Consider the following 70,631-nt stretch of genomic DNA (forward strand, 5'->3'; position numbering starts at 1 on the left):
CGGTAACGAGACTGAACAAGGTATTGGGATACCGACGATCGAGTCTCGGACAAGTAACGTATCGATTGACAAAGGGAATTGTATACGGGATTGATTAAGTCCTTGACATCGTGGTTCATCCGATAAGATCATCGAGGAGCATGTGGGAGCCAACATGGGTATCCAGATCCCGTTGTTGGTTATTGACCGGAGAGGCGTCTCGGTCATGTCTGCGTGTCTCCCGAACCCGTAGGGTCTACACACTTAAGGTTCAATGACGCTAGCGTTGTAGAGATATTAGTATGCAGTAACCCGAAAGTTGTTCGGAGCCCCGGATGAGATCCTGGACGTCACGAGGAGTTCTGGAATGGTCCGGAGGTAAAGATTTATATATAGGAAGCCCAGTTTCGGCCAGCGGGAAGGTTTCGGGGGTTACCGATATTGTACCGGGACCACCGAAAGGGTCCTGGGGGTCCACCGGATGGGGCCACCTATCCCGGAGGGCCCCATGGGCTGAAGTGGCGTGGGAACCAGCCCCTGATGGGCTGGTGCGCCCCACCCAAGGGCCCAAGGCACCTAGGGTTGGAAACGCTAGGGGGCCGTTGCCCCCCTGAGGGGGCATGCGCCCCCCTGGTTGGAAACCCTAAGGGGGCCGTTGCCCCCAGGGGCCGTCGCCCCCCCCTTTAGATGGGATCTCCAAGGGGGCATGCGCCCCCCCTAGCCCCTATATATAGTGGAAGGGAGGGAGGGCAGCCGCACCTTGCTCTTGGCGCCTCCCTCTCCCTCCGTAACACCTCTCCTCCCCGCTTGTGCTTGGCGAAGCCCTGCCGGGATCCTGCTGCATCCACCACCACGCCGTCGTGCTGCTGGATCTTCATCAACCTCTCCTTCCCCCTTGCTGGATCAAGAAGGAGGAGACGTCTTCCCAACCGTACGTGTGTTGAACGCGGAGGTGTTGTCCGTTCGGCACATGGTCATCGGTGATTTGGATCACGGCGAGTACGACTCCATCATCCCCGTTCACTTGAACGCTTCCGCTTGCGATCTACAAGGGTATGTAGATGCACTCATATTCCCCTTGTTGCTAGAATACTCCATAGATTGATCTTGGTGATGCGTAGAATTTTTTTAATTTCTGCTACGTTCCCCAACAACACGACCCACCTCAGACCACCTTTTTTTTCTTTGAGAGCATGGTACATATATTGATCCATGTTTTTGATGATATATAAGACCTAGGTCTGTTGTTTTTGCACAACATGTTCCCCATGGAAATATTGAACGGGCACATCAAGGGATACGTTCGCAACCAGGCTTGTTCGGATGGGAGCATCGCCGCTGGCTGTAGGATGGAGGAGTGCATCACATTTTGCACGGGTTACATTGACATGAGAAAACCTATTGGTATGCCCATTAAGAAGCACATTCACATGCTTGACAGAGTAGGCCACATAATGGAAAGAAAATTTTGAATGTGTAAGACGGTGAACAGAACCGAATGGAAGACTTCAAACCGGCCCACACAGTAGCGTTACAATGCCTAAAAGTGGCCAATCCTTGGTTGGGAAGGCACAAACAAGCAATAGGACAAGATTACGAGGACGATGGCCAAATGAGGATTGATGAGCAAATTGCTACCTCTTGAACACTATGTTGGTTTTCCCTTGAAGAGTGCTACCTCTTGAGCACTGCGTTGGTTTTCCCTTGAAGAGGAAAGGGTGATGTAGTAAAGTAGCGTAAGTATTTCCCTCAGTTTTTTAGAACCAAGGTATCAATCCAGTAGGAGATCACGCTCGAGTCCCACGCACCTACACAAACAAATAAGAACCTCGCAACCAACGCGATAAAGGGGTTGTAAATCCCTTCATGGTCAATTACGAGAGTGAGATCTGATAGATATGATAAGATAATATTTTTGGTATTTTTATGATAAAGAGAAATAAAGATGCAAAGTAAAATAAACGGCATTAGAAATGGCAAAGTGTTGGAAGATTAATATGATGGAAGATAGACCCGGGGGCCATAGGTTTCACTAGTGGTTTCTCTCAAGAGCATAAGTATTACGGTGGGTAAACGAATTACTGTCGAGCAATTGACAGAATTGAGCATAGTTATGAGAATATCTAGGTATGATCATGTATATAGGCATCATGTCCGTGACAAGTAGACCGAAACGATTCTGCATCTCCTACTATTACTTCACACATCGACCGCTATCTAGCATGCATCTAGAGTATTAAGTTCATAAGAACAGAGTAATGCTTTAAGTAAGATGACATGATGTAGAGGGATAAACTCATGCAATATGATATAAACCCCATCTTTTTATCCTCGATGGCAACAATACAATACGTGCCTTGCTGCCCCTGTTGTCACTGGGAAAGGACACCGCAAGATTGAACCCAAAGCTAAGCACTTCTCCCATTGCAAGAAAGATCAATCTAGTAGGCCAAACCAAACTGATAATTCGAAGAGACTTGCAAAGATAACCAATCATACATAAAAGAATTCAGAGGAGATTGAAATATTGTTCATAAATAAACTTGATCATAAACCCACAATTCATCAGATCTCGACAAACACACCGCAAAAAGAGGAGTTACATCCAATAGATCTCCAAGAGAATCGAGGAGAACTTTGTATTGAGATCCAAAGAGAGAGAAGAAGCCATATAGCTACTAGCTATGGACACGAAGGTCTGAAGTAAACTACTCACACATCACCAGTGAGGCCATGGAGTTGATGTAGAGGCCCTCCGTGATCAATGCCCCCTCCGGCGGAGCTCTAGAAAAGGCCCCAAGATGGGATCTCTCGGGTACAGAAGGTTGCAGTGGTGGAATTAGGTTTTCGTGGTGCTCCTGGATGTTTGCGGGGTACGTGGATGTATATAGGAGGAAGAAGTAGGTTGGTGGAGCTACGAGGGGCCCACAAGGGTGGAGAGCGTGCCCAGGGGGTAGGCGCGCCCCTTGCCTCGTGGCCTCCTTGATAGTTTCTTGACGCCCACTCCAAGTCTCCTGGATCACGTTTGTTCAGAAAATCACGTTCCCGAAGGTTTCATTCCATTTGGACTTCGTTTGATATTCCTTTTCTGCGAAACACTGAAATAGGCAAAAAAACAGCAATTTGGGTTGGGCCTCCGGTTAATAGGTTAGCCCCAAAAATAATATAAAAGTGTATAATAAAGCCCATTAAACATCCAAAACAGAATATAATCAAAAATTATAGATACGTTGGAGACGTATCAAGCATCCCCAAGCTTAATTCCTGGTCGTCCTCGAGTAGGTAAATGATAAAAATAGAATTTTTGATGTGGAATGCTACTTAGCATAATTTTCAATGTAATTCTCTTATTTGTGGTATGAATATTCAGATCCGAAAGATTCAAGACAAAATTTTAATATTGACATAAAAATAATAATACTTCAAGCATACTAACTAGGCAATTATGTCTTCTCAAAATAACATGGCCAAAGAAAGTTATCCCTACAAAATCATATAGTCTGGCTATGCTCTATATTCACCACACAAAATATTTAAATCATGCACAACCCCGATGACAAGCCAAGCAATTGTTTCATACTTTCAATGTTCTCAAACTTTTTCAATCTTCACGCAATACATGAGCGTGAGCCATGGACATAGCACTATATGTGGAATAGAAATGGTGGTTGTGGATAAGAAAAAAGGAGAAGATAGTCTCACATCAACTAGGCATATCAACGGGCTATGGAGATGTCCATAAATAGATATCAATGTGAGTGAGTAGGGATTGCCATGCAACGGATGCACTAGAGCTATAAGTATATGAAAGCTCAACAAAAGAAACTAAGTGGGTGTGCATCTAACTCGCTTGCTCATGAAGACCTAGGGCATTTTGAGGAACCCCATCATTGGAATATACAAGCCAAGTTCTATAATGAAAATTCCCACTAGTATATGAAAGTGATATCATAGGAGACTCTCTATCCTGAAGATCATGGTGCTACTTTGAAGCACAAGTGTGGAAAAAGGATAGTAGCATTATCCCTTATCTCTTTTTCTCTCATTTTTTTGGGCCTTCTCCTTTTTTATGGCCTTTCCTTTTTTTCGTCCGGAGTCTCATCCTGACTTGTGGGGGAATCATAGTATCCATCATCCTTTCCTCACTTGGGACAATGCTCTAATAATGATGATCATCACATTTTATTTACTTACAACTCAAGAATTACAACTCGATACTTAGAACAAAATATGACTCTATGTGAATGCCTCCGCGGTGTACCGGGATATGCAATGAATCAAGAGTGACATGTATAAAAATTATGAACGGTGGCTTCGCCACAAATACGATGTCAACTACATGATCATGCAAGCAATATGACAATGATGAAGCGTGTCATGGTAAACGAAACGGTGGTAAGTTGCATGGCAATATATCTCGGAATGTCTATGGAAATGCCATGGTAGGTAGGTATGGTGGCTGTTTTGAGGAAGGTATATGGTGGGTGTATGATACCGGCGAAAAGTGCGTGGTATTAGAGAGGCTAGCAATGGTGGAAGGATGAGAGTGCGTATAATCCATGGACTCAACATTAGTCATAAAGAACTCATATACTTGTTGCAAAAATCTACAAGTTATCAAAGCAAAGTATTACGTGCATGCTCCTAGGGGGATAGATTGGTAGGAAAATACCATCGCTCGTCCCCGATCGCCACTCATAAGGAAGAAAAAAGATAAATAAATCATGCTCCGACTTCATCACATGACGGTTCACCATACGTGCATGCTACGGGAATCACAAACTTTAACACAAGTATTTCTCAAATTCATAACCACTCAACTAGCATGACTCTAATATCACCATCTCCATATCTCAAAACAATTATCAAGTATCAAACTTCTCATAGTATTCAATACACTTCTATTAAAGTTTTTATATTATTCCTAAGAGCAAATTTCCATGTTGTTCTAAAGGACTCTCAAAATAATATAAGTGAAGCATGAGAGATCAATTATTTCTATAAAATAGAACCACCATCGTGCTCTAAAAGATATAAGTGAAGCACTAGAGCAAAAACTATATAGCTCAAAAGATATAAGTGAAGCACATAGAGTATTCTAATAAATTTCAAATCATGTGAATCTCTATCAAAAGGTGTGTACAGCAAGGATGATTGTGGTAAACTAAAAAGCAAAGAATCAAATTATACAAGACGCTCCAAGCAAAACACATATCATGTGGTGAATAAAAATATAGCTCCAAGTAAAGTTACCGATGGACGAAGACGAAAGAGGGGGTGCCTTCCGGGGCGTCCCCAAGCTTGGGCTTTTTGGTGTCCTTAGATTACCTTGGGGTTCCATGGGAATCCCCAAGCTTAGGCTCTTGCCACTCCTTGTTCCATAATCCATCAAATCTTTACCCAAAACTTGAAAACTTCACAACACAAAACTCAAAATAGAAAATCTTGTGAGCTCTGTTAGCGAAAGAAAACAAAACAGCACTTCAAGGTACTGTATTGAACTCATTATTTATTTGTATTGGTGTTAAACCTACTTTATTACAACTTCTCTATGGTTTATAAACTCTTTTACTAGCCATAGATTCATCAAAATAACCAATCAACACATGAAAAACAGAATCTGTCAAAAACAGAACAGTCTATAGTAATCTGTAGGTTTCGACCACTTATGGAACCCCAAAAATTCTAAAATAAATTGATGGACGTGAGGAATTTATCTATTAAGCATCTTAAAAAATAATTAACTAAATAGCACTCTCCAAATAAAAATGGCAGCAATTCCCGTGAGTGCTAAAGTTTCTATATTTTTACAGCAAGATCAAAAAGACTTTCCCCAAGTCTTCCCAACGGTTCTACTTGGCACAAACACTAATTAAACACAAAAAAACACAACCAAAAAAGAGGATAGATAAATTATTTATTACTAAACAGGATCAAAAATCAAGGAATAAAAAAAATTGGTTGCCTCCCAACAAGCGCTATTGTTTAACGCCCCTAGCTAGGCATAAAAGCAAGGATAGATCTAGGTATTGCCATCTTTGGTGGGAAATTCTTCAATAAGACACCTATAACCCCTAGGAGTTTCTTTATTTTTATTAATTATCAAACTCCTAGGCACAAAATCAAGAAAATCATTTATAGCAAATGGTTCCTTAATGATAGCAAAAAGATTGGGATGAACACTTATTGATTTTAAATCCGCAGTTTCCTTACTAGAGGATTCACCCTTATTTTTAGGAACATAAACAAGCTTGGCAATTTTGGTAGGAGGATTTGGAGTATTTCTAACGGAAGAAAAAGCGGACCCCAAGTTGGTGATAATTCCCTCAAGTTTATCGATTCTAGTAGAATCTTGATCTATTCTTTCATTAACTATGGGTTCTTTTTCCTTAAAACTTTTCAGAGTAACTCCCACCTTAGATCCATATTGGGTAATTTGGTTGTGGATCTTTTTATCCAAATTCTCAATCAACTCTACAGTAGCAACTTTATTCTCAATAATTTCAAGCCTTTGCATCACATGTTCCAAAGTTAACATAGTTCCATTAACCCAAAGAGGTGGTGAGCCAAACAAATCTATCATAGCATTATAAGAATCAAAAGTATGGCTACCCAAGAAATTCCCTCCGGTAATGGTATCAAGAATATATCTGTACCAAGGAGTAGCGCTTACATAAAAATTACGGAGAAGAACGGAAGTAGATTGCTTCCTGGTAGATCTATTTTGAGCATTGCAAATTCTATACCAAGTGTCTTTGAGATTTTCTCCCTCCCTTTGCTTAAAATTAAGAACTTCATTCTCGGGAGACAATGGAGAAGATAGAGGACTAGCCATAACGACAAGGCAAGCGGAAAAGAGGACGAATAAAATGGCAAGGGTGAAGTGGGGGAGAGGAAAACGAGAGGCAGATGGCAAATAATGTAATGCGAGGGATAAGAGTTTGTGATGGGTACTTGATATGTCTTTACTTGTGCGTAGACTCCCCAGCAACGGCGCCAGAAATGGCTCGTTGTCGGGAGTCAAATCTTGACTTGACTTGGCGCGAATCTCCCAGGCAACAGCGCCAGAAATCCTTCTTGCTACCTCTTGAGCATTGTGTTGGTTTTCCCTTGAAGAGGAAAGGGTGATGCAGTAAAGTAGCATAAGTATTTCCCTTGTTTTTTGAGAACCAAGGTATCAATCCAGTAGGAGATCACGCTCGAGTCCCACACACCTACACAAACAAATAAGAGCCTCGCAACCAACGCGATAAAGGGGTTGTCAATCCCTTCACGATCACTTACGAGGGTGAGATCTGATAGAGATAATAATAAGATAAATATTTTTGGTATTTTTATGATATAGATTGAAAGGAAAGATTGCGAATTAAAATTGATTGGAAACTTATATGATAAAAGATAGACCCAGGGGCCATAGGTTTCACTAGTGGCTTCTCTCAAGAGCATAAGTATTACAGTGGGTAAACGAATTACTGTCGAGCAAGTGATAGAATTGAGCATAGTTATGAGAATATCTAGGTATGATCATGTATATAGGCATCACGTCTGTGACAAGTGGACCGAAACGATTCTTCATCTACTACTATTACTCCACACATCGAGCGCTATCCAGCATGCATCTAGAGTATTAAGTTCATAAGAACAAAGTAATGCTTTAAGTAAGATGACATGATCTAGAGGGATAAACTCATGCAATATGATATAAACCCCATCTTTTTATCCTCGATGGCAACAATACAATACATGCCTTGCTGCCCCTGCTGCCACTGGGAAAGGACACCGCAAGATTGAACCCAAAGCTAAGAACTTCTCCCATTGCAAGAAAGATCAATCTAGTAGGCCAAACCAAACTAATAATTCGAATAGACTTGCAAAGATAACCAATCATACATAAAAGAATTCAGAGGAGATTGAAATATTGTTCATAGATAAACTTGATCATAAACCCACAATTCATTGGATCTCGACAAACACACCGCAAAAAGAAGAGTTACATCAAATAGATCTCCAAGAGAATCGAGGAGAACTTTGTATTGAGATCCAAAGAGAGAGAAGAAGCCATCTAGCTACTAGCTATGGACCCGAAGGTCTGAAGTAAACTACTCACACATCACCGGAGAGGCCATGGAGTTGATGTAGAGGCCCTCCGTGATCAATGCACCCCCCCCCCGGCGGAGCTCCGGAAAAGGCCCCAAGATGGGATCCCTCGGGTACAAAAGGTTGTGCTACCTCTTGAGCACTATGTTGGTTTTCCTTTGAAGAGGAAAGGGTGATGCAGCAGAGCAGCGTAAGTATCTCCCTCAGTTTTTGAGAACCAAGGTATCAATCCAGTAGGAGGCCACGCACGAGTCCCTCGAACCTACACAAACAAATAAACTCCTCGCAACCAACGCGATAAAGGGGTTGTCAATCCCTTCACGAACACGTACGAGAGTGAGATCTGATAGATATGATAAGATAATATTTTTGGTATTTTTATGATAAGGAGAAATAAAGATGCAAGTAAAATAAATAGAAAAGGAAATAACTAAGTATTGGAAGATTAATATGATGGAAAATAGACTAGGGGGCCATAGGTTTCACTAGAGGCTTCTCTCGAGAGCATAAGTATTACGGTGGGTAAACAAATTATTGTTGAGCAATTGACAGAATTGAGCATAGTTATGAGAATATCTAGGTATGATCATGTATATAGGCATCACGTCCGAGACAAGTAGACCGACTCATGCCTGCAGCTACTACTATTACTCCACACATCGACCACTATCCAGCATGCATCTAGAGTATTAAGTTCAAGAGAACAGAGTAACGCTTTAAGTAAGATGACATGATGTAGAACGATAAACTCATGCAATATGATATAAACCCCATCTTGTTATCCTCGATGGCAAAAATACAATACGTGCCTTGCTGCCCTTACTGTCACTGGGAAAGGGCACCGCAAGATTGAACCCAAAGCTAAGCACTCCTCCCATTGCAAGAACGATCAATCTAGTAGGTCAAACCAAGCTGATAATTCGAAGAGACTTGCAAAGATAACCAATCATACATAAAAGAATTCAGAGAAGATTCAAATATTGTTCATAGATAAACTTGATGATAAACCCACAATTCATCGGTCTCAACAAACACACCGCAAAAGAAGATTACATCGAATAGATATCCACAAGAGAGGGGAGAACTTTGTATTGAGATCCAAAAAGAGAGAAGAAGCCATCTAGCTAATAACTATGGACCCGTAGGTCTGAAGTAAACTACTCACACTTCATCGGAGGGGCTATGGTGTTGATGTAGAAGCCCTCCGTGATCGATACCCCCTCCGGCGGAGCTCTGGAAAAGGCCCCAAGATGGGATCTCGTGGATACAGAAAGTTACGGTGGTGGAATTAGGGTTTTGGCTCCGTATCTGGTAGTTTGGGGGTACGTAGGTATATATAGGAGGAAGGAGTACGTCGGTGGAGCAACATGGGCCCCACGAGGGTAGAGGGCGCGCCTGGGGGGTAGGCGCGCCCCCCTACCTCATGCCTTCCTGGTTGATTGCTTGACGTAGGGTCCAAGTCCTCTGGATCATGTTCGTTCTGAAAATCACGTTCCCGAAGGTTTCATTCCGTTTGGACTCTGTTTGATATTCTTTTTCTGTGAAACCCTAAAATAGGCAAAAAAAACAACAATTCTAGGCTAGGACTCCGGTTAATAGGTTAGTCCCAAAGATAATATAGAAGTGTATAATAAAGCCCAATAATATCCAAAACAGGATATAATATAGCATGGAACAATCAAAAATTATAGATACGTTGGAGACGTATCAAGCATCCCCAAGCTTAATTCCTGCTCGTCCTCGAGTAGGTAAATGATAAAAACAGAATTTTTGATGTGGAATGCTACTTGGCATAATTTCAATGCAATTCTCTTAATTGTGGTATGAATATTCAGATCCAAAAGATTCAAGACAAAAGTTCAATATTGACATAGAAATAATAATACTTCAAGCATACTAACTAAGCAATTATGTCTCTTCAAAATAACATGGCCAAAGAAAGTTATCCCTACAAAATCATATAGTCTAGCTATGCTCCATCTTCACCACACAAAGTATTTAAATCATGCACAACCCCGATGACAAGCCAAGCAATTGTTTCATACTTTTGGTGTTCTCAAACTTTTTCAATCTTCACACAATACATGAGCGTGAGCCATGGACATAGCACTATATGTGGAATAGAATGGTGGTTGTGGAGAAGACAAAAAGGGAGAAGATAGTCTCACATCAACTAGGCGTATCAACGGGCTACGGAGATACCCATTAATAGATATCAATGTGAGTGAGTAGGGATTGCCATGCAACGGATGCACTAGAGCTATAAGTATATGAAAGCTCAACAAAAAGAACTAAGCGGGTGTGCATCCAACTTGCTTGCTCACGAAGACCTAGGGCATTTTGAGGAAGCCCAACGTTGGAATATACAAGCCAAGTTCTATAATGAAAAATTCCCACTAGTATATGAAAGTGATAGCATAGGAAACTCTCTATCATGAAGATCATGGTGCTACTTTGAAGCACAAGTGTGGAAAAAGGATAGTAGTATTGCCCCTTTTTATTTATTTATTCCCCTTTTTGGCCTTCTTTATTTTATTTTATTTGGCCTTTATTTTTTTCTTTTTTATTGGGACAATACTCTATGAATGATGATCATCACACTTCTATTTATTCACAACTCGATACTAGAACAAAGTATGACTCTATATGAATGCCTCCGGCGGTATACCAGGATAGCAATGATGCATGGGTGACTTATATGAAAGAATTATGAACAGTGGCTTCGCCACAACTAAAATGTCAACTACATGATCATGCGAAGCAATATGACAATGATGGAGTGTGTCATAGTAAACGGAACGGTGGAAAGTTGCATGGCAATATATCTCGGAATGGCTATGGAAATGCCATGATAGGTAGGTATGATGGCTGTTTTGAGGAAGGTATATGGTGGGTGTATGATACCGGCGAAAGGTGCGCGGTATTAGAGAGGCTAGCAATGGTGGAAGGGTGAGAGTGCGTATAATCCATGGACTCAACATTAGTCATAAAGAATTCACATACTTATTGCAAAAATCTATTAGTTATCGAAGCAAAGTACTACGTGCATGCTCCTAGGGGGATAGATTGGTAGGAAAAGACCATCGCTCGTCCCCGACTACCCCTCATAAGGAGGACAATCAATAGATACATCATGCTCCGACTTCTTAACATAACGGTTCACCATACGTGCATGCTACGGGAATCACAAACTTCAACACAAGCATTTCTCAAATTCACAACTACTCAACTAGCACGACTCGAATATCACCATCTCCATATCTCAAAACAATTATCAAGTTTCAAACTTCTCATAGTATTCAACACACTCATAAGAAAATTTTATTATTAATCTTGAATGAATAAAATAATTAAAGCAAATTACCATGTTGTTTTGTAGGACTCTCAAAATAATCTAAGTGAAGCATGAGAGAATAAAAGTTTCTATAAAACAAATCCACCATCGTGCTCTAAAAGATATAAGTGAAGCACTAGAGCAAAAACTATATAACTCAAAAGATATAAGTGAAGCACATAGAGTATTCTAACAATTTCCGAATCATGTGTGTCTCTCTCAAAAAGGTGTGTGCAGAAAGGATGATTATGGAAAACTAACAAATAAAGACTCAAATAATACAAGACACTCCAAGCAAAACACATATCATGTGGTAAATAAAAATATAGCTCCAAGTAAAGTTACCGATAGAAGTAGACGAAAGAGGGGATGCCTTCCGGGGCATCCCCAAGCTTTGGCTTTTAGGTGTCCTTAGATTATCTTAGGGTGCCATGGGAATCCCCAATCTTAGGCTCTTGCCACTCCTTGTTCCATAATCCATCAAATCTTTACCCAAAACTTGAAAACTTCACAACACAAAACTTAAAGTAGAAAATCTCGTGAGCTCCGTTAGCGAAAGAAAACAAAACACCACTTCAAGGTACTGTAATGAACTCATTCTTTATTTATATTGGTGTTAAACCTACTGTATTCCAGCTTCTGTATGGTTCATAAACTATTTTACTAGCCATAGATTCATCAAAATAAGCAAACAACACACGGAAAACAGAATATGTCAAAAACAGAACAGTCTGTAGTAATCTGCAGCTAACGCAAGTTCTGGAACCCCCAAAATTCTAAAATAAATTTTTGGACGTGAGGAATTTATCTATTAATCATCTGCAAAAAGAATTAACTAAATAGCACTTTACAAATAAAATGGCAGCAGTTCCCGTGAGCGCTAAAGTTTTTTTTTACAACAAGATTAAAAAGACTTTCCCCAAGTCTTCCCAACGGTTCTACTTGGTACAAACACTAATTAAACACAAAAACACAACCAAAACAGAGGCTAGATAAATTATTTATTACTAAACAAGAGAAAAAATCAAGGAATAAAAATAAAATTGGGTTGCCTCCCAACAAGCGCTATTGTTTAACGCCCCTAGCTAGGCATAATATTTCAATGCTGCCCACATGAAAGACAAGAATTGAAGCACAAAGAGGGCATCATAGAACACGTGACAAACATTCTATAAGTCTAACATACTTCCTATGCATAGGCATCTTATAGGCAAAAAAATTATCAAGGAAAGCAAAAACTGGCATATGCAAGAAAGCGGAAAGAAACAATAGCAATCTCATCATAACGAGAGGTAATCTAGTAACATGAAAATTTCTACAACCATATTTTCCTCTATAATAATAATTACATGTAGGATCATAAGCAAATTCAACAATATAGCTATCACAAAACATATTCTTAACAAGATCCACATGTATGCAAAGTTGACATTCTTCCAAAATAGTGGGATTAACATTAACTAAAGTCATGACCTCTCCAAACCCACTTTTATCAAAAACTTCATAAGATTGAACATTCTCCAAATATGTGGGATCTAAAGTTGACACTCTTCCAAACCCACTTTCAATAATATTGCAAACACTATTATCAATCTCATGTTCGTCATGGGGCTTAAATAAATTTTCAAGATCAAGAGAAGAATCACCCCAATCATGATCATTGCAACAAATAGTAGTCATAGCAAAACTAGCTTACCCAAGCTTAGGGTTTTTCATATCATTAACACAATTGACATTAAGAGAATTTATAATAACATCATTGCAATCATGCTTTTCATCGAAGGAACTATTAAGTATGGGTGCAATAGCAACGATCTCATGTTTAACATAAGGAACTATAGCAAATTCATCTTCATAAATATTGGCATCATGGCCACAAGAATAGCAAGCATCATGTTCATCAAGGGATATTTCAATCAAATCATCGGAATCATAATTATCTATAGATTCATGCATATCATTATTTTCTTCTGAAGCAATGGTCATTCTTTCAATAAATTCTTTGACATAGACATTATGAGCATAGTTTTCATAATAATATTGAAGTATGTCAAAATTTTCAGATTTGTAGAGAGTAATATCATATTTTTCAATCAAAGAAGCAACTTCATAAGCACCCTTAAAAGCAACAAATTCTTCAATTCGTTCGATATCGTAGTAACTATAAGCACCCTTTGCATAAGAAGATAAGATTTCAATATCATTAAACTCACATAGGTAGGGGAGGTGTTTTTTAGGGTTCTTAGAGCAACAAGTAAAATCACAGATTTCACAAAGATTCCAAGCATAACACAACAATCTGTTTATTTGATTCCATAAGAGTCTCCCTTTTTCAGACAAACGGTGACGCACAAAATGAGCATGCTCATCTATAGATTTCCCATCAACTAGGCTAGTTGGGGTATCAGCATGAGCGCATAAGGATCGAAGATGATCTACTAGAACACTTTAAGTGGATCCACATCAATAGATTTTTAGCAAGCAAAGATGCAAGCAAATAGAAGGCACATGGAAACACAAACAAGGATACATACGGGAAGAAGGCAAACAAAAGAAGAGGCAAATAGGGAAAGAGAAGGAGGACGGAGAGAGAGGGCAAATAAAACGGCAAGGGTGAAGTGGGGGAGAGGAAAACGAGAGGCAAATGGCAAATAATGTAATGCGGGAGATAAGGATTTGTGATGGGTCCTTGGTATGTTGACTTTTGCGTAGACTCCCCGGCAACGGCGCCAGAAATGGCTCGTTGTCGGGAGTCCAAATCTTGACTTGACCTTGCGTAAGCCTCCCCGGCAACGGCGCCAGAAATCCTTCTTGCTACCTCTTGAGCACTACGTTGGTTTTCCCTTGAAGAGGAAAGAGTGATGCAGCAGAGCAGCGTAAGTATTTCCCTCAGTTTTTGAGAACCAAGGTATCAATCCAGTAGGAGGCCACGCACAAGTCCCTCGCACCTACACAAACAAATAAACTCCTCGCAACCAACATGATAAAGGGGTTGTCAATCCCTTCACGGTCACCTACGAGAGTGAGATCTGATAGATATGATAAGATAATATTTTTGGTATTTTTATGATAGAGAAATAAAGATGCAAGTAAAATAAATGGCAAAGGAAATAACTAAGTATTGGAAGAATAATATGATGGAAAATAGACCCGGGGGCCATAGGTTTCACTAGAGGCTTCTCTCGAGAGCATAAGTATTACGGTGAAAATTACTGTTGAGCAATTGATAGAATTGAGCATAGTTATGAGAATATCTAGGTATGATCATGTATATAGGCATCACGTCCGAGACAAGTAGACCGACTCCTGCCTACATCTACTACTATTACTCCACACATCGACCGCTATCCAGCATACATCTAGAGTATTAAGTTCAAGAGAACAAAGTAACACTTTAAGCAAGATGACATGATGTAGAGGGATAAACTCATGCAATATGATATAAACCCCATCTTGTTATCCTCGATGGCAACAATACAATGCGTGCCTTGCTGCCCATACTGTCACTGGGAAAGGACACCGCAAGATTGAACCCAAAGCTAAGCACTTCTCCCATTGCAAGAAAGATCAATCTAGTAGGCCAAACCAAACTGATAATTCGAAGAGACTTGCAAAGATAACCAATCATACATAAAAGAATTCAGAGAAGATTCAAATATTGTTCATAGATAAAGTTGATCATAAACCCACAATTCATCGGTCTCAACAAACACACCGCAAAAGAAGATTACATCGAATAGATCTCCACAAGAGAGGGGGAGAACTTTGTATTGAGATCCAAAAAGAGAGAAGAAGCCATCTAGCTAATAACTATGGACCCATAGGTCTGAAGTAAACTACTCACACTTCATCGGAGGGTTGATGTAGAAGCCCTCCATGATCGATACCCCCTCCGGCGGAGCTCCGAAAAAGGCCCCAAGATGGGATCTCGTGGATACAGAAAGTTACGGCGGTGGAATTAGGGTTTTGGCTCCGCATCTGGTAGTTTGGGGGTACGTAGGTATATATAGGAGGAAGGAGTACGTCGGTGGAGCAACGTGGGCCCCACGAGGGTGGAGGGCGCGCCTGGGAGGGTAGGCGCGCCCCCCTACCTCGTGCCTTCCTGGTTGATTACTTGACGTAGGGTCCAAGTCCTCTGGATCATGTTCATTCCGAAAATCACGTTCCCGAAGGTTTCATTCCGTTTGGACTCCGTTTGATATTCTTTTTCTGCGAAACCCTAAAATAGGCAAAAAATAGCAATTCTAGGTTGGGCCTCCGGTTAATAGGTTAGTCCCAAAAATAATATAAAAGTGTATAATAAAGCCCAATAATGTCCAACACGGGATTAGAATATAGCATGGAACAATAAAAAATTATAGATACGTTTGAGACGTATCAGGTTGCGGTGGTGGAATTAGGTTTTCGTGGTGCTCCTGGATGTTTGAGGGGTACGTGGATACATATATAGGAGGAAGAAGTAGGTCAGAGGAGCAAGGAGGGGCCCACGAGGGTGGAGGGCGCTGCCAGTGGGGGTAGGCGCGCCCTCCTGCCTCGTGGCTTCCTCGTTTTTTTCTTGACGCCCACTCCAAGTCTCCCGGATCATGTTTGTTGAGAAAATCATGTTCTCGAAGGTTTCATTCCGTTTGGACTTTGTTTGATATTCCTTTTCTGTGAAACACTGAAATAGGCAAAAAAACATCAATTTGGGCTGGGCCTCAGGTTAATAGGTTAGTCCCAAAAATAATATAAAAGTGTATAATAAAGCCCAAACGTCCAAAACAGAATATAATATAGCATGGAACAATCAAAAATTATAGATACGTTGGAGACGTATCAAAGAGGAAAGGGTGATGCAGCAAAGTAGCGTAAGTATTTCCCTCGGTTTTTCAGAACCAAGGTATCAATCCAGTAGAAGACTACACGCAAGTCCCTCGTACCTACACAAACAAATAAGAACCTCGCAACCAACGCGATAAAGGGGTTGTCAATCCCTTCATGGTCACTTACGAGGGTGAGATCTGATAGAGATAATAATAATAAGATACATATTTTTGGTATTTTTATGATATAGATTGAAAGTAAAGATTGCGAAATAAAATTGATTGGAAACTTATATGATAAAAGATAGACCCGGGGGCCATAGGTTTCACTAGTGGCTTCTCTGAAGATAGCATAAGTATTACGGTGGGTGAACAAATTACTGTCGAGCAATTGATAGAAAAGTGCATAGTTATGAGAATATCTAGGCATGATCATGTATATAGGCATCACGTCCGAGACAAGTAGACCGAAATGATTCTTCATCTACTACTGTTACTCCACACATCGACCGCTATCCAGCATGCATCTAGAGTATTAAGTTCATAAGAACAGAGTAACGCATTAAGCAAGATGACATGATGTAGAGGTTTAAACTCAAGCAATATGATATAAACCCCATCTTTTTATCCTCGATGGCAACAATACAATACGTGCCTTGCTGCCCCTGCTCTCACTGGGAAAGGACACTGCAAGATTGAACCCAAAGCTAAGCACTTCTCCCATTGCAAGAAAATCAATCTAGTAGGCCAAACCAAACTGATAGTTCGAAGAGACTTGCAAAGATAACCAATCATACATAAAAGATTTCAGAGAAGAATCAAATATTGTTCATAGATAAACTAGATCATAAACCCACAATTCATTGGATCTCGACAAACACACCGCAAAAAGAGTTACATCAAATAGATCTCCAAGAAGATCAAGGAGAACATTGTATTGAGATCCAAAGAGAGAGAAGAAGCCATCTAGCTAATAACTATGGACCCGAAGGTCTGAAGTAAACTACTCACACATCATCAGAGAGGCTATGGTGTTGATGTAGATGCCCTCCCTGATTGATTCCCCCTCCGGCGGAGCTCCAAAAGGCCCCAAGATGGTATCTCTTGGGTATAGAAGGTTGCGGCGGTGGAAATAGGGTTTCGTGGTGCTCCTAGATGTTTTCAGGGTATATGGATATATATAGTAGGAAGAAGTAGGTCGGTGGATCTACAAGGGGCCCACGAGGGTGGGGGCGCGCCCAGGGGGCAGGCGAGCCTCCCTGCCTCGTGGCCACCTCATTTCTTTCTTAACGTCTACACCAAGTCCCCTGGATCACGTTTGTTCCAAAAATAACTCTCCCGAAGGTTTCATTCCGTTTGGATCCCGTTTGATAGTCCTTTTCTGCCAAAACACTGAAATAGGCAAAAAAACAACAATTTGCACTAGGCCTTGGGTTAGTAGGTTAGTCCCCAAAATAATATAAAAGTGTATAAATAAGCCCATTAACATCCAAAACAAATAATATAATAGCATGGAACAATCAAAAATTATAGATACGTTGGTGACGTATCAAGCATCCCCAAGCTTAATTCTTGCTCGTCCTCGAGTAGGTAAATGATAAAAACAGAATTTTTGATGTGGAATGCTAGCTAGCATAATTCTCAATGTAATTTTCTTTATTGTGGCATGAATGTTTAGATCCGAAAGATTCAAGACAAAAGTTTAATATTGACATAAAAATAACAATACTTCAAGCATACTAACTAAGCAATCATGTCTTCTCAAAATAACATGGCAAAAGAAACTTCATCCCTACAAAATCATATAGTTTGGTCATGCTCCATTTTCGTCACACAAGAATGCTCTCATCATGCAAAACCCCGATGACAAGCCAAGTAATTGTTTCATACTTTAGTAATCTCAAACTTTTTTCAACTTTCACGCAATACATGAGCGTGAGCCATGGATATATCACTATGGGTGGAATAGAATATGATGATGGAGGTTATGTGGAGAAAAAAAAAGGAGAAAGTCTCACATCGACACGGCTAATCAACGGACTAGGGAGATGCCCATCAATTGATGTCAATGCAAGGAGTAGGGATTGCCATGCAACAGATGCACTAGAGCTATAAATGTATGAAAGCTCAACAAAAGAAACTAAGTGGGTGTGCATCCAACTTGCTTGCTCACGAAGACCTAGGGCATTTGAGGAAGCCCATTGATGGAATATACAAGCCAAGTTCTATAATGAAAAATTCCCGCTAGTATATGAAAGTGACAAAACAAGAGACTCTCTATCATAAAGATCATGGTGCTACTTTGAAGCACAAGTGTAGAAAAAGAGGATAGTAGCATTGTCCCTTTTTATTTATTTTCCCCTTTTTTGGGCCTTTCTTTTTTTGGACTTTTTTGGGGACAATGCTCTATTAATGATGATCATCACACTTCTATTTATTTACAACTCAATGATTACAACTCGATACTAGAACAAAATATGACTCTATATGAATGCCTCCGGCGGTGTACCGGGAAGGGCAATGAATCAAGAGTGACATGTATGATAAATTATGCATGGTGGCTTTGCCACAAATACGATGTCAACTACACGATCATGCAAAGCAATATGACAATGATGAAGCATGTCATAAATGAAATGGTGGAAAGTTGCATGGCAATATATCTCAGAATGGCTATGGAAATGCCATAATAGGTAGGTATGGTGGCTGTTTTGAGGAAGATATAAGGAGGCTTATGTGTGATAGAGCGTATCATATCACGGGGTTTGGATGCACCGGCGAAGTTTGCACCAACTCTCAAGGTGAGAAAGGGCAACGCACGGTACCGAAGAGGCTAGCAATGATGGAAGGTGAGAGTGTGTATAATCCATGGACTCAACATTAGTCATAAATAACTCACATACTTATTGAAAAAATCTACAAGTCATCAAAAACAAGCACTACATGCATGCTCCTAGGGTGATAGATTGGTAGGAAAATACCATCGCTCGTCCCCGACCGCCACTCATAAGGAAGACAATCAAATAACACCTCATGTTTCAAATTTGCTACACAACGATTACCATATGTGCATGCTACGGGACTTGCAATCTTCAACACAAGTATTTCTCAAATTCACAACTACTCAACTAGCACAACTATAATATCACCATCTTTATATCTCAAAACAATTATCAAGTATCAAACTTCTCATAGTATTCAATGCACTTTCTATGATAGTTTTTATTATACCCATCTTGGATGCCTATCATATTAGGACTAATTTCATAACCAAAGCAAATTACCATTTTTTCCAAAGGATTCTCAAAATAATATAAGTGAAGCATGAGAGATCAATAATTTCTATAAAATAAAACTACCACCGTGCTCTAAAAGATATAAGTGAAGCACTAGAGCAAAATTACCTAGCTCAAAAGATATAAGTGAAGCACATAGAGTATTCTGATAAATTCCAATTCAAGTGTGTCTCTCCCAAAAGGTGTGTACAGCAAGGATGATTGTGTTAAACTAAAAAAGGAAAGAATCAAATCATACAAGACGCTCCAAGCAAAACACATATCATGTGGTGAATAAAAATATAGCCTCAAGTAAAGTTACCGATAGAAGAAGACGAAAGAGGGGATGCCTTCCGAGGCATCCCCAAGCTTAGGATTTTGGTTGTCCTTTAATTTTACCTTGGGGTGCCTTGGGCATCCCCAATCTTAGGCTCTTTCCACTCCTTATTCCATAATCCATCAAATCTTTACCCAAAACTTGAAAACTTCACAACACAAAACTTAAATAGAAAATCTCATGAGCTCCATTAGTATAAGAAAACAAACCACCACTTAAGGTACTGTAATGAACTAATTATTTATTTATATTGGTGTTAAACCTACTTTATTCCAACTTCTCTATGGTTCATACCCTCCGATACTAGGCATAGATTCATCAAAATAAGCAAACAACACACGAAAAACAGAATCTGTCAAAAACAGAATAGTCTGTAGGTTTCGAATACTTTTGTGACCCCAAAAACTCTGAAATAAATTGCTGGACATGAGGAATTTTTCTATTAATCATCTTAAAAAATAATCAACCTAATCACACTCTCCAGTAAAAAATGGCAGCAAATCTCATGAGCGCTAAAGTTTCTGTTTTTTACAGCAAGATCGCAAAAACTTCCCCCAAGTCTTCCCAAAGGTTCTACTTGGCACAAAAACTAATTAAAAGCACAAAAACACATATAAACAGAGTCTATATGAATTATTTATTACTAAACAGAACCAAAAAGCAAGAAACAAAAATAAAATTGGGTTGCCTCCCAACAAGCGCTATCGTTTAACGCCCCTAGCTAGGCATAAAAGCAAGGATAGATCTAGGTGTTATCATCTTTGGTATGCAATCTATAAGTGGATCTCATAATAGATTCACAAGGTAATTTAATTTTCTTTCTAGGAAAGTGTTCCATGCCTTTCCTTAACGGAAATTGGAATCTAATATTCCCTTCTTTCATATCAATAATTGCACCAATCGTTCTAAGGAAAGGCCTACCAAGAGTAATGGGACATGTAGGATTGCAATCTATATCAAGAACAATGAAATCTATGGGCACATAGTTCCTATTTGCAACAATAAGAACATCATTACTTCTTCCCATAGGTTTCTTAATAGTGGAATCCGCGAGGTGAAAATTTAAAGAACAATCATCAAATTCACGGAAACCTAACACATCACACAAAGTTTTTGGAATCGTGGAAACGCTAGCACCCAAATCACATAAAGCATAGCATTCATGATCTTTAATTTTAATTTTAATAGTGGGTTCCCGCTCATCATAAAGTTTTCTAGGGATAGAAACTTCCAATTCAAGCTTTTCTTCATAAGATTGCATTAAAGCATCAACGATATGTTTAGTAAAAGCTTTATTTTTATTATAAGCATGCAGAGAATTTAGCATGGATTGCAACAAGGAAGTACAATCTATTAAATAACAATTATCATAATTAAATTCCTTGAAATCCAAAATAGTGGGTTCATTGCTATGTAAAATTTGACCTCTTCAATCCCACTTTTACCAATTTTAGCATTAAGATCTAAAAACTCCGAATCATTGGGACGACTTTTAACTAAAGTTGACTCATCTCCAGTCCCATCATTATCAAGATTCATATTGCAAAACAAAGATTTAATAGGGGACACATCAATCACTTTTAGATCTTCATCCTTATTATCATCAAGTTCTTCCGGTTTGGCGGCCATCTTATTAACTAAGGTGGCCTGCTTATCCGAAATTTGGGCTATTAAGTTTTCAAGATGAGCGAACTGAGGTTGCAGACCATAAAATTCTTTAGACATATCATCGAGCTCTTTATTCATGTACCCCATAAAACTTTTTTGTTCTTTAAGCTTGTTTCTGAAGAAATTATTATGCTCAAACTGCAAGGACATAAAACTTCTAACGTTATTTTCAATTTCTTCCAACCTTCTTAGGTGAGGATCAAAACTTTTTGGTAAGGCCATCGCTGCAAACAATCCAACACACAAGCACACAAGAAGCAAGCGAAAAGAGACGAATTAGAAAAGAGAAGGGAAACGAAAAAAGAGGGCGAATAAAATGGCAAGGATGAAGTGGGGGAGAGGAAAACGAGAGGCAAATGGCAAATAATGCAATGCGAGGGATAAGAGTTTGTGATGGGTACTTGGTGTGTCTTGACTTGATGTAGATCTCCCCGGCAACGGCGCCAGAAATCCTTCTTGCTACCTCTTGAGCACTGCGTTGGTTTTCCCTTGAAGAGGAAAGGGTGATGCAGCAAAGTAGCGTAAGTATTTCCCCTAAGTTTTTGAGAACCAAGGTATCAATCTAGTAGGAGACTACATGCAAGTCCCTCGTACCTACACAAGCAAATAAAAACCTCACAACCAACGCGATAAAGGGGTTGTCAATCCCTTCACGGTCACTTACGAGGGTGAGATCTGATAGAGATAATAATAATAAGATAAATATTTTTGGTATTTTTATGATATAGATTGAAAGTAAAGATTGAGAAATAAAATAGATTGAAAACTTATATGATAAAAGATAGACCCGGGGGCCATAGTTTTCACTAGTGGCTTCTCTCAAGATAGCATAAGTATTACAGTGGGTGAACAAATTACTGTCGAGCAATTGATAGAAAAGTGCATAATTATGAGAATATCTAGGCATGATCATGTATATAGGCATCACGTCCGAGACAAGTTGACCGAAACGATTCTGCATCTACTACTATTACTCCACACATCGACCGCTATCCAGCATGCATCTAGAGTATTAAGTTCATAAGAACAAAGTAACACATTAAGCAAGATGACATGATGTAGAGGGACAAACTCAAGCAATATGATATAAACCCCATCTTTTTATTCTTGATGGAAACGATACAATACGTGTCTTGCTGCCCCTGCTGTCATTGGGAAAGGACACCGCAAGATTGAACCCAAAGCTAAGCACTTCTCCCATTGCAAGAAAGATCAATCTAGTAGGCCAAACCAAACTGATAATTCGAAGAGACTTGCAAAGATAACCAATCATACATAAAAGATTTCAGAGAAGAATCAAATATTGTTCATAGATAAACTTGATCATAAACCCACAATTCATCGGATCTCGACAAACACACCGCAGAAAGAGTTACATCAAATAGATCTCCAAGAAGATCGAGGAGAACATTGTATTGAGATCCAAAGAGAGAGAAGAAGTCATCTAGCTAATAACTATGGACCCGAAGGTCCGAACTACTCACACATCATCGGAGAGGCTATGGTGTTGATGTAGAAGCCCTCCGTGATTGATTCCCCCTCCGGCGGAGCTCCGGAAAAGGCCCCAAGATGGGATCTCTTGGGTACAGAAGGTTGCGGCGGTGGAAATAGGGTTTCATGGTGCTCCTGGATGTTTTCGGGGTATATGGATATATATAGGAGGAAGAAGTAGGTCGGTGGAGCTATGAGGGGCCCACGAGGGTGGGGGCGCGCCTAGGGGGCAGGCGCGCCTCCCTGCCTCGTGACCACCTCGTTTCTTTCTTGACGTCTACACCAAGTCCCCTGGATCACGTTTGTTCCAAAAATAACTCTCCCGAAGGTTTCATTCCGTTTGGATTCCGTTTGATATTCCTTTTCAGCGAAACACTGAAAAAGGCAAAAAAAACAACAATTTGCACTGGGCCTTGGGTTAATAGGTTAGTCCCAAAAATAATATAAAAGTGTATAAATAAGCCCATTAACATCCAAAACAGATAATATAATAGCATGGAACAATAAAAAATTATATATGCATTGAAGACGTATCACAAATCATCAGAGAGCACAACTCTAAATTTGCGACTTGGTTCAAAGATGACATTCTGAATAATCCATTACCAGAGAATGACAATATAAAAACGATCCTCTACGCATTGTGCATGGCCCAATATCCACGTCAAGACTTATGAAGCATATGACATAAATGAACACACATTCTATACCGAGAACATAGACAACAAAGATACTAATTACCAAAACTCGCGGGTGATGATGCAGGCCTTCACCGCTGATACAAATAGGAGATACTACGGGAGGCTCGAAGAAATCTAGGAACTTGACTACTGGGGGGGGGGGGTACCAAGAAGCAATGTTTCGTGGCAAATGGGCAAGGAATGTCATGAAAGAAGACCATGGTTTCATAACCATGCGTATACCCACAAAGACTAACAATGTTGTGAAAAGGAATCAGCGCCCGATATGAGCGGTGGGCATTAGCCGATAAAGTGTCCCAAACTCGACGCCGTAGAAGTCAATGGGAGGAGCAAAACCTTAATCACCTAGCGATAGGAACGGTTCGCGACATCAAATACATTCTCTTGGTCTTTCTCACCCGACCGGAGATTTTTAAATTTGTTTTTTAAAGCATTTGAAAAAATTGAGAGAAAATCTAGAGTGCACACCATCCTTTTTTTTTGTAAGAGAGAATAGTGCACACCAGACTTTATTTTTCGAGAATCACACCATACTTTTCTTAAGAGAGAAGAGTGCACACCATCGGTTTTTTTTTTTGAAGAGAGAAGAGTGCACACCATCTGGCTTGGCCCGCTAGCATTTCACCGTTTGAGCCCAAACGATACCTACAAGCCCACTCATGGCCTCATGTGCCCAGGAACCCTAGCCGCCCACCTCCACTCATCTCCCTGGCCCCCGCCGGTCTCGCGCCAGCCCGCCCGCCGCCTCACGCGCTCCTCCCGGAATCGCGCACCGCCGCCGCCATCTCCGCCCTCGACACCAACCCCTTGCTCGCAGCCACAGCGTGAGGCAGGATGAGGAAGCTCAAGTTCCACGAGAAGAAGCTGCTGAAGAAGACCAATTTCCTCCTGTGGAAGCGGGAGGGCGGCCACCGCGAGGCCGCCGTCACGCAGCGCTACAGCCTCGTCGACAGGGACGACTACAAGAAGTACACTCTCTCTCACCCAGTCAATCCCCTCCCACCCTCCTCCCTCTCCTCCTGCCCGTCGGACCCAGTTCGATCTCGCGGCTGGGATGCGCTGAGCGTTTTGATTCAAGAAATCACAGCGTCTGCCGGGCGGTGCCCTGTAACTAATCAGTCTTGTGGTTGTGGTGTCGCTGCAGGTACAACGGGATTTGCTTGATGGCGCAGAAGCTCGTGAACATCATAAAGCAGATGGATCCCAGGGACCCTTTCAGAATAGAGATGACGGACATGCTGATCGATAAGCTGTAAGATGCCGCAGACCCTCGATGCATGTGTGATGCTGTATGCGTTTGTTTGTTTGAAATTTTGACTGCATATTACGAGGACTGTATATCCATCATGCGCCGCAACCCTGTGAGAATGCTCCAGGCTTATCTGCAATTGCCACTTGGATTGTTATATAGTTAGAAATGTGTGAGGCTTTTGATGTGTGCTCTTGTCTATAAATTAAGGACCCTGATAAGTACCGAACGTCATGTATGAGCACATGGCAACTCCGAACATTTTCGACGGCAAGTTTAGTGACGCAAGGATGGCAACTTTAGTTGCCAAGCTTGACAACTTTTGTGCTTCAGTTTATTTTTGACAGAAACTTGCCGTGTGTCACTGGAAATTGTCATCCTTGCGTGACTGCGTGACTGGAATTGCCTTCGAAAAACGTCAGGGCAAGAGTGCCGCGCACCTGATGTGTGGCACTTATCATTTGGGTAAATTAATTGTACTTTCGACATATGTTAGTACCACTTGATTATTTGCCCAGAATGCATAAACCTCTCTGAGATTATCGGCTTCTCATTATAATCATCTGCTTATCTCTGAGCATGCACTCCAGTAAACATGCCGTTATGAAAGCTACAGGGATACCCTGTGCATATCGTGTCGGTTGAGTGAGCCATCTTACTAGAATCATCTAAAGCTATTTCCTTTTGGCTAAATCATGCAGTTCTTGCTTGCCACTTCCACTTGTTCCTTGCTACTTTTACTGCCCTGCTCATTTGTCTAGTCTAAAGAAGTTTTCTTGAATTTCAGGTATAATATGGGTGTAATTCCAACAAAGAAGAGCTTGGTTAAATGTGAGAAACTTTCAGTGAGCGCCTTCGCCAGGTCTCTATCTCTCCCCGGGTTATAATAATGATTTCCTTCGATCGCTGAATAGGGCATTTTATTTGCCATTTAATTTTTGAAAGAAAGCGTTTATTGCTACTAGTAAGCTTGCACGTGCAAATGCACGTCTCAGCGACACGTTTGGTCAATTAGTTTCGCACGGTTCCTGATACTCCCGCTTTCGGAAATGATGGACAACGTTTGTTTCGCCTACTACGTACTATTCACTAACCACGTTTTCTGATAAGTCGAAAACAGCCGAACGCCAGGTGATTAGGAAACCAGGCCCAACCGCATGAACCAAACAAAGCTCCTATCTGGTAAAACGAGATTGGAAGCAGCGCTTCCCGAAACCGAAGCCCATTACGTTACCTGACCGTGGACCAAATGCGTCGTTATTATCTCTTTTGGATGCATTAGTACATTTTCACATGGAAGGCATCCAACTAATATCAAAGAGGAATCATAACTGGAGCAATCATTAAAAATTATATGAAACATTAGTTGATGTGTTTTGATATACTTGCATGAAAAAATATAATAATTTGTTAGTGTAATACCGCAAGATATAAAAATGACTTAAACCATGTCTTATCCGAACTGACCACATGCATGACTCACGTTTGACACAATATACAAAACTCGGCTCTTTTTCACACAGCCAATCTTTTCCATCCATAATTCCCAGATCTAATGGCTAAGAATTACACAAAAGAATTGTTCTTAACTACAAACTCCCCATCACAATGTCTCAGGCTCAAGAAAATTTCCGCTCGGCTCCACAGCCATACCCTCTCTGCTGACATTTTCTTTACTCGTAGAGTCTAGTAATTTAAAATGTGTAGTTAGGAGTGGGATGTCAAAGTTTGTTTAAATTGATTTTCCTATCAACAATATAACAGTTTTATGGTAGCAACTCTTCAAAACAAGCGGAAAGAGACTAAAACATCTCGGTCTGCCTATGGTGTAATATTGTATATGTAGCAGAAAGGGCATTACAATTCTCAAGCGTGTACGGTGTGTATAATTCATTGCACTGGAGGCAAAAAGTTCGGTGGTGTATGGTAGAAGGTAGAGTCAGGGCAAAATACAACATTAAGCTTTGCTGTCCATATCAACATTACCGGTCTTCAAAAATTGTGACTGATTTATCAGCATCTCAGATATGTCTGCAGACATGAAACAAAATTTAGTATCAAGCATCATGATAGAAGCACAGTATATCGTACCTGAAGCTCCACAACCACTTGGAAAATCAGTCACCTGAAGTTCTATAGTTATGATAGAAGCACAATGTATCATACCTGAAGCATCATGATCGGTGTTTCCGTTAGGAAAGAGAAACTAAATAAGTAATGGCATGGTATATAGAAGTTAAGGACAAAAAGTAATGCTCTACAACCCCTTGAAAAATCGTGTACCACTATTCATAAACTAAAAAAATGCCGCTGGAAGCATACTACACCTGAAGGTCAAGATGAATGTTCTGACCCTTGGATTCCAGACGGTGAATACTGGAAGAAGTAGCAGGGGATATCATCAATTGCTCAAAATAAGCAGCAAAAAGGCAGCTAGAAAACAATTTCAGATCTTCTCATATCATTGAAGAGAACAAGAGGAATACTGGAATTGCCAGTATCTGTTTCATAAACAAACAAAAGAATAATTCGTATCGAAGAATGGAAACCCGTAATGCCATAATGTTTTCCGATTGGTGTTCTACAACCACTTGGTTTGACTTAAGATATGTATTATGAAGATTATCCAATATTTGAAACTGCAAATAGAAATATCAAGGCAAAATCTTTTATATTGTCTCATAAGATACAACTGTGTCATGCATCTTTTTCAACATCCTTGAGTAACCTCTTTGTATTATTATGTAGCAAAGCTCCCTACTTTATATTAGCCTAACAAAACTATTGAAGTTGGCTCATAACATCCAAAGAAATCAAGAAAATAAATAAAAATAATCACATTAAAAGGAGATGAGAAATATTACCTAAAATGATAAAATAATAAATAGATTGACATGAATGGAGAACAATCTAATGGGATCTATGTTTATTTGGCTTGCCTAAAACCCGAATGGTCTACCTTGACATGACTATCGACAGTGAAAGATCATATAACCTTACCAAGTGACACGTCTTTAAACGTCGAGCACCTCCTCAACTGAGACACAATGTTTGTTTTGATTGCATAATGCACGTTCTTCATTATATGCAAAGGCTGCGAGGCACAATACTTTGATTGCGTACTGCATATTCAGTAATTAGATGTTGCATTGCATTACCTGGCTGGACTATAATCACTGATCAGAGTTCATAGCGATTTTGAAAGTTTTAAATAGAATGGCTTGACTCTTAGTCTCGATATCTCTACCAGTAGATTACATTACATACATGCTAGAACTTTCAATGCGCAGTCAGATATGAATCATTATCCTTGCTTAAGAGAAAGAAAAGGCAATCAAAGACAGATCATACTAAAAATGAAAAGGAAACACAATGCTATGATTGCTGAAACCATATTCTTCAGTAATCAAATGTGTCCCTACATGCACAGCAATTCAAATATAAGCATGATCAGTGTTCATAACACATTACTGCCATTAGAACGAAGGGTGGATTGCTCATAGTTTGGGAATTGTTCCTCACCTTCAGTCTGAAATTACGCTACAAAATTGTTAAATATGTCATTTTTTTAATAAAATATGAATTGATCTGAGAAGTTTAGTGACAGATATACCGGTCAATCTTGACCATTGCCATGACAAAGCAAAGATAATTCTTTCTCACAGATACAAACGGAAGTAATTACAAACATGAAATAAAAGAGAACCAGCAGTAGCTCAAAGAACAATAACAGCACAGACATGTGAACAACCTACAGGCAACACATCCCAAACAGAGGCCAACGCCACACCTTCGGCACGAACTCTAGATGTAAATGAATTTTATCTCGAAACATAAACGAAACAAATGCTCTCATCCGGGGACCAGGCGGCCACGGAGGTCTGCGGCTCGACTGCCTCCTCCTTAACAGTGGGTGCCTCCTCGGAACATATGAACCTAACTTTGCTTCATTGAGAAAATTAGAAATACCTAGACATTACGTGACTATTTGCGGTACCAAATTATCAGTCCAACTAACTTAAAAATTAAAATTGGTGCAATACCCTACATGTTGACAAGACAGTGAAGTCCAATGATTAGCTTCAACATTACTGAATCGTTAAGATTGTAAATGATGGCCTTCTTGCTCATTGTTTCGCTGATTAGAAATCTGCAATAGGACGTAAATAGTTTAACGGAGAAGAAATTTGTTGGAATATATTTGTGAGCTACGGCTGAAAGCTTATCTAGCTAGTTTCGTCGTGCATGCTAGTCTCCAAAAATCAATCAACATGCCTGCTTCCAAGCACTTGTATATGCATGTTGCTATGGACGAAAGCACTTTGGATGTACACCATTCACAAATTACTATCAGAACTAAATCTGTTTGGATCTAAAAATCAACTCTAAAATTAGTGAAGAGACCTCGTGAGGTTAATATTTCACTTATTCAGATTAACTCTAAAAATCAGCTAGATTGATTTGCACAGCAAATTGCAAACAAGTTACCCAGATCAATCAATAGGCGTAGAAGGTTGTGGCCAGATCGATTCATCAGTTTTTTTTATGTTCTAGTAGGATGTGGTCAAATAGATTCATCACAAAATAAACTCCATTGCAAAAAGGCGCACTCAAACCAACAAAAACATGAACGGGACTGAGTCTAATTACTAAGTTGTAGCAAATGCACGTGTGGAGCGGACAGGCAGCTAGAGACGATGAGCAGCCGACGAAGACCTATTCAGTTTTTGCTATAACAAAATGCACACATAACAAATTGAAACAATCATTAGCCAGCAAGAAAATACGGAGTCTCTTTTACCCCTAATCTCAAACTATCATAAAAATTGGTACAAACCTGAAACAAATTTTTGCTTCACTTCTTGTAGGCATTATAACAAACACTGGGCAGAAAACATACGGAAGTGATTGCTGTGCTGGTGCCCATGGCGGAGGGTCACAGCAGGCTAGTTGTGCAGATGAATGGCGAAAGTCACACTGGAATCTGCAATTGCGCAATTTCATTCAAATCATGACATGGAATGAATATTGACATCGACACACCATCAACGGACAAAGTACCTTCACAAGGGGACGGGATGGCGTCCTGACATCCGGTTGATTGAGTAGGTCGACGGCTGCAGCATCTAGATGGGCCGTGGAAAGGGGGGACTCTGCTGGCCAACATGCGTGGGTGGCGATGAAGCGGGCAAACAGGGTGGAGCAGTAGGACGAAGGAGGGCCATGGCTGTGGACAAACGGCTCAGGATCTGGCCATCCCATCTCTAGGTGAGATCTCTCCATCCACCACCACCAGAGGGGCTTGACAAGGAGGGGACGACAGGGTTGGATTGGGAGATGGCGGGGCGCCGCAGAGAGCGACCGGAGTGGGCGGATGGCAGGCTGCGGCCCGGCCACCCTGCAGCGGAGGTGCCGCTCGACCGTCGGGGGCGCCGCAGCCCGGTGAAGTGGCGGCCGTCGGTGGTGAAGCAACCATGGTGTGTGGTGGGTGGCTCCGGATTAGCGCTCGGGGCGACGGTCGTGCGGGGCTCGTGGCCTTCCCCGCCATCCTCCAGCTCGCGCACCGTAGCCGCGCAGTAGTGGGCGCCTCGGCATCGGCCCTCTTCACCTCCGCGGTCGGCAGCTGGATGACGAGAGGGCGCGGCGGCAGCTGGGCCTCATCGGATGATGCTTCCTGCGCCTCCGCCCATCTCCCCGACGGTGCCGATGACGGCGAGGAGGAGCGCCCGTAGAAACAGGGCGGCGCCGCGGTGGCGCGCCATGTTCGCTGGTGGCACGGGCGGGGTCGTTGGAGGGGAAGGGGGCAAAGTGGGGCGTGGGAGCAATGAGTGGGGCGTGCGGAGTGGGTGGTTTCCTTTGGGGAGTGGGCGCAGCGGGAGATGTGGGACGGGACGCACATTGCTAATTGCAATATCGTTTCGTTAACAGCGTTTCGTTGGTGCGCTTTAGAACCATTAGATTACTAATCAGACGGTTAATATTCTAGTTGGATCTGCCTTTTTTTTCCTTTTATAGGATAATGGCATGGTGGGTAATTAAAGTATAAAACGCGTTTAGTACACTTGAGGGATGTAGACCATCAGATTGCAGGTTTCGATGGATAGGATGATTTGGTTCTCCGCCCTCTCGGCCTTTTATAGTGGTAGTAGATGAATCACTCAATGACCTATGTGTCATATTTCACTTACCATATTGTTTGCTAAACTATTGTAGGCGGAGACTTGCAACAATTATGGTGAAGCTCAAGTTTGCTGAACACCTTAAAGAGGCTGTCACCTACATTGAACAGGGCCATGTGCGTGTAGGCCCAGAGACGGTCACCGATCCTGCCTTCCTTGTGACCAGGAACATGGAGGACTTCATCACCTGGGTGGATTCCTCAAAGATCAAGAAGAAGATCATGGAGTATAATGGTGCATTGGATGATTATGATGCCATGATTTAAGGATATGTCCTGATAGTAGAAATTTTGGGAACATCAGTGATTCAGTGTAGCTACTCCTGTAATATTTTTTAAACCTGAATCTGAGGCTACAATATGTTGAGGTAGTTATCTGTTGCAAAGCTACTTGTGTGATGAAAGCTAAACTGCTATAGAATGCAAATGCCATAATCAGTTCATACTTGTCCCCCTTCCGCTTTCCCTTGCACATGCTGATGCAGTATCATACATAAATTTTGATGTTCAGCTGAATATGTACAATGTGCGTTCTACTCTGCAAGTTGATTGAATTGCTTGTTGCTAACAAATTGAGCTCTGTGGTAAAAGCATGTTGTGTAATTCCCTGCATCTTCCTGTCTATGAATTACTATGGTATATGTAGCTGGACTTCTGATGAATTGCTGATAAGAAGTATCATAAGTTGTGGTGCTGCTCTTTGATGAATGAAGAAGCAAATTTGGACAATAAGCTGGGAACCCAGGAATAAATTAACGCAAAAGACTAGCTAGTTTCTCCTATTTACTGCTTGGTTTTACAACAAGCGTACATGTGTATTGGCTAGGATGGCGGGGATTGCTTAGCTCTCTATGGTTTGAAGATGTACCCCCAGAATTAGCTCCATTTTTGCTTGATGATGCAACTCTTATCACAAGTTAATAAAAGACGTTGCTTGATGTAAAGAAAAGTTATCACGGAGCTGATGAAACAAATCACTGGGAAATTCTTATGTCTGAATTACAGCAAGAGCAGTGTCCTTCTAGCGATATGAAGAAGCAGCCTTGTTTTGTTGTTGTTGATGGAGCCTAAACTCAACTTGGTTTCATTGAACATGAACAGCCATATTGTTTCCTTTTTCTCTGAGTTTTTATGGTATAAATTTTACAATCTGCTGCTGTCATGCATGATGTGAAAACTGAACAACAGCAGGTTCTTGACAGGTGCTCATCTATGTAGTTCGTTGGGTCGTTACCAAATTGAAAGGCCAAATGTTTATTCATCCAAACTGAAAGTAAACAGGTGACGAGTGCAGTCTCATACTTCAACAACAATGAGTGACGTGCTCGCGACCTCAATATAGCATCAGATCTTTATAAACACAATTTAATCATAGCATAACCGCAAGCCTTTTTATACATGAAGCCTTTGTTCTCTCGGCAGCAAATTAATCTTTGCATCATCTTGCTTATGGAGCCCAACCACTGCAGTTGTTTCCCGTGAATGTGCGCATGCACACTGAATCGCTGGTACTCGAGGAGGAAGAACTGGAGGTTGCATTTGGTTCCAACTTGGTAGCAACATACCGTGCTTATTTATTTCCCATGAGAATAGGTACCAATTCCGTTGGATCAAATTCAGGCTCTTTCTCTTCTCCGTCAGCGGGCAGTTCTTGCTCCTCCTATAAGCAAGCGCGGAAATGCAGGCTGCGGAATCGAACAGCAAGAAGAGATTAAAATTCAGATATATTAGGAAAGAGCAACCAAACCGGAGTCTATATGCTAATTATTACCTGCACATTTGTTTCAATGCTGAAAGGTTCCCTTGTGTACAATACGTGCCATTTCTTGTCATCCCAGCAATCACTGTCTGCATAAGCCTCAACATGCTGGATATGGCTAAACTTGTCCCACTCGCTGCCAGATTTTCCTGCGGCCATGAAACCAAGTATCTCCAGACCGCAATCCACCAGCAAATGGCTTGGATTTACAGTTTGAAGGTACAAGGGGAGTCCCATCTTGTTGGGCGAGAGTCGGAATCTTTCACCGTAGCCGGGAACTGTCAGCACAAGTCTCCGTAGTGCACTCATTTCCTCTAGTGAGGTGAGCTCGGGGCAAGACTTGATCTCAAGCTTTTGCAATTCAGGGAAATTGGAGATACTAATCAGCTTGGGTAAGTCATACAGGTCGAGCTCAACAACAGAAGCAAAGTTCTCTAGCGAATGGAGACGCCACATGCTCCACAAGGTTAACTTTTTCAAAGCCTTTGCATGTGAGGCAAGACCGGGAGGGATACACTTCAAATTACACCTTGTGAAAGTAAGCTCAACCAAGACTGGCATAGCTTGCACTTCCTCCTCCCACTCCCACTCCTCCAATTCCACGAATTCTAATAAATCCATCTCACGCAGCCTCGGAAATGCAGTCACCATGTGGGATGAAGGATAGCAACGGTGGCTTTGGGGGCGCACAAATTCTGGCCCAATGCACTTGATCGCTGGAGCACGGTTGACTTGCAGGTAGTCCAGCAATGGGAGCTGACATAATCCATCAGGAAGTTGGATGCAACAAGCCAAATCTTCCATCACTAGTGTCCTCAAGCTATTGAGGCGCATTGTTGCTGTCGACATCATCCATCTTGGCAGCTGGCGCCCGATATATCCTTCAACGGAAATAATTTCTATGCACGGAGGAGGAGATAGCTCATTAAACACCTCCTCAATTACTCCTTGATTATTCTTACATGCAATGCTGGATAATAAGCGCATCCTAGAAAGATGCACTTTTTGATCAAGCCTAACCTTTGTGACAAATGAAGCATCAGATACATTCCCCAGGCCCACTAATCCAATGCCCCTAAGCTGGGAAAGAGGTCCAAGCTCTTCCAAGCTACACCAATCACCATCCATGTGTACTTGGAAACCAGATAGTGTCCTCAAATTTGTTAGAGCATGGAAACCCCTAGGAATACTATATATACCTGTGCCTTCAAGTTGAAGATATCTTAGTTCCGTTAACTTCACAATGCTATCAGGAAGTTTCACAAGATTCTCACAACCTTCAAGACTAATGTGTTGTAAGAACTTCATTTTGTGAATGTTCTCTGGCAAGCAATCTATATCAGCGCATCTATCCATTGACAAATACCTCAAGTGTTTGAGATGATATAGAGATTCAACCATTGTGGCGAACTCTGCAGACTCTACGTGTAGAGTCCGCAGACTTGAAAAGGTAACCAAGGAATCACCAGACTGAACCTTGAAGTTTCCAATTAACATTAACGATCTTAGAGATATTTGCCCTTGTAAACTTCTCCACTCAAATTCATCCGATTCCAATCCATTAGTCTCTATAGACAACCGGAGAAACTTTTGCAAATGAAGTTTACTATTAACAGTTTCTCCATTATGAGCTACTAGTGCTTCATTTCTTGTCATGAATTGAGCAAATGAACGAATAACATCATGCATCTTGCAAACATAGTGACTGGCATATGATGTATCCGACTCTATAAGGTTCCTCAACCTCAACTCTGTATGGTACTCAGTTCCTATTTCTTCCAATATATCCGAGTTTCCATGAACAAATCCTTCACCAATCCACATGTTGATGAATTGTGTATCATCTAAAATCATCTTTTTAGGCTTAAGGGAGAAGTGCAGAAAGCATTGCTTTAAACAAGGGGACAAGTCCTCATAGCTAAGATATATGGCATGATTTAGCTCTTCTGGCATTTGAGATATTGACCATACAGCATCATTCAATACCTTCTCCCAATCACGTCGGGTTTTTTCCTTATGGCATAGGAGTCCTCCCATCACTTTTATGGCAAGTGATAACCCATCACATTTTTCTACAATTTGCATTCCAATATCCTTCAGCATATCCACTGCAGGTTCGCTTTTCTTGGTCATGAGTACCTTCAAACAATTGAGAATTAATACGGTACACACATTAATTGAGTACCTATAGTCCAGTCTACTAGATAAATTAAGTTGTCAGTAAGTGTAGAATAATCCATTCAATAATACAGTAATTAGTTTGATGCTTTGCTCATGAAGGCATCTGGATGGATCGATGTCCATGTCTTTCTATTTGACACACAAATTATCTAATTACCTAGCTAGTTACTCTCAACACAATCTACGAATCAGACATAAACAATAAGCCAACAAGCATATGCATGTGTCTCAGTAGTCTAGAATGACCAATTAGCGCACATACTCCCTCCGTCCGAAAAAGCTTGTCCCTCAAATGGATGTATATAGCACCAAATTAGTGCTAGATACATTCATTTGAAAAACAAGTTTGGGACAAGTTTTTTCGGATGGAGGGAGTACCATTTAAAGGCAGTGCTTACAATATGTGGTGATGATCAATATAAAAGTATATGTCAGTTTTATAGTTGTGGATCGTACTGCGTACAAGCAGTTGGTGTGGACGCTTGGTCTATGTGTCTATTCATAACGAGCACTAGTGTACTAGTAGTAATGTTAATGAAACAACAGTGGTCATATAGAATGACGCACCAAAAAGATGAAGCACGTACTTAAGGCAGCAAGCACGGAGAGTACAACAAAAAATATTGCCACTTCCCGTGTTAATAGAGATGCAAATTGGAACCTAAAGGGTACCCTCCGACCCTCCTAGGTTCAACTAAATAAACTAAATTTTCAGAATTCACATCATTTTTGAAAATGTAATTCATTTGGTTGAACTAAGGAGGGCTGGAGGGTACCCTAAAGGTACCAAATTTGCACTCCTACGTGTCAATAAATGAACATATTACTTGAGATAGGACGGAGGCTACCAGTAGTTATGTACTCACTTGCTTCGTGAGCAATGACCAGCCATCTTTGGGCCCTAATTTGTTGATGCGGTGGTATGGATTTACTGCTTTCATTCCTCGGGCAACAGTTTCATGTCTTGTGGTGACGAGGACTCGGCTACCCGGGGCACTGTGGCTAATGGGAGCCCTAAGCAAGTTGGTCCATTCATAGGTGCCCCACATGTCATCCAACACAAGAAATAGCTTCTTATCTTTGATAGCACTCGCAAGAGCCGGCACAAGCAAAGTTTTGTCTTGAGATCCACCCCCAGGTCCTGGCAAATTTCCTTCGGCGGTAGTGATGGCTGTCCTCAATAAGTCAACCTCGCTGAATTCTTGTGTAATACTTAACCATATTTTCTTGGTGAACTTGCCTTGTATTGCTTCGTCGTTAAAGACTTTCTTGCTAAGGGTGGTCTTACCAATCCCGCCAACACCAACGATGGCGAACACCATGATGCTTTCACTCGTGTCAACTTCCTTCGTGAGCAGCTGAACAAGTGATCTCGTGTCATCTTCAATCTTCTCCCCAACCACGCCCGACCGCTCCAACAAAGGATTAGTCTTGCGGTCAATACCATGAGGCCGATTTGTCTTCTGGTCCTGGTAGACTTCGAGCTTGATGAAATTGAAACTACGACCCCTCTTGCTGATGTTATCCAACTCCTTGTTCAGTGCCTTGATGCGGCTGCCGATGTCGTGTGCATGGAGAGGATTTTGCATGCATGAGAACAAGGGGTTAAGACACCCTATGTCCTTGGATGGACTTTGCTCCATGGCCTTGAGCTGACACAGATCGATGATGTCGGTAGCGTGGTACATGGCATGCTTCAGTTCCTCCACCCACCCCCGGACACTCTCGTCAGTGATGTTTCTTCTATCGGCGTCAGCAAGGAAATTCTTGAGGTCCCCAAGCTTGATGGTCAGATCGGCGATCGCGCTGGAGATCCCGATCAGCATGGCCACCTCTTCTCTAGCCATGTCGGCGATCATCTTGGTCACGTAAGATGCCAAGGCATTCAGAACCCCTGTCATTAGTTGCTTGAGCTGCTGCTGAAAACATGCAGTCGAACAAAATTAGCCTTGTACACCAACAACCCCATGCTAAAAGATTGGTTCATTGTCACCACAGAAAAATAAGGGGATAATCTAGAGACAAGGAAAAATTTAATGGAAAAAGGGGCTTGCAAACAAGAAGACAACGCTATGCACACAAAATCTGACCAAGAATGAGTATCACTGGTATGGCGCTGCTAGAAGGACGACGCGAGAAGGCTGGCCGAGGGCCTTTTTTGCCCACGGCCAGGCAAGAGGGAAGGGATTTTCCTTCCTAATTCTTGCTTGATTAGATTGATACATCTCCTCTCTTTATATAGAGAGGTTTACTTGACTCCCAAGCAAGGCTTACTTGACCCCTAAGCAAGCGACCCTTATCTCTAATTAACCCTAAGACTAACGGGCTATACCGCCAGCCCAGGCCCATTGCGTACTCTAACACTACACCCCACCTGGACATGCAGCTTGTCCTCGAGCTGCAGCCTAACCAACTTATAACCATGACTCGACGCAACACAAAGCTTACACCTAAAAATAAGCCTTTTACATCTCGGCTTGTTTTATGACTCTCAACCTGAAATGGACTGGGACGCTTTATTTTGGACCCCTCAACAAAAAGTGGACACCATCAGCATGTCGGACGTGCACGTGTACAGCCACCTGGATCCCATGGACACCACCTGGACCAAAGGAGTGCATGTGTATGGCCACTTGGAAGTGGTCGCAAGAGCGACCAGCAGAGCCGCCCTCGCGGCGGCCGGCGGCGGAAAGCAGTGGTGCTACGCGGTGCGCTCCTGTCGGTGACACCCTGCCTTCTCCCCGCCGGACTGCTGTTGGTCTGCACCGCACAAGGAAGAGTGAAGGGCTTGCGATGGAGAATGACGAGGAGGGGTGCGCCTCCCCAACCGCCGATGTCACAGACTTTGAGGTCGCTGCCCGCGGGGAAAACAGCATGCTCGCCGCCCGTGGGGGAAACCGCATGCGCAAGATCCCCGACGCAGTAGACGAGATCGAGGTCCTTTGCGCAGCGAAGGGAAACTTGGAGGAGCGGCAGCTGCAGACCACACATCTCCCGCACACGCCGACGCGCTAGGAAGCCGCGTGCAGCAGCCTGCAGCCTCACCGCCGCCGACACGTGGCGGGTAGCAATCCAAGACGGAAGCGGTGACGGCGATGGCGGGGACTTGATCTGCTGGATGTGGACGCCCTGGGATGGCGGCGGCACTGATGGGAACGAGGTCGTCGCACTCCCGTTGTAGGGCATCCCATACTGGGCGGCGGAGCTCACCGGCGGTGGCTGCTGCAGCTGCAGCGGCTGCTGCGGTGTCGTGCCGGGCAGCGGCAGCGGCTGCTGCGGCGGAGCGCCGGTCGCGGCGGAGGCCGCTAGGAGCGGCGGCTGCCACTGCAGCCAGGGTTGGGCGGTGGTGGCGATGGATGGCAGCTGCAGCGGCGCGGTGGAGGCCGCTAGGAGCGGCGGCTGCCACTGCAGCCAGTGTTGGGCGGTGGTGGCGATGGATGGCAGCTGCAGCGGCGCGGCGAAGGCCGCCTGATGCGGCGGCTGCCACGGCAGCCACGACGACGTGGGGGCGACGATGGGCGGCGCAGCCGGGTGCGGTCCGTGGGACCCGGCCAAGAACAGGCGGATCTCCTGGACCGCCTGGGTTAGGTCCCGCAGCACCCCGAACACCTCCTCCCAGGTGAGGACAGCGGGGGCGGGCGCGACGGAGGATCCCGGCACGGGCAGGAGTGGGGCGACGGTCGTGGTGGTCGCCGGAGGCGACAAGGTGACCGGCAGCGGAAGAGACGGGCTTGGCGGCGGTGAAGACATGATCGAACCGAAGCTAGCTGATACCAAATTGGTATGGCGCTGCTAGAAGGACGACGCGAGAAGGCTGGCCGAGGGCCTTTTTTGCCCACGGCCGGGCAAGAGGGAAGGAATTTTCCTTCTTAATTCTTGCTTGATTAGATTGATACATCTCCTCTCTTTATATAGAGAGGTTTACTTGACTCCCAAGCAAGATTTACTTGACCCCTAAGCAAGCGACCCTTATCTCTAATTAACCCTAAGACTAACGGGCTATACCGCCAGCCCAGGCCCATTACGTACTCTAACAATCACAGTGGTCACTCAAAATAAAACCAAACAGTTTAGATAAAGAAGTAATAATCTACAATGATACTCCACAAGGCTAGAATTGTCTAGTTGAGCTGATATTAATTATCATGAATCAATTGGAGAGAGCTGAGCTTAGAGCAACTAGCTCGTAGAACGGCAGAGGATGGGGGCATGGGGCTTTCAGCTTTGCATATACGGTGGGATTTAGATACAAGATATGTTTGAAAGATAGATTTTTTTTTTTTGAGAAACAGCCAAGCTTTATATTGGTCAAAATTTCACAAAGAGAGGGAGATGAAAGAACATGCGCATGATTAGAAAAATAAATAAATATAGATGGGCCTGGCTATGGCTCAGTCAGCTGACTCATGTACATTGATTTTGGCCTGTTTGGTCACCCCCACCCAAACAAGATAAACACATCACTTCCTCGTTTGGGAGCTGGAGAATTCCAAACATCAGCCAAACTCCAAGAAAGTACCGAAGCAAAAAAATAAATAAATAATAATAACTGATGAATGGAGCAAAAAGCAAACGGAATTCGCTGAAATGGCATTTGGGTTCCAGATTGCTACAAACAGAAGTGCCTAACAGAAAAGAGGACACGGTTTTGTCATTTATCAACTAGCTGCAGAAAAGGAGTGCGGAGAAATATCTCTAGGAACTAGCCGGGACAAATCACACAAATTTGTTGAAACAAGAGTTTCAGATTGATGCTTTTTTTTTTCTTCTTCTGATTTTTCTAACAGGAGGAGGTGTAGGGGTACGTGTTAGCTATGTGAATCTAAGTCCCTCTAGTAGATCATCACATCAAAAGCAAGACTCCATGGTACGGATGGCCCTCTCCTAATAACAAATAGAAAGGTATTTTGGGTGGATGTTGGCACAAGTTACGAAAGGGTGTTGACTGTCGAGCTCTAAAAACCAGAGAGCTGAAACCTGAACATCACAGGATCACAGCAGAGCAGAGCACCACAGAGATCGTCGTGCATGAGCGTAGTAATTCCGCGCAAAATAATCACGAGGCAAAATAAACAAGTCCGGAGTCGCACTCAGTCGCAGTACCACAAATCAGGGGCAGCCGTAAAAACGCAGCACGAGTTGGAGGGCACATCTGAAAACGTCGTCGGGTCACTTGCTGCTCCTATTTTGGTCGATTCGAAAGCTAGCACGCCTCTACCAGCACCCCACTCCCCCCTCCCCCGCTCATAGATGGGGTATGGGACAAATTTGCTACTACTAGTAGTAGAACCCTAGAAATTTCACGGCATGTATGCGGATTGGGCGCGAACAGGAAGAAAACATGGCCGCTGACCGCTGTTCTTCAGTCGGCTGGGTGACTCACCCGCTTCGCAGGGCCCGAAGAAGCGGGCGACGCGTCGCCGTGGCTGGGGATATCGACGCCGGTGACTTGCGTCGAAGCCGCTCTTCCCCTCCGCTCTCTTCTCCGCTCCCTCCCTGCCTGTCTCTGTTTCAAAAGGCGCTCCAGGCCAAATGTGGTGTCAAACTCACTTTTCGTCCATTTTGACACCCGTGCCCTCCATTGCCTAGCCGGTGTCATAAAAAAAAATCTAGGGAGCAAGTACTAGCTGCTCTCATGCCCACTTTCAGCGTTGCAATAAAATATATTATAAATTTTATTATGATTGGGGTGCTTCGTACTTTTGATGAATCTTGATCTATTTTCTTAACGAAAACTGTAAAGGATCGAGGGGATGGACGAGAACTATGGTTGTATTTTTTTTTTTTGCGAGAAGACTATGATTGTCTAATACAGTACTATTTTTTTTATAAAAAACATGCCCCGTTTGCAATTAATTTTTGAAAACCTGAATCCGAGAGACCGAGACTACAATATGTTGAGGTAGTTTATAATCTGCTGCAAAGCTACTTGGGTGATGAAAGCTAAACTGCCATAGCATGCAAATGCCTAATCAGTTCATACTTATCCCATCCTGTTTGGCATTGCACATGCTGATATACAGTACTGTATCATGCCAATTGTGATATTGAGTGTAATGTGTACAGCATGTATTCTGCTCTCTGCAAGTTGATTCAATTAACCATGCTGCTAAGCATTTGACCTACATGATACTACCACTCTGCTATTTCCCTGCGTCTTCCTGCCTACTCCCTCCGTCTTGAATTAGTTCACGCTCAAGCGGATGTATCTAAGCGTATTCCGTATGGAGGAAGTATTGTATGCATCATACTATGGTATTGACTTTATAATGGAACAAATATTTCGCATCAATTTGTCCAGTTTCAGTCTTGGGATCTTGATTTCAGTTTGAGATGTCATGAAACACACAATTAATTTGAGATGTGACTCGTATGCCTTATGCCTAACTAAATTAAGCAGAAAATCTGCCTTAAATGAGACTAGAAATCCCTGTAAAATCAACTCGACGTGCATAACAAATGTTTCAGTGCAGCAGAATTTCCTGTAAAGTTCCAGAATAGCTGGGCAGCGAAACAGTAAGCTGTGAATGCCTCAAACAATATGGGGGAAAAGCCCGCACAAGAATACATAAAAGATACTCCCTCCGTCCGAAAATACTTGTCATCAAAATGAATATAAAAAGAATGTATCTAGAACTAATATACATCTAGATACATCCCCTTCTAGTCATTTTGATGACAAGTATTTTCAGACGGAGGGAGTATTACCTCCGTCCCAAAAGGCTTGTCTTAGATTTATCTAGGTACGGATGTATCTAACACTACGTGTCTAGATGCATCCGTATCTAGGCAAATCTAAGACAAGCTTTTTGGGGCGGAGGGAGTACATGGACTTCAATTCAAGATCACGGCCAAGTTCACACCAGCTTACATGTCAGTGCACAGCCAACAAACAGCTGCTATGTTGAGCTATCAGCAGATGCAGCGTGCTGCCTCAAAATTCCTAAACTCCAAAATTTGATTACTACATATACAGGCACCCCAATGGCACACTGAGCAGATTGCTACATCCATCCAGAAGCCACAATGAACACTCAGCCCATGCATCTGAAGCTTCTGCAAAATACAGTTTTGAAACCTGGGTCATCCAACTGAGAATATGAGCTCTGAAATAAGTTGGATATCAATTTTGATACTGCTGCTTCCGAACCTTACCTAATATGCCATCAGCAACATCAACTATGAACCCTGAGGTTCTGAATCATCTGGTAACGTTTGAGATTCTCTACTGCATTTTGATTCCTGCATCTCCACCTCAACAGCAATCACATCTTTTGACTTTCCGTTCTCTGTCTCCATCCTTCTTACCTTTTCTTTTTGTATGGCACGTAACTCGTACCTGTAAGAACACAACATGTTTTAAATGTTGATGTTGTTGATAACCCATGGCAGGACAGAATTAGAGTATCAATATATCAGCTGGAGCTTAACTCTCTATGATGACCACAACACATCAATACATCTCGGTTCTCAAGTCTCAACAGCTGCTAAAAGAGTAGCTGATAGTAAATTCTGCACAAAATTGCAGAAGAACATCCATATAAAATTTGGTCTCATCACCGTACATGATAACCAATAATGTTAGCCTGAATTATGTAAGCTCAACCTTTAACAGATACATCTCCCAGACTAACCAAGGATTTGAGTTCTTATTTCAGCCAGATTATCTAACCAAGGTAGCTGCAGTGGTTCAGTTTAATCTTGAACCAGTTAACAGTTTCAATGTAGTCTTTCAGTAAGTCGAAGCTAGTGAAGTACAGCAATGAGCAATCACCTCCATGGCTACCACATTCCATAATACTAGTTGCTTTACTGAGATACCGGTGTGATGCCAGAAATTTTATGAAACTAAGAGCACCAGTACTGTAGCTAATCTCTGGTGGAAGCATTACACCTCAAAGGGTACTTCAGCAAACAGAGACCACACTTTACATTTGATCCACGGGAATTTCAACACATATACAGGTACTCACATTTGACATAGTCTATTATCTTCAGATGACAATCCCTTTTGGCTGGATTTTATGTACAAGGACAGCACAGTTGTACTAGATTTAACTGAAACAATCATGCTTAGATATGGAATACTTTGATGGGGTGTTAAGGAACAGGTTGGACTAGAATTCCTAACTGAGGATCCAAAAATTCGACACCACCATGAAGCTAATTGAGCACTTGTACTGGAACAATGCAGTTGCACATGGGCGAAAGCTAATGAGGTAAGAGCTTACGGCAAGATGTAGGTCCTGGCGAGCAGGAAGTAGATTGTCCAGAACTGCTTGTCCTTCATGTGGCGTGGGCACAGATCATAGCGGACCTTAGCGAGTTCCTGCAGGGATCGCAATTTACAGTTTGAGACTTCAGAGCCATCTCTTCAGAGAAGTGGAGGACGAGATCCGCGGGGGACCTACCTTGGCTCTGGCGAGCACGAGGACGGCGTGCCGCTGCTGCCAGTCCGAGAGCTCTCCCGCCGCCTCCGCGGAGGCCCCTGCGAGACAACATGGCGCATCACCGTCAGTAATCGAGACTGAACTAGCAGGGGGGCGGAATCGAGAGGGGAGGAAGGAGGGGGTGCCTTGGTGGAGCTGGAGGGCGGACGACTTGAAGGCGTCGGGGGAGAGCGTCCGGAGGAAGTCGAGGAGCTGCGGCGTCACGCCGAGCGCCTCCGCGTCCTCCTCCTTCCCCTCCGCGGCGGAGGGTTTGCTTGGGCCGGCTCGGCGGCGGAAAGGCCATGTGAAAGAGGGGAAGGCCATCGATGGCGATCTGATGGACACGAGCGAGATTCGTCGACGACCTCTCTGGGCTGATCGCTCGACGCGCGGGCACGGAATCGGAATCGATCACGGGGGTTGGGGGGTTGGGCACGGCGGAGGAGGTTGAGTTGAGAGTACTACTATGCGCGTTCCCCGTCTTTAAACTTCATCCAGTTGAAGCTTTTGTATCCGTATATTCTTATTTCAGCAGCGAATTCAAATTCCAATTCCAATTCGGTTTCAACAGCAGATAACAAATTCAAACCTGGAACTAATCTGGAGATAGCAATGCTTCAGAATCAGAAAGTTAAATACTTGTCTTTCTAGGCATTTCAACAAGTGACTACATACAAAGCAAAATGAGTGAATCTACACTCTAAAATATGTCTACATACATCCGTATGTAGTAGTCATTTGAAATGTCTACAAAGACAAATATTTAAAAACAGAGGGAGTAGTATGAACTACTTCCGTTCACAAATATAAGATGTTCTAGGAACTTTTCTGAATCAGATGTATGATTTCCCTTCTCTTAGTCTTGGTTGCCTTTTCTGTGCTAAAGCAATCAAATTTTGGAGCATCGATATAACTGTACAAGTAGGTTCTTTCGTTTGGTGTTTGATTCCCTTTATCTGTCCAAAGAGTCTGACTACTCTACCAAAGCACCAAGACAACATTGTAAACTGGCAGTAATGTTTCTAACGAAGCATACATTTACTAAGATAATCCGCATCACAAACCATGACACGGCAGATGAAACAGTATAAGATCTAGATTATAAACCTCAAAAAGACCTAGAGCTCACAGAATGTAAGGTTTTGTCGTTGACCTCGTCGTACATGAAGTAAACATCAAAGTGTAAATTGAAGGTCAAGACACTTGGTACAAATGAGACAATGCTAACATGTCACAGTTTCTTTTGCCCCATGCTGGGTCATAGATCGCTATCCCCATGTTGAGGCAAACAAGGACATTCAGCTCCCGGCTGCAGTAGGTACGGCGGCTGGCTTCAAATCCTCGGCCTTCTCGTGTTCCTTGTTTAGCATCTGGAAGGAATAACATAAAAGATTACACACTTATCGCAAAATTTGCAGAAAGAAGGGTATAACTTGACTTCATAAGATCAACATGAAGACACCAATATAGCTAAGGATGGAAGGATTGGCAACAGCTTAAACTAGCGGACAGAAACAACTTACCTTGTTGTTGATCAAATTGTGGAGAGCAATGACACTCCGGATAAGAGAAGACAGGTAAATGACCAGCATCATATCATTTGTTTTCACTGCATGAAAAGATAGATATAAAGTTGCTGCAATAAGCAAACCCAGAAAATGGAAGGGGAAAACAAGCCGGTTCTGGTAAACTGATGGCGACTTGCATGATTACCTGCAAACGCTTTAATGAGCTCATTTACGTTGAGATTGGGGAGCAGATTAAACACATCCTGAAAAAAAACAGAACAAATATATTACACTCCATGAGTAAAAATGTAGAACTGCTTCAGTAACAGAATTTGGATGAATTTTGAACTGTTCTCAACTCTGAGTACTCGCTAAAAATATCAAGCATTATCTCATGTGTTAAGGCATGCATATATCATCAATTATCATGTTTTTCTTATCCTACTGGGGACCTAATAAGTGGTGAAGCTACAACATGAACAGACAAATTACTGTTCTGAGGACAGAAAAACAGACATATAAAAAGCATGATTTAACCACCCACATATAGTATATCCCCCAACCAAAGTGATGTATTGAAGGCTTTAAAGCACCCTTCGCATCCTATCTGCCTTAACTTCTGGCGGAAACTGCTAGTGATACCACACGCACTAAGGCCTCTGCCATTGCATGAGTGCTTAACTTCTTGTTGATAAGCTTCCTTCATTTAATTAGTTGTGGACGATTTTTCGTCTTTTTTATGGAAAATTGAGTTTTCATCTAGGTATGCGCATCTAGCATCGTTTCTTCCTGGGGTAACCAAACTCCTCTCTCTCTTCTTAATTATCTTGCCACATCAAAAAAATTCCCTACTTGGCAGCCATAGCAATAGCACCTGTACAAGGTGGGGCACTGAGAAGGGCCTAAGAGTAGGTATCTTTCAACCACTCACTGGTTGCACAACTTTCATATAATTCCTAAGGAAAAACATCCATCGCTAAAAAGCATCACAATTTTCTTCCGGGGAGTACTCGAGCATCACAATTTTCTTCCAGAGACTACTAAAGCATCACAATTTTCTTCCAGAGACTACATCAATTAACTAGTTCGTCCCAGATAACCTTTAAGAATATAGATGTACATTTAAAACATTTAAGGTTCATGGGGACAACAGAACTTCCTGGTGAGGATCAAGTATAATAGGGATTACTGAGACACAAGCAGAAGAAATGATCGAATGTTACCCCCCAAAAGAAGTGTCTAACATAACATATACTCTCCGTCCCAAAATAAGTGTCTCAACTTTGTACTAACTTTAGTGTAAAGTTGTACTACGCTTGAGACACTTATTTTGGGATGGAGGGAGTAACAAATAGCGAGAGCCACACCTGCAAGTGGTACAGAATCTCGTGGTTCAGTGGGAGCTTCCCTTCAATTACAAGATCTAGATAACCCCGGATCTCCGTAAGCCTCGCATCGAGTCCTTTCAGGGCTGCAAGCTTGCTGCTGACCTACATTGGCAAATGAAAAATAGGGGCACAAGCTGCAACCTGTATCCAGCCATCTTAATTCTTATGAAACATTACCTCTGTTGCAAGTGTGCTTATTGTTGTGTCTTTCACATCCCTCAGAAGGTGCTCAACTCCTGAAGAGAGCATAAAGCATACATCAGCTAAAGTTATGAAGTGAACCCAAAACCTCTCAAACAAAATTATATTTCTTGCATTGTTCCAAAAATCAGCCAGTTAATCGGCATATCGGTCAGTTAATGCTACTCAGCGGGTCACTGAATAGCCGATTAACTGGAAAATTCGCCTATTTATCCCTACTCAGCACCCAACCGATATGGTACCAGTTACAGATATCCTGAACATTGATTTCTTGCAGAAAGTGACTAGTTATCAGAAAGCGTGACTGAACTACTGAATCTATAACTTGAAAGTGCCAAACATGATGCCCTTTCCTCATGCAATTTCAAACAGACTAGTTCTTACCAATTTCCTCGACTTCATGGGCTGCAATTTCTGATGGCACGTGGACGAACACCTTCTGACTTTTCTGAGTAGCATTCTGTAAAGGAAAACCATATCACATTAGTGAAGCCGAATAAGCAAACATCAAATCTCTAACATCTTAGACCATGCACCCACCTCTTTAACCTCTTCTACAGCATAATATGCTTTGGTGGGTATTCCCAACTCCTTGGGTTGAACATCAATAATCACCAGGACAGGATTAGGAACATAGCTGCACAATGTAAAGAAAAAAAATTAACTGCATAAGATTAAGCGCCTAACAAGGGAATACAAGAAAGGCATCCTGGGATCTAACCCATAGGAATAACATTAGTTTAGAAGGGTGGCAGAAAAAAGGATAGTTCCAGCACCAAACCCAGTCCCCACCATCAACACCCCCCAAAAAATGATACATAAAGGGTAGTGAACGCAAAGTATGTATGTACGGTAATTTTAACACTGTTCTTTTATCTTCCGAAATCATATAAAGGTGCAACCATGTCACTAAAGTCATGAGTCGGTTCAAGCAAACAAGTTGATTAAACATTAGATTGTTTTACTGATGGAGGGAGAGGAATTACAGTAGCAGACCAATCCAACGTAAATATCATCAGGCTGACTATTCACCGTAATGCCTAAGATTGCCAATTCTTTCATAACTAACACCATATATCAGGACATCTAAATTACACACTCTACATAAGGCCATCAGAACTTTCCCATCGCTCTGGACAGTAGCACAACTGAAGGAAAAATAAAAAATAGCCATGCATTTTGGGAGCTTTGCGACTAATTTGTACTCCCTTTGTAAAGAAATATAAGAGCATTTAGATCACTAGATCACTAAAGTAGTGATCTGAACGCTCTTATATTTCTTCACAGATGAGTACAACAAAGTTTTGTGCACAGGCGAAATTTCTGCAGCCACATGTGGAACTAGATGCACAAAATTAAACAGCAACTGAAACCAAACTAGATTATGATTGAATGGTAAATACTTCATAGAGACAGCTAGCCTCCTTGAAGAGTTCACGCTTGCATTCCAACATTGTACCAAACAATTGTGTACAAACTGAGAAGAGCTTCTAAATTACTGCGGGATAAATGGTTGCAGAGCAGAATCATACTTGGTAAACAATGCATGAACATCCAAGTCGTTCTCCTTTAGTTTTGGACCAGTGCTGTACCAGCCAACAACATGCTCCTTGGCTGCATCCGAACCAGCTCATCAGTATTCAACAGAAACAATCACACATTCCAAGTCCAAGCATATCTAAAAATTCTAAAACAGCATACCGTTGATCCTCTTGAACATGGAGAACATAGACTCATGGTAATTATGGTCGAGGAACCAGATCCTCGGGTCCTTGTCATCCTCCTCAAACGGCACTGCAAGATCACACGCCGCCGCAATTCACAAATTCAGTAGGCCACCACCGTAAAACAGCTCTGCAGATCTAATCACGCAAGGGTTTCGCGCCAGCGGATCTAACAGCAGCTACAGCCAGGGCGGGTTCCGCGAACCCTAGGCCCCGCCAGAGGCGCAGATCCCCCGGAAACAGGCGGGGCGGACCCGGACGGCGCAAACCCTAGCAGGGCAGAGACGGGCGGGCAGAGGGGTTCGGTCGTTCGCTTACCGGCGTAGGAGTTGGTGACGTCGACGACGCCGCGGGAGGAGGTGCCGAGGAGCACGCCGACGACGCGCTTCCTGGTGTCGCGGGCGACGCGGTTGTAGTGGTCGACGATGCTGAGCAGCACCAGCGGGTGCACCACCACCTTCTCCAGCGTCCGCCCCGACAGCTGCGCCGCCTTCACCACGTCCATCTCCCCTCTCCCCTCGGCGCGAAAACCCTAGCGCGGCGGCGGATCTGCGGCGTACGGCTGCGGTCGGGTGTGCGGCTGCTCCTCTGCTGGCTGCTGCGACGGCCGCGTTTGCGCTTTGCTTCCCCTCTTTTCCTTTCTTTCTTGCGGAGGCGGAAGGTGCGGGGGCTCCTTTTCAGAAAAACGATTCAATCTAGGGACGTGGACGCAAAAAGGACTCGACCCGCGACTCGTGCGCCGTCCGATGGCAAATGGACGGTTCAGATGGAACCTCGTGGATCCTGGCCCATCACCACCGTCCCATCTCGAACCAAGGTCAGTCGCCTCCCGCATCGGCCTCGTCCCGTCTCCCGTCTCCGCTCGCTCGCCGCCGCTCGCCGGCGGCCCTCCGTCCCCGTGGTCGCTCCTCGAGGTACGAATCTGTATTACTTGCAGCTTCTCCTGCCTACTGCGCCTCTCCCCCCCGTTCCCAGCCCTGCCATTTCACTCACTTTCTCCGATTCAAATGTAACCCTAGTTCCTCTCGGTCCTCGTCTCGATTCCTTGTGCGCAGAAGAATAAGGCGAGATGGCAATGGCGACGTCGTCGGCGTACCCTCCGCCTCCTCCGTTCTACCGGCTGTACAAGGACTTCGAGCAGGACCCCTCGTCTGCGCCGGAGCCTCCACCGCCGATCGAGGGGTCGTACCAGCTCTTTGGTGCTACCTACACAGTATGTTGCTCACCACATTCTTCGTCGTAATGTTTCAGTGCCTGTGTCAAGTCTGACTCCGGGTTTTGCCTCTGTAGACGGATGTGGTGCTGCCAAGTCTGGAGGATCAAGGTGTTCGCCAGCTTTACCCAAAGGGTCCAGATATCGGTGCGTCTCATTCCTGTCAACACTTGTGTAGTGATGTACTATAATGTACTTCAAATGGTTACTCTGTGATATGTTAAATGGTTTAAGGCTACTGTCGTAAACTATGACGAACCAAAGTGGTTCTTCTTATTGTTCAAAATACCAGCCAATAAATCAGTTAACTGGCCGATTGATCCCTGCTCCGTGGGTTACGGAGTAGCCGATGAACTCATTTATCGGCCGATTAATCCCTACTCGCTAGCCGACGTAGCAGCTACTAGCTACTGAATTTCTGAACATTGGACTTCTTATATGCTTCGAGCGCAAAGTACTGTTTATCTTATTTGATGTAGTGGGCTCGATATTTGCTAAACTGATTATCCTTCAGACTTCAAGAAGGAGCTAAGGACACTCAACAGAGAGCTTCAACTCCATATCTTGGAGCTAGCGGATATTTTAGTGGAGAGACCATCTCAGTATGCCCGCAGGGTTGAAGACATTTCACTCATTTTCAAGAACTTGCACCATCTTCTTAATTCCCTACGACCACACCAGGTATGAGCCCCAGTTTCCATTTCATATGGTGTATTTATTTCTGCAATTCACTACCATAACTCATTTTCTTTTTTCTTTTAGGCAAGAGCAACATTGATTCACCTCCTTGAGAGCCAAATACAGCGTCGTAAGCAAGCGATTGAGGATATAAAACAGTGAGTAACTAAACTTTTTTCAGTTTGACTTGGCTGTTTAAATCAGCAATTCAGCATACTGTTGATCTTCCATTCGACATGATTTATAGACAAGGATAGACAACTAGCTATGCGTCAATACCTCTTACAGAATACAGGTGTATTATCATTAGCTTTATTAGATTGCCTGGTCCCTGGAAATCATGTACTGTACACTGAAGCAACCATCATATATCTGTACGTTTGTAATAATGTCAAGGGGAACTGTATTGTGTCAATAATCATGCTGTTCTATAATCATCATTATGTTATCCTATCATCCTTATACAAGTATGAATTGTTAATCAGGAAGGACTTCTATAATATTAGTTTTTTCTGTTTCGCTCATACCACTAACTGCATGTCAGACGTAGAGAAAGCTCGGGTTAGTTATCTGCTGCAACTTGGGAGACCAAAAGTTGCTCCCAGCCAGAACTTGCTGCTGCAGTTCAAACGATTGAATATAGCTCAAAAGTTGGTAACGGTGATGTTGTTGATGTCGAATCAAGTGTTTTCTATTGATTTGTAAAGAGCACATGCTGTATGCACAAGTGGTTTGCCACTGTTGTACAGTATTTGTGAGCAGGCACTGTATGGTATGTTACATGTGTTTGTTTGGATCTTCCAACATGTAATGTTCTTTTAATGAGTGATGTTAATTATGGCATTAATTCATCTGATACTATTGTAACTAGGCTATTTTAACAGCCTTATTAAGTATTTTCTTTCTATTAATTTCAGGAGGAGAGAGGAGGCACAAAGGCTGCTTGGGGAATCACTGGTTATTATTGAGGGGAGCCAGCAGCAGGTTATGACTCCAATGTGAAGGCCTCTGATATCCTGGGTTTCAGGTTATGACTCCAGTGTGAAGGCCTCTGGTATCCTGGGTTTCCTGGTGCCAAGTTGGCTTGATTAAGATGAAGTATTGGCGTGAGGTGAATGCATTCTGCTGTTTGCTCATAGAAATAGCCTAGTGACAATTATGAGAAATTTCTAGCTTTCGAAGAAGAATTATGCATCTGTGTGTGCTGTGAAGCTTTTAAGCACTGAACCTGGTCAGCTCGATGTTGGATACTTCCATTGTAATGTTTAGAATCTTTTTTTTTTTCATTTCCATGTTTTCAACCGGAGCGCAGCTGTAGCATGCTCCAGGCCTCCAAACTGGCAGCATTCTTAGGAGTCACGGGATCGCAATGATAGGTGTCGAGGACTTAGGATAGAGTTTGCTATGCCATCCCCAGCCCCGTTGAAAAAGGCAACTTTTGCCGCTCCCCCTCCACCCTCGCCCAAGGGCGTGTGCTTTCCCTTTGCCACATGGCCACACCCATCCGAGCTGACCCTCTTCCCCATCCCTTCTCCCTCCTTGCTTCAACATAGGGTTCCAGACAGGAAACTTGGATAGTTCACTGTTTTCCAACCAAATTCCGTGTATATATCAAGGAGATCTTTCTAAAAACTTCAACTTACATGTACAGATGCATGATCAATTTAATCTCTACATGGATTGAGAAAAACATATATAGGATGTAGGCTCAAGCTGTAAGAAAATAGTCACCACTTCTACATCAAAAGAGTCTAGACCAGCAAATCATATTGCAACAATGCCCACGAAAGCAATCATCATACTACTAGTAACATGCAAAGCATGGAACCAGCTACTTAATTCCTTAAAATACATGTAACCCGAAATTATCCCAACCAGAGCCATCACCCAGACTCTGCTTTGAGTAACATCAGAGACTGAGCGCATTGCACAACAGTACTCCAGCAAAATAAACTTGTAGTAGAACACCCTGACCATACATTCAGAAGCCACAAACTCGTTGTTCGCAGCAGCCACCTCCTGTGGTCAGGTTTTTGAGGCAACCTGCGGGACTACAAGCATCAGGTTAGTTCGCCTACTGTGGTCTTATTTGCAAAGAAATGGCACATGCATTTAGACATTTAGTGATAAACCTTATGTAAATTATGTACAACACCTACGGCATTAAAGACTAAATAAGTGTTTACCTTATCTTCCTCCAAGATATGCCTCCCTAACTCCATGAAGGCTTGCAGCCACTTCATGCATGTTGGGGCGCTCATTCGGGGACAACTTGGTGCAGCAAAGTCCAACGTTTAGCACCGAGACTAAACAGTCCAAATCTTTTTCCTTCGTGGCTGCTGGACGATCTTGTAGCAATTCAGAGTCAACAATCTATGATATCCCAGCAGGAAAATTCATCTCAACAAAGTTTGCGATGCTCAGTCCATCCTTGAACATATCTTCTGTCGGTCTCTTCCTCAAAAATGTTTCGAACAGAATAATCCCATAGCTATAAACGTCCCCAGCAACTGAAACTTCACCACCAGTTGCCCACTGTGTAACAACACGTACAACGATAGTTTAGTCAAAATATTAACATAAGCATCATAAATAAGGAGTCATTCTCAAGTTACGCTGTAACATATATGGTACAACATGAAAATGAACAACAGACATCACCTGGAGCGACATATCCGATCGTTCCTTTTATTATAGTCGAAGAAGCAGAGTTCGAGTCACTGAAATATGACTGTGTCGGACCAGCTTTGAATCTCGCAAGGCCAAAATCTCCAACATGAGCTGTCATATTATCATCCAAAAGAATGTTGCTAGGCTTCAAATCACAATGAACAATAGCTCCTTGGTTGTCATGGTGGAGGTACTCCAGTGCATCTGCTACATCCACCACAATGCTCAACCTTTGTGCTAGTGTAATGCGCTCTGAATTTGAAGTGTTTTCATCTCCCAAAGCTGAGTACAGTAGTGCTTGCAAGTCACCCTTTGGCATGAATTCATATACTAGGGCTTTGAAATCATTCCCTTTAGAATCGATACTCGAGCAAGCAGTTAGGATAGGAACTAGATTCCGGTGCCGCGCATTTCTCAAAGCATTGCATTCCACAATGAAGCTCTTTTGTGCTCCTCTTGTCTCTAGGGTGAAAACTTTCACAGCAACAGTAGTTCCATCTTGCAACAGTCTACCTTTGTACACAGAACTGTATCCTCCTCTGCCAATCAAGTTGGATGTGGAGAATCCATCAGTTGCTCTATCAAGATCGTGGCAAGAAACCCTGGGAAACTTTCGACCAAAAGAAGGAAGAGACATGTAAACCTTCTTCCGTTTTCTCCTCCAGAATAGCAAGACAGATATGACCACAGCAAGTGATACCATGCTGACTAACGGGATTACTACTTTGAGCACTGTTGATCTCACGTGCTTAGTTGAATTTGAAGGAATAGCAGGGCAGGCCGGTAGGTGTAGCTTCGCTGCACCACCGCAAAGCCCCTTGTTCCCATCCACCCATAAAGCGGTCACATTCTTGAATATACCTGTTTCTGGGACTTCACCTTCAAGATGGTTGAATGACAAATCTAGTTGTTCAAGATACATCAGGCTGCCAATAGACTTTGGTATGGATCCTGATAAGTGGTTATGAGATACATTGAGTACTTGCAAGTTTCTGATGCTGCCCAGTGACACTGGAATGCTTCCACTAAGAAAATTCTGATCCAACTCAATGTATTCCATACTGTGACAGTTACCCAGTGTGTCAGGGATGGCACTGGACAGGTTATTAGATGAAAGATACAAGTACTGTAGTTTCTTGGCACGGCCTACTTCAGTAGGAAGTGGTCCACCTAGGCTATTTGAAGATAGCGCAATTTCTCTAATTGTAGGAATGCTGAATATCTCCTTTGGAATGCTACCATCAAGAATGTTATTGGAAAGTTCCAATGATTCAAGGGTTTTGAGGTTTCCCAAGCTCGGGGGTATATGCCCATACAACTGGTTAGAATCCAAAAAGAGTTGCCCCAGTAGAGATAAATTAGAGAGGGAAGATGGAATATATCCTGTAAAAGCATTGTTCCTTAATACGATACCCCGCAAGTTCTCCAGAGTCCCTAGCCATTCCGGAATGACACCGGTAAACTGGTTTTCATCCAATGCCAAAAACTTCAGGCTGTGAAGGTTAGCTATACCGGCAGGAAAACCCCCTGATAGTCTGTTTCTTCCGAAGAAGAACATTTCAAGTTTGGCAGAAAGGTTGGCAAATGAATCTGATAACCGTCCTTCAAGACGATTCCCACGCAGCGACAATTTCTGTAGCTCAGTGCAATTGCTTAGACTATTCATAAACTCCCAGTCTTGCTTGTCACGTGCTTGTAATTGATTGTATTCAAGATTCAACCAGGAGAGCTCTTTAAGTTTGCCAATAGAACTAGGCACCACCCCAGTGAAATTATTACTCGACAAATCAACCAAGGATAGCTTAGAAGCATTCACCAGCGAATTTGGGATAGGCCCATCGAACAAGTTGTTAAATAAACCAAACTTTTGAAGATTGGGTGATGAACTACCAAGGTTGGATGGCAGTTGGCCACTTAGATAGTTGGAGGCAAGGCTTAGTACAACAAGAGAAGACACATTGAGGATGGCTGGTTGGAACCTTCCTGATAGCTTATTTCCCCAGGTGAAAAAGAATTGCAGCATGGGCATATTTCCGATTTCACTTGGGATCTCGCCACTGATCCGATTTGATGAGATATCAAGTCGAGTCAGTGTTGTGACGTTAAAAAGTGAAACGGGAATTTTGCTGGTAAGATTGTTATATGAAATCAGCAGGCTTTGAAGGTGAGGAGCAAAATTGGCATGTGTAGGGATTTGTCCAACTAGGTGATTGCGATCCAGCCATAGCATCTGCAGACTAGAACAATTTGCGAAGTCTGGTATCTCACCCTCGAGTGTGTTATTACTCAAGTAGAGATTTTGGAGGTGCTGCAGGTGACCAAGGGACGCAGGGATTTGTCCAATGAACAGATTGCCTGGTAGGGATAGATTTCTTAGAAATGTAAGATCTCCAAGTGAAAGAGAGATGCACCCTTGTAAGCCTCGACCGCTGAGGTCAAGGGAAGTGACGCGATGTCGATTCTTAGGCCTACACGAGACACCTTCCCAGTTACAGAAGTCAGTGCTGTCATTCCAGGACATCAGAGCTTGCTGGGGATCAAGACTGATTGCCTCCTTGAATTCAAGCAGTGATAACCGATCTGTCGCATTTCCATGTGAGGAGCAGACGACGACATGGGTACTGCAAGCCACAAGTGCCAAGAGAAACTGTCCAACTGCAATAACCATCATGGCTGGATTTCTTTGTCGAATCTAGAGCTTCATTATATGCATAAATAATACAAGCGGCAAAAAATTAGACAGGCAACAAGTGCTGGCAAATATATGGAATTGTTGGTGAGTGAAGTACCTGAAAGACTGCCCTGCACTATCAGGAGCCAACACTTGTTCTCTGTTCCATCAGCAAGATTAAGCACAAGTCAAAACTAGAGACACTGAATGTTGAATATTACTAGTATAACTGTGCGCTTTACTAATCGAATTTGCCATTCAGATATTGTGTAGGACATAAACTTTCTTCGAAGAGCTGACCTCTTATTTATACAATTGTATGGTAAGCTTTTTATGTACTTATCTATCAGGAAAACATGTTTGTATCAACTAGCAAGCACCGTGATATATAATCATCACCAAACACACAGGCTAATGCCCATAAAATTGTGTTTCATGCTGATTAGAAACTCGTAATTTCTTGATCTAGAAAAGAAGTTATATACAAACTCAAAGATAAGCTAGACATCTGTGCCCACCACTTATTGGACATTTAGAAAATTAAGATAGTGATCTGAAGTTATACAGTACGCAGCAAGACTGCAAAAGCATGTCATCTTAACTGTAGAAACACTGAAACAGTATGTAACTTACCATGCCTTTGCACCACCTCCTTCAGAGAGAGCCTGCGTACTTTTGTTGGAGACCGGCGATAGGCCAATATAAGTTCTTTACTAGCTGCTTAGAGCCATACACGCTTCAATTATAGGCGAACCAAGTACCTACCACTGACAAGCTATAATGTCAACGTGTTTTTTCTTTATATTATCTAAAAAACTTGTTTTTTCTTTCTTCAGTCCAATCCTTATCCGTAGAACCAGCCAAAGGCGGCTTCCAACGGTGATTAGTAGCAGCATTGACCAAATTTCAACAAAGAAAGTGATTATTATTAATAATAATCATAATAATACGTACTCCGCCCCTATTTGTATGACATTCATGTATTTTGAGGTTCCACTTTGACCATTAGTCTGGTAAAAAGTTTTGAGGTATGTGTCACAGAAGTTATATCATTCAATTCGTATTAAAATATACTCTCTTTGTCTGAAAAAGCTTGTCCCTCAAATGGATGTATCTAGCACTAACTTGGTACTAGATACATCCATTTGAGGGACAAACTTTTTCGGACGGCGGGAGTACTATACTAAATCAGCGATATTTATTTTGAGATGGAGGGAGTAGTTTCCAATAATAGCACAAATTTCATAACATGTGATTAAATTGATGATCAATGTTTAATCATGAAAACCTCTTACTTTAATGTCAGTTTTTTGACAGGGTCAAAGTGTTTCTTGTTTATTCTATAAAAGGTTATTTTTCTTTCTTCAGCTTAATCCACATCAATATAATCAGTCAAAGACGACTTTCCTGCCCGTAGTGGCTGCTATTGACCCCCTCTCCATAATTGGATTTGAGAAAACAATGGCCTTTTTCGTGAAAATCAACCTTGAATAGACTTGACTTTAGTGGACGCGGATTTGGTGAACATTGGTGCGTGCACACCCTTTATGAATAGTAAATTTTTAAAAATACTAGAAAAAAACAAAAACAAAAAAAAACTGAACTTATTTTTGTAATATACATAGTCAACCGGTATACTCGCATATGTAGTTTCACGAAGAAATTACATCCATGGCAATCTGGGCAAAAATGACAAAATTGAAGCTATATTAAAAACACTATTTAATGAATAGTATGGTCACATCTGTATTTTTTTCACTAAGAATACCTTGGGTGTCAATACATCATTGAAACTTCACACGTGAGTAGAATGATCGATTAAGTTTCATAGTGTGAAATTTCAGAATTTTTTAAATTTTTTAGTATTTTTTTATGAATTTACTATTCATGTGGGCGCGGGCACCCATGTTCATCTTTGTATTTTCGTGACTTTAATGGCCTATATAATAATTGGACTTTGCCAATCACCGAACCACCAACTTTTAGCGATCAAACCGAACGACAGCCCAAGCGCTCGAATTGAACACTTCACTTCGTACTCCCATGCATGCAAACTGGTTGGGTCCTTTTTGAGGCGTGTTTGGTTGCCGTAGCAACTTTTTCATGCATTGCAAAACACAGTTAAAAAAAACATCTACGTGTTGTTTAGTTACGTGCATACTCTCTAGCCTGTCTAGGACGAAACGGAAAATTGGCTGTTTAGTTGGTCAGTTATTTAGACGGAAAACACAAGGCATGGCATTTGGTCACATGAACGCATGTTGTCTAATAGCCTTCTCGTTGTCGTGGTAAGGTTAAGCAGAAAAAAAATCAAAGACACGCAAATACATAGCATATAAACATAGTTTTAAACTAAACCTAGCAATTTTGACGATAGTATGACATTTAAACCAAGCACTTCTGAACCAAACTAGTACGGGATTAAATAATAATCAAACCAGAGCTCTCCTAGATGTTCATAGCGAACATGTCGTCGTGCCTCTAGCACCTGGTCACCACTTCAGTGCCGTTGTTGTTGAGGACAATGACCTTGAGTGTGTCGGGAGTTAGCAACTTGAAGGTCACCATGTACCCGATCTTGATCTCATGGACGTCGGCGAAGGGAGCCCAACCCTAATCGAGGGCGACTGAAAGGATCGATATGGTTGACTAGAGGGGGGGGGGTGAATAGGCAACTAACAATTTTTAACTTTTCTTTAGCAAGTTAAAATTTGCATCAAAATAGGTTGTCTAGAAATGCAACTAGGTGAGCAACCTATATAATGCAACGAGGATAGGTACACAAGCAAGCAAGAGATATAAAACAAGTAAGCTTGCTTAAATAAAGGCACGAGATAACCAAGAGTGGAGACGAGGATGTGTTGCCGAAGTTCCTTCCCTTTGAGAGGAAGTACGTCTCCGTTGGAGCGGTGTGGAGGCACAATGCTCCCCAAGAAGCCACTAGGGCCACCGTACTCTCCTCGCGCCCTCACACAATGCGAGATGCCGTGATTCCACTATTGGTGCCCTTGAAGGCGGCTACCGAACCTTTACAAACAAGGTTGGGGCTCTCTCCACAACTTAATTGGAGGCTCCCAACGAAACCACGAAGCTTCACCACAATGGAATATGGCTCCGAGGTGACCTCAACCGTCTAGGGTGCTCAAACACCCAAGAGTAACAAAATCCACACAAGAAAGTATGGGGGAACCAAATATCCTTTGGTGGAAGTGTAGATCTAGGTCTCCTCCTTCAATCCCTAGCAAATCAACAAGTTTGAGTGGCTAGAGAGAGAGATCGCGCAAGAGAGCTTGAAGGGCATCAATGGTGGAGTGAGAGAGGTCAAAGGTAGGAGTGGTAGGTGGGAGAAGCTCCCTTATATAGTCACCCTCAATTTCCAACCGTTACTGTGATTTTAGCACTGCAGCGGTACAGCCGGTCCTCGTCCCGGTACAACCGGGACTCACGGTGTATCTGCAGAACCCTACCAAGCAGTACAACCGGACCAGGGGGACGGTAGTACCGGCTAAGAAAAATAACCAGACTAACTGCCTGGCCACCGCACAAACACCTCATCAAAACAGGAGCTTGATCGGTACTTGGGCGGTGCCTGGCCGGAACAACTGTATGGCCTTGAGCTCTTGGGTGGCTAAGTCCTGAGCGGAAGAACCGCTCGGACCACCAGTGGTACCGGTCATCGTGGAACGACCGGACCAACCAGGCCACTACCGCCCAAGAACCGCATCAAACCAGAAGCGAGAGCGGTACTTGAGCGGTGCATGGACGGAACCACCGCCCCAGCTGTTGCAGAGCATGGTGGCGGTACCACCGCCCGGAGGCAGCGGTACAACCGCTCGAGCACAGCTGGTGAGCGACAAGACCCAGCGGTACAACCGCTCCAGAGAGCGGTACAACCACTGGGCAGAAACAGTGAGCAGAAAAGAAAAGAGGGGAAGAGGCAAGGAAAACTCTCTCTCACACACACACCTGAGGAAGGCAAAGAGAGGGTGAGAAAAGTGTACGTGAACTGATTCCCCCAGAGCTTCTTAATGAGGATTCCCTCTTGATAGTACGGGTACTCTACGACCAAAGAAAATAAAACCGTAGAGGACACGTCTTCGATCTTTTCCTTCGAGAGGTAATAGCAATCCGATGTAAGCCTAAGCATCGAGAACCTGAAACATAAAGCACACGTTGAGACCACCAAGGGTTGTCATCATCATCCAAAACATAAAGTAGGGAAATGCCCTTTCAATCTCCCCCTTTTTGGTGGATGATGACAACAACACGATTTGCAAGAGATAAGTCAATGAAATCTAGACGGAACTCCCCCTGAATGTGTGCCCCAACAAGTACTAGCTGTTAGAAAGCATGAGCACACTTTCAGGACTAGACTCCCCCTAGATTTTATAGACTCATCACTCTGAGCTCAAAAGGATAGACAATATAATACTTAGAGGCAATAACAACGATAAAGACCTACGAACAGAAGGGTAAATGGAGTAGCAAGTCTTACACACAGCACGGAACGAACCAAGTCCACAAACAAACACAAAACACGAGAACAAGAGAAAACAACCCAAGCAAACCCCGAGACCTATAGAACCCTCTCCCCCTTTGGCATCAAGACACCAAAAAGGAAAAGAGCGAAGCTAGCGACCCAAAGCTCAGGCGTCCTCCTCTGACTCCTCAGTCGCATCTGGATCTTCATCATCAGAGTCGTCATCGTCTCGTGATCAGATTCTTCCATGGCATTGTCCGCTGCTGCAAACGAGGATGATGGCTGGGGAGGGCCTTCATCATCAGTCCAGGTGCTATGGGTAGAGATCCAATGCTCCTCTGGGGTGATGCTCTTCTCAGAGCCACTCTGAACCTGCATGTTGAGGTGCTTCATCATTGCAATTTGGCGACGCCGTGCAAGCTTCTCATTGACATGTGCCTCATACATCTTCTTCTGGATGTCAGCCTGGAGACAAAAGGTCTTCTTCACCTTGGCAGTAAGTTTGGCCACCCACGAAGGCTTGGCCCCTGGCTCCAGCTCAAAGTCCTCATCGTCAGAAGTAGCATAGACATCCTCAGGAGCATGTTCAGGGAAGCGAGGCTCGGCATGCTTCTTCTTCTTAAGGAGCTTGACCTCATGAACAGTGAGGTTGTCTGGAGAAGTGAGGAGCTCTCCAGGACGATGAACAGCCCACACAGAGTTCAGAAAGCACATGACAAACGGAGCGTAGATTGGGACTTTACGGTAGATGACCATGTTGTACATCTCATGCCACAGCCAATTGGACACATCAAACATTGCCCCTGTCCCCACCATGGTCTTCATAGCAACCATCAAATCAACCAGATAGACATGAATCTCATCTTGATTGCCCACCTTGGGCAAGAGCACATTGCGGAACACTCGGTGCATGATGTCATGGACCTTCTCCAAATCCTTGGATTCTCCAATAATCCCACGGCCCCTAATGTACAGAGGGGCAAGCTTCTCCTTAGGCATGGACTCAGGAAAATCATGAGGGCGAATGCCACCCCTTCCTTGCAGACCGGTATCCTCGTACCCAATAGCATTGCAGAAAGCCCTCCAAGGAACATGAAACAATTCATCGCGACACATGAAGGTGAGAGTGCGCACATCATCTTCTCCAAAATGAATCGTGGCATAGAACTGATGGATAAGTTGAACATCAAAGTCACAGTTGACTAACATGATCTTGACAAGATCAAACTCCTCGCAGAGAGCTAGTGCCTCACCAAAATACTCCATGTTGTTTCTCCAGTGATCAAAATCAATTGTCCACTGCTTGGCATATCTGTTCTTGTTGTGCTCAAAGAGTTCATGAACAATCCCATCTCATTTCGGAACTGAACAGTGGTCCAACGGGGAGCAATGGGAACCTCATACGGATTCTTTGAGCGGTAGGCTTCCCAATCCTTGGCTTTCCAACGATGCAACGACATGACAACACGTTGCTTAGCAGCTGCAGACTTTTCACGGTGAGTGGGCTTGGTGGGAATCACAACTTCTTCATCATCTTACACAACCGGTCGCAAGGTCCTTCGTGCCCTCTTCTTGGTCTTGCGAGGAGCAAAGCGAGAACTAGAGCCACCTGAACACACACACGAAAAGAACACACAAAAACCCAACAAGGATGAGAGGATTGCACCCACTAGCAGAAAAGGAACAAGTTGCAACAACAGAGAAGATAGAACAGTGCTTAGTGGTTGATATACTCCGGTTGTACCGGATCTTCCGCCAGTAGTACCGCTCCAGCGGTTGTACCGCCCGTAGGGGTGGTAGAACCACTGACAGTGGCACTACCGGGGAAGATAGATCTAACCGAGTCATACGAATCACACAAGTAATATTCCGAATTCTAAGTGCTGCAAACAAGACAGGAGGCTAACAAAGAACTCTTCTAAGCCATAGAACGAACACTAAACGCGGAAAGATGGGAAAAGCCCTAGGCAAGGAATAACCCTAAACAAAAAACTAGAGGTAAAGAGCACGAGGCAATACCACCATCCATGGGAAGAGATCGGAAGGCCTCCACGGAGAGAATCCACGGAGAGCCAAGGATCCGAAGCGCGAGACGCACTCCGGGGCAGGGGTAGAGATGGCCGGCGGCTAGGGCAAGAAAAAGAGGAACGAGGACGAAGGGAAAAAGGACAGCCCTTCAGCCCCGTCGAGTATATATAGGCCCGTACGCACGCCCCGGTAGAACCGCTTAGGGGAGCGGTTGTACCGCTCGTCTGGTACAGACCGGTGGATGGAGGCGGTACTTCCGGTGCCTGGAAGGCAGCGGTAGTACCGCACGGCAACAACCGGTAGTACCGGACGTGGGTTCCGTGGGAGTGTGCGGTGGAACCGCCCAGGCACCGAACGGAAACCCTTGGGACAGCACAACCCGGTACCAGCAGTAGAACCGCTCGTAGTACCGGTTGTACCGCCCGACCACCTAAGCCCAAGCCAAGATCAAATGAGTGCAATCCGAAGGGAGGAAGTGTTGGAAATGTGCCCTAGAGGCAATAATAAAAGCATTATTATTATATTTCCTTGTTCATGATAATTGTCTTTATTCATGATATAATTGTGTTATCCGGAAATCGTAATACATGTGTGAATTAGAGACACCAACATGTCCCTAGTAAGCCTCTAGTTGACTAGCTCGTTGATCAACAGATAGTCATGGTTTCCTGACTATGGACATTGGATGTCATTGATAATGAGATCACATCATTAGGAGAATGATGTGATGGACAAGACCCAATCCTAAACATGGCATAAGATCGTATAGTTCGTTTGCTAGAGTTTTCCAATGTCAAGTATCTTTTCCTTAGACCATGAGATCGTGTAACTCCCGGATACCGTAGGAGTGATTTGGGTGTGCCAAACGTCACAACGTAACTGGGTGACTATAAAGGTATACTGCGGGTATCTCCGAAAGTGTCTGTTGGGTTGACACGGATCAAGACTGGGATTTATCACTCCGTATGACGGAGAGGTATCACTGGGCCCACTCGGTAATGCATCATCATAATGAGCTCAAAGTGACCAAGTGTCTGGTCACGGGATCATGCATTACGGTACAAGTAAAGTGACTTGCCGGTAACGAGATTGAACGAGGTATTGGGATACTGACGATCGAATCTCGGACAAGTAGCATACCGATTGACAAAGGGTATTGTATACGGGATTGATTGAATCCTCGACATCGTGGTTCATCCGATGAGATCATCGAGGAGCATGTGGGAGCCAACATGGGTATCCAGATCCCGCTGTTGGTTATTGACCGGAGAGCGATCTCGATCATGTCTACATGTCTCCCGAACCCGTAGGGTCTACACACTTAAGGTTCGGTGACGCTAGGGTTGTAGGGATATGTATATGCAGTAACCCGAATGTTGTTTGGAGTCCCGGATGAGATCCCGGACGTCACGAGGAGTTCCAGAATGGTCCGGAGGTAAAGAATTATATATAGGAAGTGCTATTTCGGGCATCGGGACAAGTTTCGGGGTCACCGGTATTGTACCGGGTCCACCGGAAGGGTCCCGGGGGTCCACCGGGTGGGGCCACCTGCCCCGGGGGGGCACATGGGCTGTAGGGGGTGCGCCTTGGCCTACATGGGCCAAGGGCACCAGCCCCAAGAGGCCCATGCGCCTAGGGTTCAAGGAGGGAAGAGTCCCAAAAGGGGAAGGCACCTCCTAGGTGCCTTGGGGAGGAGGGATTCCTCCCCTTGGCCGCACCCTCCTAGGAGATTGGATCTCCTAGGGCCGGCGCCCCCCCTTGGCCCTCCTATATATAGTGGGGAGATGGAGGACTTCTCACCTTTGCCTTTGGTGCCTCCCTCTCCCTCTCCAACACATCCTCCTCCTCCATAGTGCTTAGCGAAGCCCTGCCGGAGTACTGCAGCTCCATCACCACCACGCCGTCGTGCTGCTGCTGGAGCCATCTCCCTCAACCTCTCCTTCCCCCTTGCTGGATCAAGAAGAAGGAGACGTTACGCTGACCATACGTGTGTTGAACGCGGAGGTGCCGTCCGTTCGGCGCTAGGATCTCCGGTGATTTGGATCACGTCGAGTATGCCTTCCTCATCCCCGTTCTTTGAACGCTTCCGCGTGTGATCTACAAAGGTATGTAGATGCAATCCAATCACTCGTTGCTAGATGAACTCCTAGATGGATCTTTGTGAAACCGTAGGAAATTTTTTTGTTTTCTGCAATGTTCCCCAAAAGTGGTATCAGAGCTAGGTCTATGCGTAGTTCTCTTGCACGAGTAGAACACAATTTGTTTTGGGTGTTGATGTTGTCAACTTTCTTGCCGCTACTAGTCTTATCTTGCATCAATGGTATTGTGGGATGAAGCGGCCCGGACCAACCTTACACGTACGCTTACGTGAGACCGGTTCCACCGACTAACATGCACTAGTTGCATAAGGTGGCTGGCGGGTGTCTGTCTCTCCCACTTTAGTTGGAGCGGATTCAATGAAAAGGGTCCTTATGAAGGGTAAATAGAAGTTGACAAATCACGTTGTGGCTTTCACGTAGGTAAGAAAACGTTCTTGCTAGAACCCTACTTCAGCCACGTAAAACTTGCAACAACAATTAGAGGACGTCTAACTTGTTTTTGCAGCAAGTGCTTTGTGATATGATATGACCAAAGTTGTGATGAATGATGAATGATATATATGTGATGTATGAGATGTTCGTGCTATTGTAATAGGAATCACGACTTGCATGTCGATGAGTATGACAACCGGCAGGAGCCATAGGAGTTGTCTTTATTTTTTGTATGACCTGCGTATCATTGAGAAACGCCATGTAAATTACTTTACTTTATTGCTAAACGCGTTAGCCATAGTAGTAGAAGTAATAGTTGGCGAGCAACTTCATGGAGACACGATGATGGAGATCATGATGATGGAGATCATGGTGTCATGCCGGTGACAAGATGATCATGGAGCCCCAAGATGGAGATCAAAGGAGCTATGTGATATTGGCCATATCATGTCACTTTTATTATTTGATTGCATGTGATGTTTATCATATTTATGCATCTTGTTTACTTAGAACGACGGTAGTAAATAAGATGATCCCTCATAATAATTTCAAGAAAGTGTTCCCCCTAACTGTGCACCGTTGCGACAGTTCGTTGTTTCGAAGCACCACGTGATGATCGAGTGTGATAGATTCTAACGTTCACATACAACGGGTGTAAGACAGATTTACACATGCAAAACACTTAGGTTGACTTGACGAGCCTAGCATGTACAGACATGGCCTCGGAACACAGAAGACCGAAGGTCGAGCATGAGTCGTATAGAAGATACGATCAACATGAAGATGTTCACCGACATTGACTAGTCCGTCTCACGTGATGATCGGACACGACCTAGTTAACTCGGATCATGTTATACTTAGATTACAGGAGGGATGTCTATCTAAGTGGGAGTTCATTGAATAATTTGATTAGATGAATTTAATTATCATGAACTTAGTCTAAATATTTTACAATATGTCTTGTAGATCAAATGGCCAACGTAGTCCTCAACTTCAACGCGTTCCTAGAGAAAACCAAGCTGAAAGACGATGGCAGCAACTACACGGACTGGGTCCGGAACCTGAGGATCATCCTCATAGCTGCCAAGAAAGATTATGTCCTACAAGCACCGCTAGGTGATGCACCTATTCTCCCTGCAGAATAAGACGTTATGAACGCTTGGCAGGCACGTACCGATGACTACTCCCTTGTTCAGTGCGGCATGCTTTACAGCTTAGAGCCGGGGCTCCAAAAGCGTTTTGAGAGACACGGAGCATATGAGATGTTCGAAGAGCTGAAAATGGTTTTCCAAGCTCATGCCCGGGTCGAGAGATATCAAGTCTCCGACAAGTTCTTCAGCTGTAAGATGGAGGAAAACAGTTCTGTCAGTGAGCGCATACTCACTATGTCTGGGTTACATAACCGCTTGACTCAGCTGGGAGTTAATCTCCCGGATGACGCGGTCATTGACAGAATCCTTCAGTCGCTTCCACCAAGCTACAAGAGCTTTGTGATGAACTTCAATATGCAGGGGATGGAAAAGACCATTCCTGAAGTATTTGCAATGCTGAAATCAGCAGAGGTAGAAGTCAAAAAGGAACATCAAGTGTTGATGGTGAATAAAACCACTAAGTTCAAGAAGGGCAAGGGTAAGAAAGCCTTCAAGAAGGACGGCAAGGGAGTTGCCGCGCCCGGCAAGCAAGCTGCCGGGAAGAAGCCAAAGAATGGACCCAAGCCCGAGACTGAGTGCTTTTATTGCAAGGAAAGTGGTCACTGGAAGCGGAACTGCCCCAAATACTTAGCGGACAAGAAGGCCGGCAAAACGAAAGGTATATGTGATATACATGTAATTGATGTGTACCTTACCGGTACTCGTAGTAGCTCCTGGGTATTTGATACTGGTGCAGTTGCTCACATTTGTAACTCAAAGCAAGAGCTGCGGAATAAGCGGAGACTGGCGAAGGACGAGGTGACGATGCGCGTCGGGAATGGTTCCAAGGTCGATGTGATCGCCGTCGGCACGCTGCCTCTTCATTTACCTACGGGATTAGTTTTAAACCTCAATAATTGTTATTTAGTGCCAAGTTTGAGCATGAACATTGTATCAGGATCTCGTTTAATTCGAGATGGCTACTCATTTAAATCCGAGAATAATGGTTGTTCTATTTATATTAGAGATATGTTTTATGGTCATGCTCCGATGGTGAATGGTTTATTCTTAATGAATCTCGAGCGTAATACTACACATGTTCATAGTGTGAGTACCAAAAGATGTAAGATTGATAATGATAGTCCCACATACTTGTGGCACTGCCGCCTTGGTCACATAGGTGTCAAACGCATGAAGAAGCTCCATGCTGATGGACTTTTAGAGTCTCTTGATTACGAATCATTTGACACGTGTGAACCATGCCTCATGGGTAAAATGACCAAGACTCCGTTCTCAGGAACAATGGAGCGAGCAACCAACTTATTGGAAATCATACATACTGATGTGTGCGGTCCAATGAGTGTTGAGGCTCGCGGTGGCTATCGTTATGTTCTCACCCTCACTGATGACTTGAGTAGATATGGGTATGTCTACTTCATGAAACACAAGTCTGAAACCTTTGAAAAGTTCAAGGAATTTCAGAGTGAGGTTGAGAATCAACGTGACAGGAAAATCAAGTTCCTGCGATCAGGTCGTGGAGGAGAATACTTGAGTCACGAGTTTGGCACACACTTAAGAAAATGTGGAATAGTTTCACAACTCACGCCGCCTGGAACACCTCAGCGTAATGGTGTGTCCGAACGTCGTAATCGCACTCTATTGGATATGGTGCGATCTATGATGTCTCTTGCCGATTTACCATTATCTTTTTGGGGCTATGCTTAGAGACTGCTGCATTCACTTTAAATAGGGCTCCGTCGAAATCCGTTGAGACGACACCGTTTGAATTATGGTTTGGGAAGAAACCTAAGCTGTCATTTCTAAAAGTTTGGGGATGCGATGCTTATGTCAAGAAACTTCAACCTGAAAAGCTCGAACCCAAATCGGAAAAATGCGTCTTCATAGGATACCCTAAAGAAACTATTGGGTATACCTTCTACCTCAGATCCGAAGGCAAGATCTTTGTTGCCAAGAATGGGTCCTTTCTAGAGAAAGAGTTTCTCTTGAAAGAAGTAAGTGGGAGGAAAGTAGACCTTGATGAAGTATTACCTCTTGAACCGGAAAATGGCGCAACTCAAGAAAATGTTTCTGAGGTGCCTGCACCGACAAGAGGGGATGTTAATGATGATGATCAAGATACTTCTGATCAAGCTCCTACTGAAATTCGAAGGTCCACAAGGACACGTTCCGCACCAGAGTGGTACGGCAACCCTGTCTTGGAAATCATGTTGTTAGACAACGGTGAACCTTCGAACTATGAAGAAGCAATGGCGGGCCCGGATTCTGACAAATGGCTAGAAGCCATGAAATCCAAGATAGGATCCATGTATGAAAACGAAGTATGGACTTTGACTGACTTGCCCGTAGAGCGGCGAGCCATAGAAAATAAATGGATCTTTAAGAAGAAGACAGACGCGGATGGTAATGTGACCATCTATAAAGCTCGGCTTGTCGCTAAGGGTTATCGACAAGTTCAAGGGGTTGACTACGATGAGACTTTCTCACCGGTAGCGAAGCTAAAGGCCGTCCGAATCATGTTAGCAATTGCCGCTTTCTACGATTATGAGATATGGCAAATGGACGTCAAAACGGCATTCCTTAATGGTTTCCTTAAGGAAGAATTGTATATGATGCAGCCGGAAGGTTTTGTCGATCCTAAGAATGCTGACAAGGTGTGCAAGCTCCAACACTCGATTTATGGGCTGGTGCAAGCATCTCGGAGTTGGAACGTTCGCTTTGATGAGATGATCAAAGCGTTTGGGTTTACGCAGACTTATGGAGAAGCCTGCGTTTACAAGAAAGTGAGTGGGAGCTCTGTAGCATTTCTCGTATTATATGTAGATGACATACTTTTGATGGGAAATGATATAGAACTCTTGGACAGCATAAAGGCCTACTTGAATAAGAGTTTTTCAATGAAGGACCTTGGAGAAGCTGCTTATATATTAGGCATCAAGATCTACAGAGATAGATCAAGACGCCTCATAGGTCTTTCACAAAGCACATACCTTGATAAGATATTGAAGAAGTTCAATATGGATCAGTCTAAGAAGGGGTTCTTGCTTGTGTTGCAAGGTGTGAAATTGAGCTCAGCTCAATGTCCGACCACGGCAGAAGATATAGAAGAGATGAGTGTCATCCCCTATGCCTCAGCCATAGGTTCTATTATGTATGCCATGCTGTGTACCAGACCTGATGTAAACCTTGCCATAAGTTTGGTAGGAAGGTACCAAAGTAATCCCGGCAAGGAACACTGGACAGCGGTCAAGAATATCCTGAAGTACCTGAAAAGGACTAAGGAAATGTTTCTCGTTTATGGAGGTGACGAAGAGCTCGTCATAAAGGGTTATGTCGACGCTAGCTTCGACACAGATCTGGATGACTCTAAGTCACAAACCGGATACGTGTATATTTTGAATGGTGGGGCAGTAAGCTGGTGCAGTTGCAAGCAGAGCGTCGTGGCGGGATCTACATGTGAAGCGGAGTACATGGCAGCCTCGGAGGCAGCACATGAAGCAATTTGGGTGAAGGAGTTCATCACCGACCTAGGAGTCATACCCAATGCGTCGGGGCCGATCAAGCTCTTCTGTGACAACACTGGAGCTATTGCTCTTGCCAAGGAGCCCAGGTTTCACAAGAAGACAAGGCACATCAAGCGTCGCTTCAACTCCATTCGTGAAAATGTTCAAGATGGAGACATAGATATTTGTAAAGTACACACGGACCTGAATGTAGCAGATCCGTTGACTAAACCTCTCCCTAGAGCAAAACATGATCAACACCAGAATTCCATGGGTGTTCGATTCATCACATGTAACTAGATTATTGACTCTAGTGCAAGTGGGAGACTGTTGGAAATGTGCCCTAGAGGCAATAATAAAAGCATTATTATTATATTTCCTTGTTCATGATAATTGTCTTTATTCATGCTATAATTGTGTTATCCGGAAATCGTAATACATGTGTGAATTAGAGACACCAACATGTCCCTAGTAAGCCTCTAGTTGACTAGCTCGTTGATCAACAGATAGTCATGGTTTCCTGACTATGGACATTGGATGTCATTGATAACGAGATCACATCATTAGGAGAATGATGTGATGGACAAGACCCAATCCTAAACATGGCATAAGATCGTATAGTTCGTTTGCTAGAGTTTTCCAATGTCAAGTATCTTTTCCTTAGACCATGAGATCGTGTAACTCCCGGATACCGTAGGAGTGCTTTGGGTGTGCCAAACGTCACAACGTAACTGGGTGACTATAAAGGTATACTACGGGTATCTCCGAAAGTGTCTGTTGGGTTGACACGGATCAAGATTGGGATTTGTCACTCCGTATGACGGAGAGGTATCACTGGGCCCACTCGGTAATGCATCATCATAATGAGCTCAAAGTGACCAAGTGCCTGGTCACGGGATCATGCATTACGGTACGAGTAAAGTGACTTGCCGGTAACGAGATTGAACGAGGTATTGGGATACCGACGATCGAATCTCGGACAAGTAGCATACCGATTGACAAAGGGTATTGTATACGGGATTGATTGAATCCTCGACATCGTGGTTCATCCCATGAGATCATCGAGAAGCATGTGGGAGCCAACATGGGTATCCAGATCCCGCTGTTGGTTATTGACCGGAGAGCGATCTCGGTCATGTCTACATGTCTCCCGAACCCGTAGGGTCTACACACTTAAGGTTCGGTGACGCTAGGGTTGTAGGGATATGTATATGCAGTAACCCGAATGTTGTTCGAAGTCCCGGATGAGATCCCAGACGTCACGAGGAGTTCCGGAATGGTCCGGAGGTAAAGAATTATATATAGGAAGTGCTATTTCGGGCATCGGGACAAGTTTCGGGGTCACCGGTATTGTACCGGGTCCACCGGAAGGGTCCCGGGGGTCCACCGGGTGGGGCCACCTGCCCCG

The 70,631-nt window shown here is 43.3% G+C and overlaps 6 protein-coding genes across 9 annotated transcripts; 2 read left to right on the plus strand and 4 right to left on the minus strand.

The window, feature by feature from the left end:
* The first annotated feature begins 24,338 nt into the window (after positions 1-24,338).
* On the plus strand, positions 24,339-31,554 carry LOC123190652 (U3 small nucleolar ribonucleoprotein protein IMP3). Its single transcript, XM_044603330.1, has 4 exons — positions 24,339-24,652; positions 24,829-24,936; positions 25,721-25,795; positions 31,147-31,554. Exons 1-4 carry the CDS (start codon positions 24,519-24,521, stop codon positions 31,376-31,378), a joined length of 549 nt encoding a protein of 182 aa, XP_044459265.1. The 5' UTR covers positions 24,339-24,518; the 3' UTR covers positions 31,379-31,554.
* Positions 31,555-32,349: 795 nt separating this feature from the next.
* LOC123190649 (putative disease resistance protein RGA1) lies at positions 32,350-40,665 on the minus strand. Of its 2 annotated transcripts, none has more exons than XM_044603326.1 (4): positions 40,435-40,665; positions 35,918-36,967; positions 32,883-35,009; positions 32,350-32,796 (listed from the first exon to the last, which is right to left on the minus strand). In XM_044603326.1, the coding sequence occupies exons 1-4, from the start codon at positions 40,648-40,650 to the stop codon at positions 32,749-32,751; spliced, it is 3,441 nt and encodes a 1,146-aa protein (XP_044459261.1). In that variant the 5' UTR covers positions 40,651-40,665; the 3' UTR covers positions 32,350-32,748. The 2 variants fall into 2 exon arrangements, with proteins under 2 accessions (XP_044459261.1, XP_044459260.1); XM_044603325.1 differs by having other exon boundaries at positions 35,918-36,970.
* Positions 40,666-41,753: 1,088 nt separating this feature from the next.
* Positions 41,754-44,335, minus strand: LOC123190654 (uncharacterized). Of its 2 annotated transcripts, none has more exons than XM_044603332.1 (5): positions 43,627-44,335; positions 43,463-43,539; positions 43,283-43,380; positions 42,207-42,390; positions 41,754-42,107 (listed from the first exon to the last, which is right to left on the minus strand). In XM_044603332.1, exons 1-4 carry the CDS (start codon positions 43,802-43,804, stop codon positions 42,231-42,233), a joined length of 513 nt encoding a protein of 170 aa, XP_044459267.1. In that variant the 5' UTR covers positions 43,805-44,335; the 3' UTR covers positions 41,754-42,107; positions 42,207-42,230. The 2 variants fall into 2 exon arrangements, with proteins under 2 accessions (XP_044459267.1, XP_044459268.1); XM_044603333.1 differs by having other exon boundaries at positions 41,754-42,129.
* Positions 44,336-44,558: 223 nt separating this feature from the next.
* Positions 44,559-48,936, minus strand: LOC123190651 (26S proteasome non-ATPase regulatory subunit 7 homolog A). The gene is made up of 10 exons (XM_044603329.1): positions 48,620-48,936; positions 48,279-48,371; positions 48,110-48,191; positions 47,118-47,214; positions 46,962-47,037; positions 46,554-46,612; positions 46,356-46,478; positions 45,194-45,251; positions 45,004-45,089; positions 44,559-44,850 (listed from the first exon to the last, which is right to left on the minus strand). The coding sequence occupies exons 1-10, from the start codon at positions 48,804-48,806 to the stop codon at positions 44,779-44,781; spliced, it is 933 nt and encodes a 310-aa protein (XP_044459264.1). The 5' UTR covers positions 48,807-48,936; the 3' UTR covers positions 44,559-44,778.
* A 154-nt stretch (positions 48,937-49,090) lies between these two features.
* LOC123190653 (mediator of RNA polymerase II transcription subunit 7a) lies at positions 49,091-51,478 on the plus strand. The gene is made up of 6 exons (XM_044603331.1): positions 49,091-49,215; positions 49,357-49,514; positions 49,592-49,661; positions 50,029-50,195; positions 50,277-50,350; positions 51,110-51,478. Exons 2-6 carry the CDS (start codon positions 49,371-49,373, stop codon positions 51,192-51,194), a joined length of 540 nt encoding a protein of 179 aa, XP_044459266.1. The 5' UTR covers positions 49,091-49,215; positions 49,357-49,370; the 3' UTR covers positions 51,195-51,478.
* Positions 51,479-51,566: 88 nt separating this feature from the next.
* Positions 51,567-55,653, minus strand: LOC123190650 (LRR receptor-like serine/threonine-protein kinase EFR). 2 transcript variants are annotated; one of them, XM_044603327.1, is made up of 3 exons: positions 52,854-55,653; positions 52,379-52,727; positions 51,567-52,235 (listed from the first exon to the last, which is right to left on the minus strand). In XM_044603327.1, exons 1-2 carry the CDS (start codon positions 55,531-55,533, stop codon positions 52,711-52,713), a joined length of 2,697 nt encoding a protein of 898 aa, XP_044459262.1. In that variant the 5' UTR covers positions 55,534-55,653; the 3' UTR covers positions 51,567-52,235; positions 52,379-52,710. The 2 variants fall into 2 exon arrangements, with proteins under 2 accessions (XP_044459262.1, XP_044459263.1); XM_044603328.1 differs by having other exon boundaries at positions 51,567-52,243.
* Positions 55,654-70,631: the final 14,978 nt, after the last annotated feature.

This window comes from Triticum aestivum, chromosome 2A (genome assembly GCF_018294505.1).
Source record: "Triticum aestivum cultivar Chinese Spring chromosome 2A, IWGSC CS RefSeq v2.1, whole genome shotgun sequence".
Taxonomy (NCBI): domain Eukaryota; kingdom Viridiplantae; phylum Streptophyta; class Magnoliopsida; order Poales; family Poaceae; genus Triticum; species Triticum aestivum.

Bases quoted from the DNA above. Each gene is read 5' to 3' on its own strand.
- LOC123190654 (XM_044603332.1), bottom strand. From the start codon at position 43,804: ATGGCCTTCCCCTCTTTCACATGGCCTTTCCGCCGCCGAGCCGGCCCA. The intron at 43,540-43,626 runs GCACCCCCTCCT...GTTGTCTCGCAG, and splicing joins CGCCCTCCAGCTCCACCAAG to GGGCCTCCGCGGAGGCGGCG. The intron at 43,381-43,462 runs GTAGGTCCCCCG...CGATCCCTGCAG, and splicing joins TCGTGCTCGCCAGAGCCAAG to GAACTCGCTAAGGTCCGCTA.
- LOC123190651 (XM_044603329.1), bottom strand. From the start codon at position 48,806: ATGGACGTGGTGAAGGCGGCGCAGCTGTCGGGGCGGACGCTGGAGAAG. The intron at 48,192-48,278 runs GTATGCTGTTTT...GTTCGGATGCAG, and splicing joins CATGTTCAAGAGGATCAACG to CCAAGGAGCATGTTGTTGGC. The intron at 45,090-45,193 runs GTAATCATGCAA...CTTTTCATGCAG, and splicing joins GCTCATTAAAGCGTTTGCAG to TGAAAACAAATGATATGATG.
- LOC123190650 (XM_044603327.1), bottom strand. From the start codon at position 55,533: ATGATGGTTATTGCAGTTGGACAGTTTCTCTTGGCACTTGTGGCTTGC.
- LOC123190653 (XM_044603331.1), top strand. From the start codon at position 49,371: ATGGCAATGGCGACGTCGTCGGCGTACCCTCCGCCTCCTCCGTTCTAC. The intron at 50,196-50,276 runs GTATGAGCCCCA...TTTTTCTTTTAG, and splicing joins ATTCCCTACGACCACACCAG to GCAAGAGCAACATTGATTCA. The intron at 50,351-51,109 runs GTGAGTAACTAA...TATTAATTTCAG, and splicing joins GCGATTGAGGATATAAAACA to GAGGAGAGAGGAGGCACAAA.
- LOC123190649 (XM_044603325.1), bottom strand. From the start codon at position 40,650: ATGACACCGGCTAGGCAATGGAGGGCACGGGTGTCAAAATGGACGAAA. The intron at 36,971-40,434 runs GTGAGTCACCCA...GCATGTTTTCAG, and splicing joins CTTCGGGCCCTGCGAAGCGG to CAGCAGCTCAAGCAACTAAT. The intron at 32,797-32,882 runs GTAATAATTAGC...TCGATTCCGCAG, and splicing joins GCATTGAAACAAATGTGCAG to CCTGCATTTCCGCGCTTGCT.
- LOC123190652 (XM_044603330.1), top strand. From the start codon at position 24,519: ATGAGGAAGCTCAAGTTCCACGAGAAGAAGCTGCTGAAGAAGACCAAT. The intron at 24,937-25,720 runs GTAAGATGCCGC...CTTGAATTTCAG, and splicing joins GACATGCTGATCGATAAGCT to GTATAATATGGGTGTAATTC. The intron at 25,796-31,146 runs GTCTCTATCTCT...AAACTATTGTAG, and splicing joins TCAGTGAGCGCCTTCGCCAG to GCGGAGACTTGCAACAATTA.